This window comes from Pistacia vera, unplaced genomic scaffold, assembly GCF_008641045.1.
Source record: "Pistacia vera cultivar Batoury unplaced genomic scaffold, PisVer_v2 Contig36, whole genome shotgun sequence".
Lineage (NCBI taxonomy): Eukaryota > Viridiplantae > Streptophyta > Magnoliopsida > Sapindales > Anacardiaceae > Pistacia > Pistacia vera.
Genome location: NW_022196179.1, coordinates 182493 through 243440, shown reverse-complemented (window position 1 = coordinate 243440; position 60948 = coordinate 182493). Strand labels below are relative to the sequence as shown.

Genomic DNA, 60948 nt, shown 5'->3' with positions numbered 1-60948 from the left:
GCAGTGTTAAACAATTCAGAGTTATAATTTCCACAGAGAATATCTAGGCCATTTTTCTTTTCTCCCTTAAGAACTAAGTTTTCATTTCTGTACATATTTAAACATCCATTTTCGGCTCTATAACAACATCCAGCTTCGTCTAATGTCCCTAAGGATATTAAATTCCTTTTGAGTTCAGGGATATACCTAACTTTAGTCAACTTAATTAATTTCCCACTAGTTAGCCTTAAAGTGACACTGCCAATTCCCTTAACCCCACATGCATTATTGTTACCCATAGACACTGTTTCTTGCTCATATGGGTCAAAATCCTAGAACCAATTTCTATTACAGCTTATGTGAAAGGAACAACCAGAGTCTAACACCCATTCATGTACACAGCAAGATTTAGACACAGTAAGTACTTCAGGCTCTTCTATATGGTTTCTGGTTAAAGCTAAATTACTCTTAGTATTTCCCTGTTTCTGTTTTTTAATCCACTCGAAGCAATTTTTCTTTAGATGACCAGCTTTATTGCAATAGAAACATTTCCTAGCTTCTCCTTTAGGCCTATTATTTCCTTTCCCTTTTTTCTTGTTCCTAGGACCATTATTGTACAAGTTGCCTCTTCCAGGTTGATTGGTTTCACCTTTACTTTTTACAAACAGATTGTTACTATTCCTCTTTTGGACTTTTAGTTCAAGTTCTCTAGCCTTTAGTCCAGCTATGATTAAATCTAGACTCGGTACACTACCAGAGTACTATAGTGCATTATTTACAACTAAATAATCATCAGTTAAAGATTTCAACAGAATCATTGCAAGGTAGGTATCACCTAGTTCTTGGTCAGCCCCCTTAAATATTAAGGTCATTTTTAAGAACTCATCTAGGTTATCTTGAATAGACTTAGAACTATCCATCTTATATGAAAACAACACACCCTTTAAAAAAGCAAGATTAGGTGTTGATTGTAAAGCGTAAAGAGTTTCGAGTTTATCCTACAAGGCCAGAGGAGTCTCTAGCCATCCACCTTTCTTAGAACATTATCTGAGAGGTTCATGATGATGAGGTTGTACGCCTCCTCATCAATCTCTGCCTTTTTCTTCAGGCCACTTCTCAATGTTTTTCTCCAGTGCCAAAGCAACCTTGTTGTAGGAGAGTAGTGCTTTCATCTTCTTCTTCCAACTACTGAAGTCGATTTTCCTATCATATTGGCTAATCTCCATTCTAGTAGTTGTAGACATTGTGAGTATTTGAGAAAATTTCAAGAATTGCCCCAGTTGAACCCTAGAAGTTCAATTTTGATCTAACTCAAGAAACTCGACGAAACCCTAGATCTCTAAGAACTGTTCTAAATCGACAAATTTGTACTTCGAATTACCGATTTAGGAACCCTAGAGCACTAAGGAGTTATATAGACAAAAAACCCCCCAAAGTTGACTAACCCTAGGTTTCCCAATCAAGTTTGGAAACTCAGAGATCAACTAACCCTCTCGCCAAAGCTTTGATACCACTGTTATGAAATAAACCTAAATCTCTAATTCACACAAACAAGAAGTGCACAAAAGAATCAAGAAGCAAGAAAACAACACGAATTTTACCGTGGTTCACCTATCCAAGATTGGATAGGCTACATCCACGTTGAGCTCCGGAATCAAAGGAGCTCGTTGCACTAATCAATTAAAACAAGAGTTTACAACCACAGATATAAAGATCTATCACTCAAGTACAATCAAATCCCACCCGTAACCCAACCTAGAGAAACTTTCCCTAGAATCCCTAAGATCTTGAGAGAAAAACCCCTCTCACCGAATGACTAACTCACTAATCACTCAACCTCAACAGGTTACACATATTCGATTACAAAAGTAAACCCTAACACAGAATATTGCTCGATGAACACGAAGAACACTCTACCCCCAATTTGCCATTTTTGCTTCTTTAAATACCGTTGACCACATGTTGAATCTCAACCGTTGGATCTGAATTGGATCAAAGGTCAGGATTCACTCTAATAGCCCACTAAAACGACGTCACACAACTTAAAGGCACAACGACACCGTTTCAAGCCTTCATTTCAACATATACATTCGACCAAATATGTTACAAAAACAAAATCATTTTTCCACTAAGGGCAATCGTATATTTAATTAGAATTATCCATGCTTTGCTTGTTACAAATATTATTTGAATGCAAGGTTTATTTGTTTATTGCAAGTTCAGATCTTAGGATCTAGAGGATCCCAACTTCCATTATGAACTATATCAAGGCAGCTATTATGATTTCCAAATACCATATGTAAAACAGAACAAATATGCAATTACTTGATGAAAACAATGGATGGGTCAATGCTTAAATAGTGGCAGAGAATGATTAATACGATCTGATTTGCGACCTAAGAGAAGTAAATCGTCTTATCTGGTGGACCCGTTTATTAAAAACATGTCTCTCATGGGGCCGGTCAAGAAATATGGCAATTCGGTGTATGATGACAGGGGAGTAAGATTTATTCTCACAGCAAAAATAATAGTTCATTTTTTTTTTCATTTTACCGCAGTATGAATAATTAATTACATGCATAAATAATAGACATAGTCAAGTTGAAGTATTAGAAGTGTAATTAATATGTTAAGGTTAGGTAGGGTTTGACCCATCGTTTGTTTTTGTAAGACGCGCGCAATTATTTTGGTAACTTAATTAGTAACTATAATAATTAATTAAGCATACTTAAAGATTTATTTGTACCGTCTTTTGTTCCGGTGTTCCTGTTTAAGAGTTGGTAACTTTGGATTCCTTGCATTGAAGGTTTGGAGAAAAGATAAAACAAAAGTAAAAGAAGCTTTGGCCAACAAACAATATGATGGAAACAGATATGACAACATCATTCAAAATCATTTGGGAAAAGTATTTTTGAATATTTAAAGCACCTTTAGTGCTGCTTTACTTTTTCTTCAAATTTTTTAACGTTAAATTATCCAGCAACATGCGCAGTAGTGTATTATAGAATAGGCTACCCAGCTGGGTTGAAAAGCCAGAGAAAGAGGGTTACACTAACCCACATCAAGATAAGTTCTGTCTGAGTAATATCCAACGAATATTAAGATAAGAAAGCAAGATATGATCATCCCACAATGGTCATAAAAATATTTGATAAGATCACCAAAATATCTATCTCGAATATGTTCAAGACCCTTTTTTTTCCAATATCGATCCGAAATCATTTGTTTTTTTATTCACAGTTGGAATCCCTAGAGGCATGAGTTTGGTTTATTGCAGTGCAGAATCGTTGAAAATATTATTGTTATTCATCCAGATTAACAAAAAATTTACATAAACTTTTAGCAAAATTATGCTCCTGCAATTTTTCAGGGATTTATATAAGCAATACAATGATGGAAAGAAGTAATGGTGAGTAGGAGCAGTGAGTCGAACATCAGAATATATTGATTCTGGGCGAAGTTAATTTCTCCTGAATGTTTTAATATCTGCCTCATTTCATCTTCTGTCCATTGCATGACATACATATATAAGCATACGAAAGTTGTTTAGTAAGTGGGCGCAAATTGCAAAAGGATTGAAAGACCAAACCACAACTCAAGAACGCCATAAAAATCTGACACATCAAGACAACAAGAGGCATTAAATTTGGTCAAATAAATTACCCCACCCCAGAATCCAATTGAATCAAAATCTAACCCCAATATCAAAGTAGTTGTCAGGTTACATCAACGCTCCAAATCAAAATGTATGTACAATTTAATATGATCAAGATGGTGATCTTATGAATTAAGTTATATGAATAAGCAAAAAAGCCACAAAAAGTAAACATAAAATGAAGTTATTTGTTTCCATAATTCATTTTATCATATTGATCACATATTCAAGCCAAGTAAACACAACTCTTTCTTTTTAACCATTCCAATCCTCCCAGAACCATAATTATCAAACTTCGCAATTGAAATAACACCCCCATAACATTAATTAAAAGCTTACCAAAAGGAACAAAAAACTAGTCCTGATAAACAGATGCTTCTCCCTTGTTCTTTCCTTTCCCTGTCCTTCTCTTGCTAGTGGTGCCTGCAGTGCCACCATCATGCCTCACATTTCCATCATTATGAATCAACGGCACGTCGTTATCCTCACCATCGTCTTCGGTAGCAATTCGGATGCAAGAACATCTTTCCAGAGATGCGAAAAAGGCTGTTGCAACACCGTTGATGAACCACATAGCCACCCCATCAAGCTTCCCGCACGCCGGCGAACCATGGTTTGATGTGGTTCGGATTTTAGACTCGACCGAGTTTGATCGCAAACTGAATAACCCAGAACAACTAGTGGAGGTAGTGGCAGCCATGAATTTCTAGTTCTAGTTGCCACAAAAGAGAGAGAGATCAGAGAGACTTAAAGAAGCTTTATTATGTTCTTATGGGAATTGGAATATGGGCGGTAAGTAGACTAATTTCATTAGGTTTTTAATTAATTATTACGACTTCCATGTCTAATTCAAAAAATGCCCTTGAAGATCGGTGGAATTACAAAAAAATCTTCCAGAATGTAGCATTTAAAATTGATTCGCGTTAATGTCCTTCCTATATTTGATTGGGACGCGATGGTCATGAGTCCCTAGTCAGGAGGAAGAATTCTGAGAGGTTCATGATGATGATGATGAGGTTGTATGCCTCTTCATCAATCTCTGCCTTTTTCTTCAGCTTTCTTCAGGCCACTTCTCGATGTTCTTCTCCAGTGTCAAAGCAACCTTGTTGTGGAGAGTAGTACTTTCATCTTCTTCTTCCAACTACTAAGTCGATTTTCCATATATTGGGTAATCTCTATTCTAGTAGTTGTAGACATTGTGTGTATTTGAGAAAATTTAAGAATTGCCCCATGAACCCTAGAAGTTCAATTTGATATCTAACTCAAGAAACCCGAGAAACCCTAGATCTCCAAGAACTATTCTAAATCGACGAATTTGTACTTCGAATTACCAATTTAGGAAGCCTAGAGCACTAAGGAGTTATTAGACAAAAAACCCCCAAAGTTAACTAACCCTAGGTTTCTCAAAACAAAAAAAACCTCTAATCAGTTTGAAACTCAGAGATCAACTAACCCTCTCGCCAAAGCTCTGATACCACTGTTATGATAAACCTAAATCTCTAATTCACACAAACAAGAAGTGCAAAAAGAATCAAAGAAGAAAACAACACAATTTTACCGTGGTTCATTATCCAAGATTGGATAGGCTACATCCACCGTTGAGCTCTGGAATCAAGGAGCAGTTGCACTAATCAATTAAAACAAGAGTTTACAACACAATATAAGATCTATCACTCAATACAATCAAATCCCACCGTAACCCACACAGAGAAACTTTCCCTAGAATCCCTAAGATCTTGAGAGAAAAACCCCCTCACCGAATGACTAACTCACTAATCACTGAACCTCAACAGTTACACTATTCGATTACAAAGTAAATTAACACAGAATATGGCTCGATGAACACGAAGAACACTCTACCCCCAATTTGCGATTTTGCTTCTTAATACCGTTGACCACATGTTGAATCTCAACTTGGATCTGAATTGGATCAAAGGTCAGGATTCACTCTAGCAACCCACTAAAAGACGTCACACAACTTAAAGGCGCAACGAATCATTTCAAGCCTTCATTTCAACATATACATTCGACCAAATATGTTACAAAAACAAAATCATTGGTTTTAAAAACGCAATTGAAATAGTTCTTGTTTCTATAATAAAATAAGTTGATTTAGTTTTACATGGCTGAAATTAGCTAGTTAGTATTTTCAATCACTAACCAGACAAATCAAAATATCAGCGTCACATTTATGATTTAATTTTTCCACAGTAGAAATAAATATTGTTTATGGCCCAATATATTTTGAGGACAATCAATCATAACACAATAACACATCACATTTATATATAGGTCACTTCACAGAAACCGGGGAACTATCATCAATTACCGGGCAGAACGTAAAGGTTTGCTTTGCATAAGTATACAAAACGATTGACCCTTGAATTGAATAATTTAATGCTAACTGGGTGCATATATTTACTGTTATGCCAAAAAAATCAGCTTATTTCAGCTAGGCACCAGTTTGAGTTCAAAAAGATTTTGTATCATCCAAGAGCTGTCACATCATCAAAAGATAGAAAGAGTATAGTTGTTATCAACTTGGCAGATTCAGATTTTATCTACGAGTGGATGAGAGTCGCCTACATGTCCGAGCCCTGCATGATTTGAGGATATCTCTTATGTAATCAACTAATTGGAGGCGCGGTAGAAATTGTACTACACCTTTCTACTTGTAGACTTGTAATCATTACCCTGAAACCTTCTACTATAAATAGAGGGTTCCCCTCTCATTTTCGGGATTCTGATAGAAACCCGCATTCTGATTGTAATATTTTATTCTCAGAACACAGATAATCTACGAGAAAGAGACTGACTTAATATTCTCTCTGAATAATCAGTCACTTGTACCTCTGTTCGCTATTCGCTATACGCGACCTCCTATAACCTCATATATATAAAAGAACAATGGATGTAGGATTCGCTTTAAGCATCCGAACCACTTTAAAAATCATCTTCCATTTATTTCATTGCATTTTTCATTCACATGTAATTTCTAAGTCAATTTAGCACTTTATACGTGCAAATCGTTGGTGTCAAAATCAAGCATCAAAGTTTGACACTAAAAGGAGGCTGTGATTTAGTATCCGCTCTTCATCAAGAATCTCTGATCAATCAGCTCTACTTGCTGACAATGGCTCGTGGTTTCAAAACCAAGCGAACTAGCCTTAACCCTGAGAAGATCCCTTGGGTGTAGGATGATACTTCTTCTGAAGTACCTCCCATTCCGCAGAATATTGCGACGAATTTTCCCTCGAGCTCATAACTCGATCCATTTGTGAGGAGTTACTTGGAGAGGTTCAACAATACTCTCGACATGGTTAGCCGAAGGCTAGATCGTTTGGATCAGGTGGTATCACCCGATTCCGGTAAGGCAATGCCGCCGCCAAAGATGCTTGTAGGTCACGCTAAAGCGTGAAAATGGGCGAAAGCCCATGTCACGTGCACTACAACGTGTAAAGACAAGGGAAAACAGGTGGTAGATAATGGGCCAAAGGGCTCCAAGGGACCAACGAATGCCAGTCGTGAAGCAGGTAGAATACCTGTGGCTTTATGACTTGGCGATATGTCGCATCATGAGTCGTTACATGCCACATCGCATGGGCACCCCCGTAAGAGTGCAAGGTAGGGATATTCCCTTCATCGCTGGTGTGATGGTCCTGACCATCACCACGAGAGAAATGCCCACCATACACGGGTCGGTTCTGACCACCGTGGAGGTCGGGATAGCTCCCTTGGCCATTCAATGCCTACACATGGCTCCAGCTAGTGTGTGTCAAGGCATGCCAAAGGCTCTGGCCGAGTTGAGAAAGAGTTTGACCTATGGTCTTTCCTCAACCACAATCGTGAGGGTCAAACCCACGTTACAGAAAACGATCCCTAGATAGCTTCGCTTCCTCAGATTGAGGAGTTAGAACAAGTTCTGGATCAACTTAGAGCTTAGTAGAATAAGTGTGGGCGAGCCGCTGAAGCGTCCCCTTTTTCTCTAGCAGAGTTAGCTGCTCCTTTCCTGTCAAGGTTTAGAATGCCCGATATGTGAGCATTCGATGAAAGTTCTAATCTGCAGGATCACTTTTATGAGTTTAACGACCTCATAGAGCTTCACCAAGTTTCTAAATTGGCCAAATGTCGCTGTTTGGCAATGACTCTGACTGCCTATGCTAAGCGCTGATTTAGATCGCTCCTGCCAAGATCTATCAACTCGTGGCAGTAGATGAGTTCGTTATTCTTAACACTTCCAAGCTAATAGGAAATTCTCAATATCCTTGAGCTATCTGAGCAACATACGGCAGGAGAGAAATGAGTCCCTCCAGTCCTATATTGACAGGTTCTACAAGGAGCAGCAAAAGGTGGCTAATACACCTAAGGAGTCCGTTCAAACTCTCAATATTGCAGGGGTTCATCCGTAAACTGACCTGTGGAAAAAACTATAATCTGAGGATGACATTTCCCTCACTTGTTTCAACAATCTTACTGAGAAGTACCTTTGAATCGAGAATTCCGTGGCTGCTCTAAATCGCCACAACTCTAGTCTTTCAATGAGTGCCCCTAGTCAGGAGGAAGAATTCTGAGAGGTTCATGATGATGATGATGAGGTTGTATGCCTCTTCATCAATCTCTGCCTTTTTCTTCAGCTTTTCTTCAGGCCACTTCTCGATGTTCTTCTCCAGTGTCAAAGCAACCTTGTTGTGGGAGAGTAGTACTTTCATCTTCTTCTTCCAACTACTAAAGTCGATTTTCCCATCATATTGGGTAATCTCTATTCTAGTAGTTGTAGACATTGTGTGTATTTGAGAAAATTTTAAGAATTGCCCCAATTGAACCCTAGAAGTTCAATTTTGATATCTAACTCAAGAAACCCGATGAAACCCTAGATCTCCAAGAACTATTCTAAATCGACGAATTTGTACTTCGAATTACCAATTTAGGAAGCCTAGAGCACTAAGGAGTTATCTAGACAAAAAACCCCCAAAAGTTAACTAACCCTAGGTTTCTCAAAAAAAAAAAAAAAACCCTCCTAATCAAGTTTAGAAACTCAGAGATCAACTAACCCTCTCGCCAAAGCTCTGATACCACTGTTATGAGATAAACCTAAATCTCTAATTCACACAAACAAGAAGTGCATAAAAGAATCAAGAAGCAAGAAAACAACACAAATTTTACCGTGGTTCATTTATCCAAGATTGGATAGGCTACATCCACCGTTGAGCTCTGGAATCAGAGGAGCTAGTTGCACTAATCAATTAAAACAAGAGTTTACAACAACAAATATGAAGATCTATCACTCAAATACAATCAAATCCCACCCGTAACCCAACCCAGAGAAACTTTCCCTAGAATCCCTAAGATCTTGAGAGAAAAACCCCCCTCACCGAATGACTAACTCACTAATCACTGAACCTCAACAAGTTACACATATTCGATTACAAAAGTAAATTCTAACACAGAATATGGCTCGATGAACACGAAGAACACTCTACCCCCAATTTGCGATTTTCGCTTCTTTAATTACCGTTGACCACATGTTGAATCTCAATCATTGGATCTGAATTGGATCAAAGGTCAGGATTCACTCTAGCAACCCACTAAAACGACGTCACACAACTTAAAGGCGCAACGACATCATTTCAAGCCTTCATTTCAACATATACATTCGACCAAATATGTTACAAAAACAAAATCATTTTTCCACTAAGGGCAATCGTATATTTAATTAGAATTATCCATGCTTTGCGTGTTACAATAATATTATTTGAATGCAAGGTTTATTTGTTCATTGCAAGTTCAGATCTTAGGATCTACAGGATCCCAACTTCCACTATGAACTATATCAAGACAGCTATTATGATTTCCAAATACCATATGTAAAACAGAACAAATATGCAATTACTTGATGAAAACAATGGATGGGTCAATGCTTAAATAGTGGCAGAGAATGATTAATATGATCTGATGTGCGACCTAAGAGAAGTAAATCGTCTTATCTGGTGGACCCGTTTATTAAAAACATGTCTCTCATGGGGCCGGTCAAGAAATATGGTAATTCGGTGTATGATGACAGGGGAGTAAGATTTATTCTCACAGCAAAAATAATAGTTCATTTTTTTTTTCATTTTACCGCAGTATGAATAATTAATTACATGCATAAATAATAGACATAGTCAAGTTGAAGTATTAGAAGTGTAATTAATATGTTAAGGTTAGGTAGGGTTTGACCCATCGTTTGTTTTTGTAAGACGCGCGCAATTATTTTGGTAACTTAATTAGTAACTATAATAATTAATTAAGCATACTTAAAGATTTATTTGTACCGTCTTTTGTTCCGGTGTTCCTGTTTAAGAGTTGGTAACTTTGGATTCCTTGCATTGAAGGTTTGGAGAAAAGATAAAACAAAAGTAAAAGAAGCTTTGGCCAACAAACAATATGATGGAAACAGATATGACAACATCATTCAAAATCATTTGGGAAAAGTATTTTTGAATATTTAAAGCACCTTTAGTGCTGCTTTACTTTTTCTTCAAATTTTTTAACGTTAAATTATCCAGCAACATGCGCAGTAGTGTATTATAGAATAGGCTACCCAGCTGGGTTGAAAAGCCAGAGAAAGAGGGTTACACTAACCCACATCAAGATAAGTTCTGTCTGAGTAATATCCAACGAATATTAAGATAAGAAAGCAAGATATGATCATCCCACAATGGTCATAAAAATATTTGATAAGATCACCAAAATATCTATCTCGAATATGTTCAAGACCCTTTTTTTTCCAATATCGATCCGAAATCATTTGTTTTTTTATTCACAGTTGGAATCCCTAGAGGCATGAGTTTGGTTTATTGCAGTGCAGAATCGTTGAAAATATTATTGTTATTCATCCAGATTAACAAAAAATTTACATAAACTTTTAGCAAAATTATGCTCCTGCAATTTTTCAGGGATTTATATAAGCAATACAATGATGGAAAGAAGTAATGGTGAGTAGGAGCAGTGAGTCGAACATCAGAATATATTGATTCTGGGCGAAGTTAATTTCTCCTGAATGTTTTAATATCTGCCTCATTTCATCTTCTGTCCATTGCATGACATACATATATAAGCATACGAAAGTTGTTTAGTAAGTGGGCGCAAATTGCAAAAGGATTGAAAGACCAAACCACAACTCAAGAACGCCATAAAAATCTGACACATCAAGACAACAAGAGGCATTAAATTTGGTCAAATAAATTACCCCACCCCAGAATCCAATTGAATCAAAATCTAACCCCAATATCAAAGTAGTTGTCAGGTTACATCAACTCTCCAAATCAAAATGTATGTACAATTTAATCTGATCAAGATGGTGATCTTATGAATTAAGTTATATGAATAAGCAAAAAAGCCACAAAAAGTTAACATAAAATGAAGTTATTTGTTTGCATAATTCGTTTTGTCATATTGATCACATATTCAAGCCAAGTAAACACAACTCTTTCTTTTTAACCATTCCAATCCTCCCAGAACCATAATTATCAAACTTCGCAATTGAAATAACACCCCCATAACATTAATTAAAAGCTTACCAAAAGGAACAAAAAACTAGTCCTGATAAACAGATGCTTCTCCCTTGTTCTTTCCTTTCCCTGTCCTTCTCTTGCTAGTGGTGCCTGCAGTGCCACCATCATGCCTCACATTTCCATCATTATGAATCAACGGCACGTCGTTATCCTCACCATCGTCTTCGGTAGCAATTCGGATGCAAGAACATCTTTCCAGAGATGCGAAAAAGGCTGTTGCAACACCGTTGATGAACCACATAGCCACCCCATCAAGCTTCCCGCACGCCGGCGAACCATGGTTTGATGTGGTTCGGATTTTAGACTCGACCGAGTTTGATCGCAAACTGAATAACCCAGAACAACTAGTGGAGGTAGTGGCAGCCATGAATTTCTAGTTCTAGTTGCCACAAAAGAGAGAGAGATCAGAGAGACTTCAAGAAGCTTTATTATGTTCTTATGGGAATTGGAATATGGGCGGTAAGTAGACTAATTTCATTAGGTTTTTAATTAATTATTACGACTTCCAAGTCTAATTCAAAAAATGCCCTTGAAGATCGGTGGAATTACAAAAAAATCTTCCAGAATGTAGCATTTAAAATTGATTCGCTTTAATGTCCTTCCTATATTTGATTGGGACGCGATGGTCATAATTACGCCTCTAAAATAGGGAGAACGACATTTTCCCACCCAAGGTTTGACAAAATGACACTTTCCCACCCTTCAAGTTTAAAAATGATACTTTTCCAACCTTCATTAAGTTATGTTATGTTTTTCGTTAATATTTTATTAAAAAGATGAAAGTACTCTTAAAAATTTGACTTCATAAAATTTTAATTAGCTAAAAAGTTAAAAAAAAAAAAAAAAGTAGTTAGTTCTACCTAAAAAATTATGAGTAATGCTATAAAATTGTTTAAAGTTAAATGATCTTAATATTTATTTATAATGTCATCAATATCTCATCACTATTATTCAATAATCTATTAAATTTATAATGTTTTTCATTCTTCCTAATTAATTAAATAAACAAAGAAAAAAAGAATCTTTACACTTGAAGTAATAAAAAATCGAATAAAGACTTTGACTTAATTAAACTTTAATTTATAATAAACTAATTAAGAAATAAACTATTTAAGGGTATTTTCACATTTTTAGTCAAATATTAACAGAAAAGTTTTCTAACAGAACCTGACGAAAGATGGAAAAGTGTCATTTTAAAACTTGATGGGTGGCAAAGTGTCATTCGTCAAACCTTGGGTGTGAAAAGTTGTTCTCCCTCTAAAATATCATATAAATAGTAGTCAGCTGACTGCTTTATCAAATTTTTTTACAGAATTTGTGTTTTTATATATCAGAATTCATATCTTTCTATACCCCACGTAGCAACAGTCCAATTCCCACTTAATAGACTCAAAAACATAAGGGCCCTGAGTGGATGATTTGTACATCCCGCGGGGCCGCCTTGCTTAACAATCAAATTCTACTTTTCACATCCTGTTCCCTTTTTTTTTTTTTTAAACCCTGAATTGATTTATTTCTTTTTCTTTTGGGGTTGTTTTTTTTTTTTTTCCTATTTAAATTAGAAACATATGATCGTTATAGAATTAATTTCAAATAATAAGTAAATAATGTAACCAGCACACCCTCAGTTTTGCAGAACCATATCCAACGAGAGAATACGTGCGCTAAGTTATCGCAATGTAACTCATGCAAAGCAAGTAATTTGGGTCTGCTAGACTATTCAAATTGGTGCTGTGAAGTGGGTGATGAGGGCATTATGGGAACAAGCATAAAGACATATAGAGGCATCCATCACTCTTATATCATATGGAGTATATCTAGCTAATCCATACCAAATGTTTTAAAAAAGGAAAAAAATGGAATGAATAGATAGAAACATAAATAAATATTGAAGATAATACACGCAACGAAGAAGATGAAAGAGGAGGAGGCTGCGAATATAATTAAAGAAGAAATGAAGATGATTAAAGCCGAAGGTGAAAGTGGGTCTCATCATATAAGTTACTCACTCGGGTGACCCTAATCATAATACCTATCTACACATATAAATATTTCTCTTTTTCTTATAAAAGGAGATCAACTAATTAACAAATTAAATATGCATGTACCGCATACACACGCGTGCTGCACCAGAGACACCTTTTTTTCTTTTTCAGATGGAGCAAATTGTTTCCTTGATCCACGACTACTATTGTTGTTGTGTTGTGCGGTTGATGGGATATTCGTAGTGACAGATAAAGACTTGGCAGCAACACAATTTGTCTTAGTTGAAATTTCGAAATCCACTTTTTTTTTTTTTTTTCAAGACTTGAGAGTTGAGCTATTCTGTTCTGTATCCATGATTTTCACGAAAGGAGTAAAAGTAAATTTGGGTGAAAGTTAGAATACAGTGAAGAATACTTAATTAGCTAGGGTGAAATGGACCATTTTAAGGTAGGAGGTGGCGTGCATGAACATGGTTAAAAAAGGCTTAAAGCCTAAAGGTCTACTCCATAGATGGATTGAGCGTATTTGGCATTGCTAGAACCATTTTGTTGGCAATGAAATTATTACATTTAATAGCATTACCCACCGACCATCTTCTGCTCAGTCGGTGGGAAATTAACTTTAAATATGTTTTTAAGGAATTGTTTCTCTCTCTTCTCAACAACCATTCTGGCCAGAAGCCAATTTGAGAAAATAAAAATTATAGTCCCTTGGGCCAAAAATTCATCATACTCATGGTTTTGTATTTTTAGCAATCAAATTTCTCTGGACTTAATGGTTTGACAATAAATTACAAAAATGTTAGAGCCAAAAATCGTCTTGGGCTTAACTAGGCCTAATAACGAAATAAACATGTCAAGACTCAAGGTATCAATTCAATCCCGATTGGGTCTATGCTTAAAATCACTTTGTAAACTACCCACTCTATGAGTTGGGCTATCCTATAAGTTAAGCTAAACTGGGTTTCAACCCATTAGCCTACAATAGTCTGTAAATAGGAAATCAGAATCCCATTCTATTTCCTCTTCTACTAAGATTCCAAATCTTACTCAAACTATTAAACTTGATCTAATAAGGTCAAGAAATCATATCTCTTTCATGATAAGGATTATCTCCTAAAATAGGTCTTAGTATCCTACTAAGATTTTAAGGTCAAGAAATCGTATCTCTTTCGGGATAGAGATTATCTCCCAAAATAGGCCTTAGTGTCCTATTAAGATTCCAAATCTTATTTAAACTATTAAACTTAATCTGATAAAGTCAAGAAATCATATTTCTTTCACGACAGACATTATCTCCCAAAATAGGACTTAGTGTCCTACTAAAATTCCAACCCCTTGGGTTCACTATAAAAACAGAGGTTTACCCTCTCATTAGGTATGCAATCTCCCTAGTCAATCTACACTACTCAAAACCATCTATTAACTTCTAAAGTTCTTGCTCTCAAGAACACGACGCTTTCGCCGTAGTTCTAGCTTTCGACAAGACTCCTGATAATTTTTCATCTCCTTAATTTTTATCAATTAATCTTTTTCAGCCTTCTTGACTTAGGCGTCGGAGTGCTTACGGCAAAACATCACCCCAGTGTTTTCTGGAAGCTTCACGCTTGCCTTTTCATGTGTGCAAGTCTAATGGATTGTCAGTGGTCTCAATCTCACAGGATCAGACCCTATTTTCATGATGATAGAATTTTTGCATCTACAAAAAACAAGTGCTTATAGACATGATGCAGAAAGGAAGAGGGAGTATCTTCAATAATCCTTTTTATTAGGAAATAGAGTAATTATTCCCATTCAATTCTTAAAAATTAACAACCAAAAAAAGGATATTAATTGTTTCCATCCTCAGTTATTCCTCTATAAATTTCTTAATTACTTTTCCGCTTACTCTCTCCGTGTAAATGTAATAGACTTGTTATTGAGAAGTATTTTTGGGCTTTATACCCACAGAAACTAGATTGGGCTTTTGTGTGCGAGACCCAGATTACTGATAGGCCTTTCCTCTAGCCACATCAAGGCAAACAGCCCAATATGACGATAAAAAGATGAGCGAAATCCATTAAGATATTGGCTAAAGGAATATCTTCCAACTGATTTTGTTTCTTTTTCTGGAGTCTAGATGCAACGTATCTTTGTGCAGTTAGCTTGACTATAAGAAAAGAAGACACAGAGGAATGGATTTAAAATGAAGATGTAATATCCAAGATATTAATTAGCAATAAGGATTGGTTCACAAACTCTCTCTTACAATCCCGATGTAATAACTCGTAATTGATCAATTCGCAATTAGTCAAACAAAAAAAATTTATAAGAAACCAATTATGACCTATCACGTTGGGATTGTGAGAGAAAATTTGTAATATTGTATTATTAGTGTAGTATTATCCATTAATTAGTAATCCATGCTATCTTAAAAATGTAACGATAACAGAAACGAACACATGGAATGGTGGCCTGTGCCTGTGGGTAGCACCAAGTCCTAAGTGTAAATGCTGAGTGTGTATATTTGCTGAATAGATAGAGCGCGGTAGGTAGCCTTCTCTTTCCAAAAATATGCAATCAGAGTTGCTAATATTATTAGAAAATAATCGGGATTTCAGAATCCATGAGACAATGAACCTGGCACAAAAAAAGGTTTTTGCATGAAGTACTGATCCAAGATGAATATTGTAATTGCATCACTCCCTCAGGGTTGACACCAATTTAATGTACTCAAATCCCTTCAGATGTATTCACGTGTATATTACTTACTGATTTAAAGACAGTCTTCTATAATAGACAAATTGTTTGCTATGTAAACTATGTATTCTTAATAAAACAATTACGCTGCATATTTTAATTATTACGGTATTACCATAAAATAAGGAGACCACCTTAACAATGACAGTCATATGATGAAACATATGATGGACATATGAAGCTTGCAATTCAGTGATGAAACCAATTTAGATCATTTTATATTTGAGTTAGTGTGGATTATGGAGATTATAAATATTTAATAAGAGAATAAATAATATTAACTAGACCTTATTTTAAAATATATTAATAATAACTTTTGAGTACTGTGCTAACAAAAAAATCTTATAATTTTTTCACACAAATGTCGACGTGACACTAAATTAGCTTTACCACGTCAAATCACAATTTGTATTAAATATGAATGGTTGTTCATTCATAAAGAACAGTCGATCCATTCATAAAGAATGGTCATTCCCGTGAGGAATGACTATTTATTACGGCTATTCCATCGCTGTTCCATAAGATGGAACTGTGTTCCATATGGAACACCCAATGGAATGGATGGTTCCATAAGATGGAACACCCGTTTCATGAGCGTTTCAACCAAGGAGCGACCATTCTTCATCCAAAGAACGATCATTCCCTATAAAAGAACAAACATGTGCAGTTTGTGAAAAAAAGTTGTGAGATACGTTTATTAGGTTATTTTTATTCATATCTTTTTTGTACTAATCAAGAACAAATTAAATTAATTTTATAGTGTTGATAACAGGAATTGCCTTCCTAAAACAATCAGAATTTTCTTATAAATATATACACACAAAATAATGGATAAAGATGAATGATATGAAATAAAACAAATCAAATTGTTATTCCAAAATTGGTATAAAAATTTATTATGATATCCTGAAGGATGTGGCTGACAGATGAGGTATTAAATTGCATAAAAGTAAAGCTCAGCTGATATCGACCTCACTTGATCAGATGGTGGGCACTATTCTCTAATGCCAATCACCTCTATAAATAATGCATATTTTGCAGGTTATCTCTAAACTTGTACCCATATCTACTTGAAAGAAGAGTCAGGAGAAGCCAAACATGTCTAAACTAACCACCCTTTTCACAGTAGCCCTTCTCTTCACCTTTATGTTATCTTATTCTGCCACCGCTCGTCCAAACCCAACTCTCATCGCTCACTCTCTTACAAAAACTCAACTTGAGGTACGTTCCTCCAATTCATTGATCATAATTTTACTTATCAACTTGATTACATATAAATACATGCATGTGATTTACATATACAGTCTTGATTTGTTATATGTGTAGGAGGTAGAGGCTGCAGGAAACGTCGTGGATGCAGAAGAGAGCTGTGAAGGAGTTGGGAATGAAGAATGCTTGAGGAGAAGGACCCTTGGAGCTCATCTTGATTATATTTATACACAGAATCACAATAACCCATGAACTCTCGTTCACCAAAATATATGTAATAATTGTATTCAATTACCATCAGTTGGTTAGTGATAATAACATATAAAGATATATGTTTTTCTCTTTGTTTTGATATATTATATATTTTATACGCATGTTCCAGGACTTCATATGGGATCTTGCTGTCTTGTTTAAGATCATTTAGCAGTTCTTTTTTTTTTTTTTTTTTTTTTTTTGTTTTAATATCCAGTCATAAAACTGGACCGTTTTGAAGCTGACTGAAAATCTCAGTATTTTCATCAAATTTCTGATCTATGGATTCTGTTTCTTTAACATAAGAATTATAAGTATTTCAATTCCTACTTGAGAGTTCAGACATAAGATCGAGGGCAAAAGAACAATTCGCTCTCATTCTTCGTAATAGTGATTCTTCATCAAACGGGGAAAAATCTGAAATGGAATGAAAATCAAATATATGAATTAATTATTCATTCTTGAAAATATATAAAAGATTAAATTTCCTGACATGTAAATTCCCAGTTATAAATTTTAAATTTATCTTTAGTTTTGTCACATGATTCGCATAATTGATCTTGACTTTAGAAGCTGCATAGAAAAAGTTTGAAGAAACAGAGAGTGCGTTTGATTGAGAAGAGATAGCAAAACACGTACGTCTGCCGACTGCCAATTAGAAATGAATTTAGTGGGGAAAGTGAGGGAGGAAAAAAAGGTATAATTTTGTCAACCCAAGTCAATCTTGATAAAATAAATGTCCATATTTCCATGCAGTTCAGCCAAATCATATCTTTAATCATGTGAGTTATCTCTTTGTTGTGTAGGGAGGGGCAGACAAAAATGTCAAACACGGCTGTGACTCTGAGATTTGTCATCAAATACAGGTGTTGGTGTAAGGGAAATTTGAAGTCATTCTCAAGAGTAAATCGTAACTAATACCATCGCTTCTTGTCTCATGTCATGGCTACGCTTACTTGAATTGCAAAATCACGAATGCAAAATTAACACAGAGTTTGACCTATGGATGGTGAGTGATTATATATGTTCCCCGTTAATTTCTACCCCTCGGCTCAGGTCAACAATGGTCTTGTCAAATTCCATCTCTATCAAATAATTTATTTAAGTCTTGTAGCTGCATTTCTATCTGAGCACAGAGTGCAAGCCTTATCTCAAAACAATCAGTCAACCCGTAGTGAGCTAAAGCTAATTCAAAGTAGCATGGAGTCAAAACGTAAATCTATTATATATGTTTGTAGCAGTAAATTTATTATATATGTTTGTAGCATATATAATCTCTATACCATAATCAATTTTCATAATCATCCACATGTAATTTTTAAGGCTTTCTTAACACTTTGCACGAGTAAGTTGTTGATGTCAAAATCATGTACCAACACTACTCAAGACTCCACAATCGCTGCACAAATCATACTCTCCTCTTAATGCTGAAAAAAATAGGAATTTGTTGTGTGAAATCATTTGTGGATTTGAATACTATCATTCTTGCTTGACCAAAGATGATTGTAACATACCAAAAGCTTTTCTTATAAGATACCATAACGATTGCAAATCCTATGCATGTACCAGAGGATGACCTCAGGTTGTTAACTGCCACAACCAACACTACGAACTAAGTAAAAAGAAGGATCAGAAACTTTTGAGATTTAGAGTAATTTGAGAGACAATCAAATTGTCCCTCAAAAGACGAAGTGAGAGGAACCAAAGAAATTCAATAACTTTGCTAAGACAACTTCCTCAGAATCACAAAGAAAAAAAAAAATATGCAGTCACAATTGGCAGTTCTTGTTACGAGTTATAAGAAGTTCCGGAAGATATCATGGACAAAAGTGGCCTCCACTATTAGAAGTGGATCGTTCATTCTGCTACCACCAATGCTGCAGAATCAACCACCACCCTTGGTTTCTATAGATGTCATCAGCATTAGTGTGAAAAATCTGTATCTCATACTGCAAGAAATTCATTTGCACCAGACAAACATCCAAAGCATGCGTCACTCCACATTATTTCTTCTTTTGTCACTTTAAAAAAAAAAAAAAAAAAAAAACCACAACTGGGTATCTATGCTTCCAAATTTAAAAAAGAATAACAGTAGTTTTAGTGGAAGGTATTGAAAGTGAAGCAACACTTGTTATCCGAATTCTGAATTTTCAGCAGAGACAGATAAAAGGCCATCAAACCAAAGCATTCTCAATAATTCTCAATACTAATGGTGAATCCTCAAACTAAAAGTTCAAATAACATCAATAAATTTCGTTTAGTACTTAGTACTACCATATAATTTCTCTCACAAACATCGAGGCACAGCTTTCTGGACTAGTTTATACGCTTTATGAGCCCTGTCTAGGGAGAAGGGCTAGTTAAGTGAGGAAAACGAGTTGAAGGACATGCAGCATGATCTAAAGATTAATAATGTAGGGGAATGCAGATAGTATCCATAGAGCTCAATAATTCTGAAGAGTTCGTAGTGACAGTGTATTTATGAAAGAAAGCTAACAGAATAATGATATTCAGTAACAGTAGTCCATTCATTTAAACCATATGGAGATGACTGACTATTTGAAAAACACATTCAGAAAGGTCTCCCAATCCACATAGTTTCCTTTTTTCTTCTCTTGTAATATAAACAGACTTATAATGACATAGTTTCCGTATCAGAGGTGCAATTAAGGGCAAATAAGCATGTTTAAAGCGGATGAAATTATATAAAGTAACGAGTTTCTGACTTAGAAAGATTTGAGGGAGCAATTCACTAGATTTTAATCATATCTCATGGAAAAAACAAATGGGTGATCATTGTACATAAGTTTTACATCAGAAGTCCAAAAAGAACTATAAACTCTAAATTAATGGAGACTAAAAATGAAACACCCCTTTGAACCCCACAAATCCCTTGAAAGTAAGGATGAAAATTTAGGGATCAAAATTACAGGGCAACCCAGTGAAAACTAACTACATTACAAATGAAAGCACATGGGTAGAGGTGCACTCTTCCCTGCATTTTCATATCCAACCTCCACTGCACTCATCACAAAGACATACTTTACACTGTGTTCCTGTTGATTGAAACAGCTGTGCAAAAATGGTGAGATTGAATCACAACCTCACTAAGGGATTATTGGCAAATGTTGGCAAAAATGCCAGCTTATAGACAGTGGATTAAGAGTTTCGCAATATGCAATTAGCTTAGAAGTAATCCACTTTATGATGCTTCTTCATGTAAACTCAACAGTAAAATTGAACTTCTTTAGTATACACAAGATAGAAAAGGGTACCTTAAGAACCCCAGTGAGCTCAGTTTTGAACTCTGTTCAATCCCAGAAGCACCTTCGTCCATTGGGAATGAAGTACATTAAAAAGGAAGCGCCACATAAATCAACATTTTGCCATTTTCTTCACTGTATGGTTTTCGTAAGCTTACACTTAGAAAGGAATATAGTAGCTGAGTAATTTAGACTACACAACTTCAAGAGCTCAGCCGACCGCTGCTTCAATACAGGACTGCAACCACTCTGTATTACTAGAAGTAGCTTTGCAGCCAAACCTGCATCCACGGCAAGTGAAGCACATTCATTCGGTGCAAGCTTGCAAACTGTCCATAAAATTGACAAAGCAAACTGGGTACAACTCTCTGATACTCTCATCAACAGTTTGACCACATTCGGTATTGTATTAGGACAATCTTTCAAAGCCAATCTTCCCTCAGGAACTGTTGATAAAATCTCTAATACATAAAGAGCAAACTCCAGACACTCATTACTCAAACTGGGCAATATATCTACCAACTGAGGAACTGCTCCAATGCTGACAAGCGAGTTCCTAACTGACTCGTGTGAACAAATTGTCTTGAGCAAGCCAAGTCCCGCCAGAACCCCATTTTGGTGCCTCTTATCCTTCACTAATCTTAACAAACCAACCAAAAGACTCAAGCTAGACACTTTTTCAGAACCGAAATCATTAGCTTCTATTAAAACTTCAATCAACCTAGTGCAATTGACCTTTGTTTCAATTGTTCCCTCGTTTAACATATCCACCATTAACGATATCTTTGCTGGCTGCATCAAATTCTTCTTTGATGCCATATCAAGATCCAAGTTGACCAGAATCCCAATTACTTCTGACCCAACAGCATGACTAGTGAAAGGACCCAACAAAAGAGAAATCAAACCAACGCCATTATTAACTACAACTGCCTTTTTCGCTGTAGAATGAGCAGTCACAAGCTGCCTAAGCTCTTTAAGAGCCTGAACTCTAGCTTGACCTTTAACCTTCTTTAAAGTCTCCAAAATCTCAACAGTCCGTCCTTGAACATCCTCCGACTTCTTCTTCATGGCAACATATTTACGGGAGAACCAGGCGTAAATAAGCTGCTGAAGAGTCTTATTAGGAGTGACTGAATCGTCCCAGAGTTCTTGCATTGTAGTAGGGCAAGTGTAATGACCCAGAGAAAACCACTTCAAAATGTTGGATCTTTCATAAGTCTGGCCGGTACAGAGAGTCACAGGTTCGAGCATCGGGTCTAATGAAATTGGACAGATAAACACAGATGGCACATCAATTGATTCCAACTCTTGTATCATTTTCTTCAGATCTAGTTTGTCGGCAACACCAGTATAAACTGGACCACAAGCATCACCACCTAAAATGCCATCTTTGACGGCTGTTTCTAGATCTAGAACTTGCCCACCACCACTAACGTCTAGCTTAGTTGGGTGATACATGAGCAGCTTTAGATACCCTACCAGAGTAGAAGAGGAAAGAGAGTTTTGTTTAACGAAGAGTAGTTAATAGATTTCAAAGCAAGCAAGAGACACCTACTACTACACTACACAACATAAGAAGTCTGTTGGAGGAAAGGAAAGTAAGGAATAAAAAAGGGGATAGGAAGGGTTTCTTTCTCTTTCATTGACAATAGGAAACAACAATGCTTATCAAAGGGGACATCTTTTCTCCATTCATTACTTTTTGGCTCTTTACCTGATCTCTTTCTCTGGTCAAAAGAGTAACGTTTATCATCATCATCTATAATAACAAAGACATGATGGAGTTGTAATCTCCTCTAATACCAAAGCCATACTTGATTCACTTCCCCTACAAGCTCAAAAAAGGATGAAATCATCAACCCCGGATCAGGCAATAAAGGTAAGAGAACAACCAAAAGTAAAAGATAAAATCCCACTCACACATCAACAGGAACAAGTAGCAATAACCCACCACCACAAATCAGATTACCAAATAAAACAAAGATAACAAATTTAAATTACGAAAAAATAAAAGACATAAAAAAAAGGGAACACTGAGAATCATACCTTGTTATAGTAGACAGAGAGAGAACGGCAGAAGTAAAGAAGAAAAGCTATGAGCTCTCTATCTTCTGCACAGTCTCCTCTACTGATCTTCTTAGGGGAAAGAAATTTATTTTTTTTTCTTTTTTAATCGTTTAAAGTTTTAATTTTTTTTTTCGGGAAAAACGATATTACCAGGAGTGACTGGCTATAGCCAGTAATTCAAATCTAGACAACTGTGCACCACACGTGCAGTGTTATCTTTAGTTACCGTTATATCCGGTTTTTTAAGTTATTAAGGACTTAATTTTTTAATTTTTTTGGTTGGTTTAATAAAAAGTAGGGGTGTTTTCAGTTCACTTTTCTAGGAGTTGAGGCCCCCTTGAGACTCAAAGAGGCAACCTCTGCCAGTAGTCAAATGACGTTCGATACTTCGATGTTGGCATGGGAATAATTACAGGTCACAATCCTTAAACGACGTCGTCATGTTATTTATGCTAAATGGGTATGAATTGGAATTCTGTCGACAGACGTCATGTGAAAGACTGTTGTAGTCTTGTAGATAAGAGTTGTTAAAAGACTCACTCCCAGTCCCATTTCTTTAGAGTGGACCATTCGATGAGAATATAAAATTTGTGTAGAACATATGATGAATATTCCTGATCATGAATAATGTCTAATATATAAGCTATCATTTTAATTTAAAGTCACAACTCACAAGAAAAGTAAGGAATAATTGGTATGTGAAATATTAACCATATATATATTTTATGATTAGAGATGTTCGGACCAGTTTATGCATACCTCAACTAATTTTTAAAATCTTAAAGTTGATAATTGAATAAACCTCCAATAACCATCTCTATTAGTAACCGAGGTAAATTAGGTAAATTGAACTCAGTACTTTTTTTTTTGATAATACTCTAAAAACTCTATTTCTATTCAACCAATGCACCGTCCATGATGGTTAATAATATCTTATTTTTGTGCATAAATATTGATGTTTTTTTTCCAATTTGTCCAGGTTTAACATAACAGAAAGTCAAGGTCATTTGCTGCGCAACAAGTACGCCCTCTTACAAAATTTCTGGTTGCGAATCTCACCATCTAACATATTCCCATGCACTGTATAAAGAGACCATATCAAAGTAGGCGTCAATACGTCGTCACTCATCCTTTTGTGGTTTTTTATATTCAGAAAGAATCGGTACACTGCATATTGTCTGCTGTATAGTATGCAATGTTATATGTAAAGTATAAGGAGCTTCATTAAATTTCTCTTCTTTGTTGTTTGAAACGTCTACCCACGCCACCTGGATCTTATCCAAGAAACTTAAGCATTAGACAATGGAACAGGCAAACTTAATTACTCCTTCTCCAGCAAAAATACTTCATTAATGGAGAAGTTTTCTGTTCCCTTGAAAAAAAAAAAAAGGAGCTTCCAACACAATTGAAATCAATATATGTACACCAATTACTTATTTATAATCTACTAAAACCCAACACAAACGCAAGAAGTTCACAGGAGCTTGAGTGAATACTTCCATGAGCAATATATATGACTTCCTGTTTCCCGGCTCCAATGCAGTACACGCTGGCCTGGTTGGACCAACAATCAAAAGCTTCCTCCTGACGTGGACCTAACATAAGCTACATCTTTTCTGAAAATCATAGTTGAATAATTTTGTGTTAAAGCTGATTCTTTTCTTTGCTTTCTACAGAAATTGTATATAATTAAGACTGGAAGGCTCGTGTGGTGGCTCCACTCAGAACGTGGCTTTCATAAAGTGCCAGCTAAGCATTGACCAGTCGCGGTTTTGACCACTTTGATCCATTCCATTCCATGTCCCCTCGTGCACTTTTGTTTGCTTTTTTGACAGCAAGGCACTGACACGTGGTGGTAGGAACAGTGAGGCGCTGCCACTTTTGCTGCAGTTTATTAATCTAAACCATTTATTTAATCACTTGGTCTGATTTCGATTTTGTTAAGTAGAAACAGCAGATAGAGATGCCCTCATTTGATTGATAATTTCAATGTTTTAGCATATAAAAGCATATTCCCAATTCAAGTCACACGCACTCCCATAATCCATGTTCTCTTGCTTCAATTCCCCTTTAAACTATTCAAATAAAATCTCTATGATCTATGGTATTAACAGAAAATAAAATCATACTATTATGTAGTAATAAGTGTAAATGATAAGAACCACAGACACATGAATTGTAATAACCATACTTTGCTTTCACAGTTCCACACTATGCCACCAAGGAGCTGAATTGAAGGTGCAACAAAGTGTTTGAAAATTTTCTAAAATGCTTTACTTATCACGTTATTATTGATAATGACAAGGCAGCTGCGCGTAAAATTTTATAAGAAATTGAGATAGAAAATGTTTGAAGAAATGGAAAGACAATGTCATTGATCAAGGGCAGTTTACAAAACACGACTGCCAATCAGAATTCCACCGCTGCTAGGCAAAAATCATATCTGACTCACGGCTGAGGAATTGTTTTTCCAATGTGATGGCAACAATGTCAAACACGCCAATGTGTTTATTTCTTTGCGGCAAGCACGGATGTGAAATTTAAAATGAAATACAGGGGTTAGTGTTACAGGAAGGCTTCTGAAAGGAGCACAAATCTTTCTCAAAGGAATATTATAAACTAATAATTGCAAGATCATCAATGCATATTTGACAAGCTGTTTCACATATGAATGGTGAGTTGTTTGTGAATGATTACACAGACGTTCCTGGTTAAATTCTACAGAAAGGATCAGGTCAAAAATTTAATCAGCAACTCCATCTTATCAAACCAATGTAGCTACAGATCTACTGGTGCTTTTAATCTTTTAATCTTCAGGATCTGGAAGTTTAAGTAATATGTGAAGTTTTAATTTCCAATTAAACAAAACAAATCCTATAACTTCAACTCCAATGTGAGCTGCAGTAATTCAAGAAGTGGGAATGGCAAATAAACTTTCACACTCAGACTCCACAAATGACTGCAGATACTAAACTCTACCTTTTTATCATTATTGGATTTGAATAATTCTATTCTTGAGCAAATATGATAACAAGATACCAAAATCTTTTCTTAAAAGATACCACAACGATTGCAAATCCTATGCATGTGCTTGAGGAGGACATGAGGTTGTTTCTTTCACTAGAAAACCAATTAACTCAATAAATAAAATAAAAAAGTGTAGAAATATTAGTGAGATCAATTATAGAAACACTTCTTAGATAAGAAATAATAATAGAGGCATTCACAAATTAGTGCCCATCACAAAGAAATAGAACAAAAAGTGAAAGAGAAAACTTGTATAGAATGAATTGCCTAAACGTTCAAGCAAAAACAGATACATCAGCTGACTTAGAGAAACAAAATTAAATTAGAAACATTGCCAGAATCACCCAAAAGTTAGTAGTACTTGTATTTGAAAGTGCTTGTTACAACAAAGATCCGGTAAGACAGGATGTGCCTCGATTAGAAGCTTTTGCAAAAGTGGCCACTATCTCATAGCAACCTGCTCCACTTCAAAAATCATGAACAAATAAGCACTAAATCGTATACAAGAAGTGGATCATTCAGATATCACATTGCCATTCCCACCTTTGCTGCACAATCAATAACCACCTTCGGTTCTATAGATGTCATCAGCATCATGTTTTAAAATGATTGTTGTTGATATCCGTATCTCATACTGAAACACCATTTTAGCAGTTAGCTTCTCCAATCACTATTTAGGGAGAAGGGCTAGTGGAAGTGAGGAAAACAAAAATAACTATAAAAAGTATAGCATGCTCGAGCAGCTCAACAGGGGGACCACAATCCACAAACCAGGCATCTCAAAATATTATAGGAAAGCAGCAAACATCAGAATGAATAAGTCAGTGTAAAGAGTCTACTTGCACAAGCCAAACCAATCTAATCAGTCTGTAGTAATAAATGATTACTGAAGGTATTAATCATTACTAATGAAGTTACTGACTATAAATCACAAATTTATGGAAGAAACACATCATGAGTACCAGAGTAGATTAACCGCTGAGCAAATATACTGCCAATTGAAAACAGTTATCCGAATATCCGAATATGAATCGCTAGAGAACCTATGATTCATAATTCCAGTAGCAAGCACAAATTTAAAAATTCTGCCAAAGACTGCACAAACATAAATAACCGTGACCGCACACAATTATCAATAATGTATTCTCAAATGAAGCAAGATCAATAAAACTGCCACTTAAAAAATAGCACCTACAATAAAAGCAGTAGCTGCAGTAATACAACAGTGATATTAGAAAAAAATTTAAACTAAACTTTTACATTTACAATTGGCTGCTCTCACTTCTCAAGCTTTCAGGAAGTTGTTTTCTTCTTGTAAAATATGATCAGTCATCTGAGCAAAAATTCGCAGCAAGTGCCATTTCTTTTTTCACTTTATCACATAAAAGAAAAGAAAAAAAATCTAATTTGATAGTATCTGTTCATTGTGATCAACAAATTGATACAAACCAGTGACATCACCAACTAAAATCAAATTTATACATCTGTTTATTGTTTTCATTATCACTAAGAATATTGAGTATGATTTTCTTAAACACATCTTAACTATCCTGTCAAATTTTGAATTTTTCCTTCTATATAAAGGAAAAGGAAATTCTACAAATAAAAAAGCTACCAACTCATACAAATAAAATTAGGAGAAAGCTAATTAATTCCTGGAGTATCAACCATGAAAATGAAGCACCACGGCATCTTTGTACATTCCCCATTAAGAGAGGAGAAATTCAGACCTTTCCCACGGAAGCTACAAAAGTAAGTGTTCTTCATATCTCCTTGATGTAAATTGCTTTGTGAAAAAGATAATTTAAGCAGGCATGAGAACCCTAGTGCCACCCAGGACATGTAAATATAAAGCAAGACATACGGTCACAATGACAGAAGATTTTGCACCAACATATCTGATAACTTCCAATCCCCTATCTACAACCTCCTCTTTTACTAAATGAAGACTTCTTTTCAAACCATCTGATAGCTTCCACAATAAGAACTCCACAATAGATCTTATAGCCTCAAATGTCACTCTCCCAGTCACATCAAGCACAAACTTCCTATTGCTGGGCACAGCTAAAGTAGATGACACCTTGTCAACCCATCCATTACTTTGAATCCCATCAAATGAGCTTCTCCCTTTCATTTGTTTCAAAGGTGCTTCTTGCTCCAAAGATTTGTCCTTAATTTCACTAGGACTGTCCGTTTGATCAATAATGGAACATGTAGAACTAGAACCTGAGTTCAAATTTCCTTTCGAACTTGTCAAAACCTGGTGAGATGTTTTCACAAGTGTTTCCACAGCACCGTTACAAACAGAAACCAAAATGTCCCTCACATTGTTCTGATGCTTGGGATTGGTCAACCCAGTGAAAATCTCATCATAAGTATTGATATCCATTGTCTTGTCAAGATAAACAGCAACAGCTGTGCTCACAAACTTCTGTATGCAATCAGCTATAAGTTCTTTAGACTTTTCATTGCAAACCGCATTTACCCATCCTGGCACATCTGATGAACCCTCTCCACAGGGAATGGCACCAGCTCCATCATTTAAGCTCAATCCATTAGTCGATTCACCAGGTGAGTAAAACCCTAAAACCAAGTTCCTCGCAAAACTACCAACCACCACCGAAACAAAGCCAGTGCCAGCGGTAGAGAAAATCTTGTCCATCACCCCATCACTAAAACTTGAACTTACCGACGCAGTCCTTGATTCATTATCAGTTGATGTTATCTTATACCCTCGCAAAATCCCCACAGTCAAGGCCTGAGAAACCCTAATTACAGACTGGGAAAACTCCTCAGATCTTGCAATCTTAGCAAATTGCTTTAAACTATTTGGAATTTGGTCAGAATCAGATTGCAAGAACTCCTTTAAATCTTTAGAGACAACACTCATCATCTCCGCAGAATCAGCGGCCAAGTCAACCATAGAAACAAAGGCTCCGAAGAGTTTGATCAATCTCTTCCTTTTCTTCACCACAGAAGGCCAATTATAAACCTTGTAAGCCCCATAACTGGAGACACCAAATAGAGCTAACAAAATAAGCCATTTCTTTTTCCTCTGGGAGAAAGTCAACGTCGTTTTCACCAATTGAAGATACATTGAACCCCTAGAGCCACAAGAATTGAAACCCCAGGGAGTTGAAACGAAAAATTAAGAAAATATATGGAAGAAGTAGGTACAGGCATGACAGAGATGATTTACAGGATCGAGCAATCTAGGGCATATTTTTTCTTATAATTTCGCTATATTTGTCAGAGTGATTGAAATTGATGAATGGATAAGTCTGTTAATGCAAGATAGATGGATGGATAATAGTAGTTACAATTTTAGAAAGGTGAAATTTTATATAAGAATTGTGGAGAAACAAGTAAAAGAAGGGCAGAGATGATGGTAAAGAGACGAACCTGAAGTCCTCAACCTGTTTGTTTCTGTTGCAGAAGAGAAGAGAGAGAATTGTTAAGTTGGCGAGATTCTGTTACATTTACGGCCATAGACCCCAAATAACGACTGATGATTGGCAGAGAAGCCTGGACCTTTGGAATTTTGGAGGCCCGATTTTTTTAAAAAAAAGAGGATATTTGCTAAACGGCCCGCTGTTTTATTCCAACTTTCAAATTACTGTACTGTGAAAGCGTTGGTTAGTCGCTTAAGCCTTGAATTCTGTATTGAGAGAGAGCTTATCTTTAGCTTAATTGGATTTAGAGGGCTCACACTATTATACTGCGGTAACCTTATAGTTAATTGGAGAAATAATCACCTTAGAATGGTGATCTAAAATATATAATCCTTTAAACTATGATTTAAATTTTAAAGAGTTAACAACTTTTTCCCATCCAAATAATAGTTCAATGACACTTTTCTATCTACAGATTTTTAAAATATTATTTTACTGTTCAAATTTATATTCAAACGATGAACTAAAAGCAAACTCAGTCCAGACTGTTGAAGTTTTTTAAGAGAGGAGACGATGACTCTTTTGGTGGTGGAATGTTGAATTTTGGTAATTGGGATTTATTGGAATTTGACTTGAGAGGGGCGGTTATGCAAACTCTAATCGCTCGATTAGCGAGGTTGGCAAGAATAGGGTTCAAGGGGTTTTGGTGAGCGATGATCGGGAAAGATAATAGTGGTGGTTTGGAGTCGCAACGATATTGGAATCGAAAACGGAATATAAATTTAGATAATAAACGATATTTTAAAAGTTTATGGATAAAATAGTGTCATTAAGCTATTATTTGGATAGAAAAAAGTAGTTTGCTCATGATTTGAAGGATAAACTTAAGATTAAGTTTGATTATTTTCGTGTGGAATTGCTTAAGTAATGTTAATAGCTGTATTTTATTTTTAAATAATAAAAAAGTATTAAATGAACTGAGAGGACCGAGTTTTCTATTTGCTTTTACCTTCATCACATCACTGCCTAAAAGCCGTCTTCTACAAATAAGGCTATACAAAATCTAAAACACGTAAATGATCAAACAACATAGGCTCTCAGAGAAAATTGCATTCATTGTTTCTATAACTCTATAGTCATTTAAACTTCTTCAAGATGTGGCTCAAGCAATGGGAAATAATCGAACAATTTCTCACATAATACATTTTTTTTTTCTTGCCCCTCCACGAACCACTAGAAATGTTTAAAGTACAATCCTCGCACAATCAACACACTATCACTCTATTAACACTTGATTTGATCATCCATCATGTACAAAGAGCTCACAAGGGCACTAAAAATATGCAACCAAAGCGCTGAATGTTGCGCAAGTTGCCTAATACCAGTCCATTTTCACCTCAATCAGCAGAGCTTACGCTCAGTCATGGGTATTGCATTCTTAAAGTTCCAAAGCGCTTTAAACAATCTTTGGTTTTATCGGCACACACCCATCATCCTCAAGATCACTGAATGAAATGTCATCTTCATTCCCCACACAAATTGCAGTATCATTGTATCCACCTAAATCTGAATCCTCCTCTGGCCAGTCATCCTCATCATCTTCATAATTAGGAATCTGAATTTTAGAGGATGGACCAACTGTTAAATTCTTATCCATGGCCACTGGCTTTTCTGCTATGACTGATTTATCAACAAAATGAATCTCAGTGCTGTCTATTGGGTGCTTCTCAGTCTCATAATCTTTAATCATTGTGGAAGTGCTTAGTTCAGAAGCATATGTCCGTAGTGACAAGACATCGGAAGGTGCATAGTTAGATGAAGTAGGAACAAGGTGTTCCTGCAGTACATTTGTGCTGTCTTTCATATAGGAAGTACTTCTTCCAAACCAGTCGGTTTCTGGCTTTGTTTGCTTTTGTAGCTCCTGCATCCACATTGTTCTGGCTTCCACGACCTGCAAACAGTAGATTTAAGAATAGTAATACCTAATCAACCTTTGTTTTTGCCCATAGTTGAAAACAATTTCAATTTTTTATTTTTTATTTTGGATGCATACAGTCTATCATGCCAATATAAAAGCAGCTTTGGACTAGTAAAAACTTTCAACTTGCCTGCAGAGTAGACAAAACCTCTGCATCATGTTTGTTGAGCCTCGAATGCAGCAGGACAAAATAAACTTTCCAAAAGTAATTCTCACTCATATGACAAGGGCAAAGTTCAATTCTCAAAGCCGCTAATCTAGGAGCAAGATGTTGAATAACAAAAACATGCTCCTTTTGGGCATCAGACATGTCAAAATCTGAAAAAAATAAATAAAACAAAGGCACATGTTATATTAAGCATTGTAAGAAAGTAGAAACTTGATAAAAGAAATTGAATAAATTGGAATTGCCAACACTTGAAAGACTGAAAAAAAGATGTTCACTCTCGAAACTTAACAGAAACAGAAAGTAGAAGATGGTACACTGATGCATATGTTATTGCTAGGAGTCAACAGTATCATTTTATAAATTCAAGTCTTCTAGGAACAGCGCTTAAAGGTTTCTTAGATTGAGGCCATAGATGGATGTAGAGGTTGTAGATGTTACAATGTCAAGCATCCTATTGCATTTGGGTGTTGAAAAATTAATAGTTGAACAATATGAAATCATAAATACAATCACAAAAGACAGAGATATCTGCATTCTTTGCACATAGAAAGCTATGACCTACTGGAAATTATCGATGGACACACGAGAAAAAGACACCTATGTCCACCTGCACAATCTCCCTTCATATAGCTATGAAGCTGCTCTGCACTTTTGACAAGAAACTTAAACAGATAAACTATTTCATAAATGTTTCACCATCGACAGGTCCTCTACAAGAAAACAACCATTTAAAAATGGTTATATAAATGCCCTTAACAACATAATCCACAGATTTCTTTTATAGAATTAGCCCAATCATATTCACAGATAGATACATACATATACTTATCTTCACATCTTATACGCTTGGCAGCCATCTATTATACCCAGGACAATGTCCAAAAATAATGAAAGAATAAATGCCATAAGATCATGACATGAAAGTGAACAATCATATGATTGTGCATGTCTAATAATATACGTCAATGACAAAAAAATGTTGGCAACTTAATGATGACACATGGTAGGTGGCAGCCACAATGCAGAACTCAACCGGCTATCATGGTGAGTAAACAATCGCAACACTAACCATAAGAAGCTCAAAACACATAACGAGGAAGAAGAAACTAGAACTGATCACATTCCTAGATCAGTTGTAGGACAGAAAGCATATAATCAGGGCCACTAGGTAAGACTATCAATAAATAAGATTTTAAAATATTAAACGACAATTTGAGCTATTGGAACTTTAACTCACAAGATACAATTGATATTGTAAAGCATTTGCTAGATAGCAACAAAATAGAGAAGCAAACAACCTACGAAATTGCATAGATATGTTATCAAATAACTATAATAAAAGCAAATAACTGTAAAATTGATTTACAACAGAATGCAAACGACATATCGGCAGACTCATAGCAATATCATGAAATAACACATTAAGAATTAGCCTAAAAGCAATTGATAAAAAAAACACAAGTGGTGATTTAGAACATACCATCCAGGTCTTCCTCCTCATCTAAAGGATAATCCAACCAAGTTTCTGGATGATGGGCAATATTCCTCGCAAAAGCCAACACTTCATCCGTAATCCCAACCGCACTCAATTCTTCTTCTTCCCCTTCCTCTTCCTGCTCCTCCACATTGTCCTCCCTAATTTGCTCCTCATTGTCCTCCCTAATTTGCTCCTCATTGTCCTCCGATCCAAAGGGAAAATAATTCGAAGCCATCTTCGATATCTCCGACACGCCGCTTCTAAACCTATCGCTGATCCCTGAATTTTCCGGATCTTCCTTGTCGGATAGATCCGACAGCTCTGATTCGTTCAAATTACGGTTGGAATCTACCGGATGATCTTGTGTTGATGGAGGTGGAGCGAGAAATGAGGCGACCCCCCAGAATTGGCGAGTTAGGGTTTGTTTGAATTCCGTCAAGTCTTCTTTAACTCCACGCGATTGTGCCTCATCTTCTTCCAACTCTGATAATGATTGAGATTGAGTTTCAGTTTGTTCATCTTTCGCTGCAATTTGATCATGATTGGTGGGTGACGGGTCCAGGTTGGCTCGGTGTGGTATGCCGTCGTTTTCTTCGTCATCGAGACGGAGAGAATTTGCGAGAGACCGAGCTAGCCATGACATTTTTTTTTTCTCTCTTTTGGATTCTTGAGGGGCTAGAAAGTTGTTGATGAAAAGCTTCGGTTTTAAAATGGTTGCCGCTGTTGGGTGATGAAATCATGTAGTTTTCGACCACCGTGATCATTCAAATTATGACCCTATTGGATAGTGACACGTAAGCAGATTTTGAATCAAAATGTTTGAAACTTTAGTTTATTGCAGATCTGGACCGTCTGATATTTATACGAATAAGATGGACATGTACATAAGTATTAATAATTAAATAAAGAAATATATTTATTATTGTAATTACTATTATTATACACCAAGGAAGAAAGCATTGTTAATGTAGCCGTTAAGTAATGGATATACACACTCATTGTTAGAGCTACGCCAGTGCAGTGCAGTGCAGTGCCGCAGCCTGCTCGCCCTTCGAGGAAGACAAAATTTCAAACTTCTTTTTCTCTACTCAAGAATGTGTTTTACATTCATGTATGTTTCTCTTAAGTGGCTAGGGCAAGCACTTGTGCGCATATTCGTGCCAACAAAAGTGAAGTTTAAGGGCCCTTAAAGTGGCAGACTGTGGTTTTGTCCACATCTGTATTTATTAAAGTATGTTTTAAGATTCGGATTAAAAGCAAGTGATTTTAATTTTTACGCTTTTAAGGATACTCAGGACAGTTGGAGACTTAGAGAGTTGATCAATGTTGACATGTTACTGTTGCTCTTTGGTATTGGAGCTATTACAAATGCTGAGCAATTTCGGAAATTACTACATTCAGCAGTCTCAAATCTCAATCATTTCCTTGATGTTACCAAGAGACATCACAAATGAGAGGTGAAATTAAACAGATAAAGTTCTACCGAGCACTAGTTTCAGACTTGAAAGATTTCAGTCAGCAGATCACTAGATGTTGTTATTTGTTAACATATCTAGTCAAAATACAGAAGGGTGTTCCTTTCCTTGTACAAAAGTTTACATCCAAAATCCAAAAGATCTACAAACTATACACTAGTCGAGACTCAAAAACACCCCTCTGTGAACACCACAATTCCCTTTGAAAAACAAGTGATGAAAATTTAAGGATCAATATTACAGAGCAATTACAAATGAAAACATGTGCACAGAGGATTACTCTTCCCTGCATTTACAAGCCCAACCTCTATTCCACTCAATGGAGACATACTTACACCATTCTGTTTAGGGATTATTGGAAAACTTGGGTAAAAATGTCAGGTTGTTAAGTTACCACTTGACCTAAATCTTAACCTAGATATTTTGTTATAGACAGCGGATTAATGAATTGCAACTAACATGCAATTAGCTAATGAGAAATCCACATTATGATGCTTCTCCATGTGATATCAACTGTAAAAACTGAACATCTTGGTATACAAAGGAGCATAAGAGTACCTCAAGAACCCCAGCGAGATCAGTTTCCAACCCTGTTCAATCCCAGAACCACCTTCCTCCATTAAGTACAGCCCTGTTCAATCCCAGAACCACCTTCGTCCGTTAAGTACAGAAAAAAGCGATGTGTATGTTAAGATTCTGCCAATTTCCTTCACTGTATGGTTCTCGTAAGCTTACACTTTGAAAGGAATATAGAAGCCGAGTAATTTAGACTACACAATTTCAAAAGCTCAGCTGACTGCTGCTTCAATACAGGACTGCAACCACTCTGTATTACCAGAAGTAGCTTGGCTGCCAAACCTGCATCCACAGCAAGTGGAGCACATTCATCTGGTGCAAGCTTGCAAACTGCCCATAATATCGACAAGGCAAACTGAGTACAACTCTCGGAAACCCTCATCAACAACTTCACAACATTTGGTATTGTATGAGGACAATTTTTCAAAGCCAATCTTCCCTCATGAACTGTTGACACAACCTCCAGTACATGAAGTGCTAACTCCAGACAATCATTACTCAAACTAGGCAATATCTCCACTAATTGAGGAACTGCTCCAATGCTGACAAGCGAGTTCCTAGCGGCCTCATGCGAACATATTGTCTTCAGCAAGCCCAGTCCGGCAAATACCCCAATTTTATGCCTCTTATCCTTCACTAATCTCAACAAACCAACCAAAAGACTCAAGCTAGATACCTTCTCAGACCCTAAATCGGCTTCCATTAGAATTTCGATTAAACTTGTGCAATTGACCTTCGTCTCAATAGTTCCTTCATTTAGCATATCCACCATTAACGAAATCTTTGCCGGCTGCATCAAATTCTTCTTTGATTCCAGATCAAGGTCCAAGTTGACCAGAATCCCAATTGCTTCTGACCCAACAGCATGAGTAGTGAAAGGACCCAACAAAAGAGAAATCAAACCAACACCATTATTACCAACGACTGCCTTTTTAGCTGTAGAATGACTACTCACAAGCTTCCTAAGCTCTTTAAGAGCTTGAACTCTAGCTTGACCTTTAACCTTCTTTAAACTCTCCAAAATCTCAATAGACCTTCCATGCACATCCTCCGATTTCTTCTTCATGGCAGCATATTTGCGGGAGAACCAGGAGTAAATGAGCTGCTGAAGAGTCTTGTTAGGAGTGACGGAATCGTCCCAGAGTTCTTGCATCGTAGTAGGGCAAGTGTAACGGCCGAGAGAGAACCATTTCAAAATGTTAGATCGCTCGTATGTCTGGCCGGTGCAGAGAGTCACCGGCTCCTGCATTGGCTCTAACGAGATTGGGCAAATAAACACGGGTGGCACATCAATTGATTCCAGCTCTTGTATCATTATCTTCAGATCCAGTTTGTCTGCAACACCAGTATAAACTGGACCACTGACGTCACCGCCTAAAATGCCATCTTTCACGGCAGTTTCTAGATCTAGAACTTGCCCACCACCACCACCACCACTCACATCAAGCTTAGTTGATTCATACATGGGCATTTTTTTAATACTGTAGCAAGGTAATACAGGAGAGAGTTTTTAATAAAGACTTCTTAAGAGATTTCGAAGGAAGCAAGAGACAACTACTGAACAAGTAGCCGTGGCCCGTGGGAAAGGAAAAGAGAGAAGAAAAGGAGATAGGAAGAGTTCTCTTTCTTTATCTTTCATTGACAATAGGAAACAATAATGCCTATCAAAGGGAACATCTTTTCTCCATTCATTGCTTTTTGGCTCTTTATATGATCTATTTCTCTGGTCAAAAGAGTAACATTATTCATCATCATCGTCAAAAAGACATGATGGAGATGTAATCTTCTCTAATACCAAAGCTATACTTGATTCTCTTCCTCTTCAAGCTCAAAAAAAGGTTGAAATCATCAACCCAGATCAAGCAATAAAGCGTAGAGAACAAAAAAGATAAATTCCACTCACACATCAACAGTAACAAGTACCCATCTGGCCATCTCCCACCACATATCAACTCACCAAATAATACTAGAATAAGAAAATTAAATTACGAAAAATAAAAGACAAGACAAGAAAGAATGGGAAGACTGAGAACCATACCTAGTTATTGACAGAAGAAGAGAGCAGTAGAAGAAAAGAAAGAAAGCTATCTACTCCTGGTCTCTTCACTCATCTTCTTTTGGGGCAAGGTTTTTTTTTTTAAGTTCTAATTTTTCTTCGAAAAATAAAAAACAATATTACTAAGAGTGACTGGCCATAGCCAGTAATTCAAATCTAGGCAATTGTGCACCACACGTGCAGTGTCGTGACTCAGTCACCGTTGTATCCGGTTTTTTACGCTATTGAAAACTTCTTTTGAGGGAAAATCTAAGAAAAAGTAGTCTCTCAAATTTCTAGGAGTTCTGGTCCCTTAGATAGAGAGATAATCTAGAGACTTAAAGACGCACCCTCAGTCAGTAGTCAAAAAGACGGAAGCGTAATTACCAGGGGAATAATTACATTGCATAGCACAATCCTTGAGAATTGAGATGGCATCCTCGCTCTTTCCTAATATCAATTGAAATTTTGTCAGATGGTCACGACAAGTCTGTAGATACATGTTTAAAGGTGTTATGCCTACAATCTGGGCTGATTTAAGCTGATGTCACCAAGTATCAGTCAAAGCTTAAAAAAACTTCACATCGATGAGGATTTGTCACATCGTCAAAGATAAAAAGATATAATTGCCAACAACCTAGTTGACTCAAGTATTTACATGCTAATGAATTTGATCTAAACTAGGGATAAGATAATTTGGTTAACCGAACTGGATTAGGTAAACCAAAAACCAAACCAGTTATTCGATTTAGCCAAAATGCAAACTAAAATCGAACTGATTTCAGTTATAAACCGATTGTAAACCGAACCAAATATTCAGTTCGGTTAACTGGTTTTCAAATTAACCCCTAAAATTCTTTAATTTTTATATTTAAGTCCCTAAATTCAAATATTTATTATTTTATATATAATTTCATGATGTTTTTCTCTTTTATTTGGGTATTATTGTTGTATTCTTTGTGTGACAAATACATTAAATTACCTATTTGTAAATACTGAATCCAGAATATGAAATAAAAACATAAAGAATTCAATTACACAGTACTCAATATCATTAATAAAAACATTGGCACAATTAAAAACTAAAAAATATTTGCAAATAAAAAGAGTCTTCTTCAAAATTCAGATCTCCAAAGTCGAAGTCCAAACTTCTTCGATCTACTATAGTGCTACTGAATAAAAAGAGTCTTCCTCAAAATTCATATCTCCATGCCTGCATCTGCATCTGCATCTACTTGTGCAATAAATAAACTTACAGTTAGCAACTCTCAAAAAATATAAATTCAATGCAAAATATGGTCTACTGAATAATATCAATGCAAAAGGTGGTCCATAAAATAATATCAATGCAAAGGGTGGTGCAAAACAGGTGGAGACGTGGAGCTTGTCTCCCTTCTTAATTCCCTTATAAGTTTTAACTACATAAAGTAGTTCAAAAAATTTAAAACAAATAAACATAACAATCATCAAGATGAGTTATACTACTTTCCGCTTTTAAACATAATCAATTATTAAAAATCAGTTCACAACAAATAAACACAACAACTGTTCAAAAAATTTAGCCAACATAACCAACCAAACCCTAAACCATTTAATAATCAATGATAGTATATCTCATATATTAGAAATTTGAAATACCCTTAAATCATCAAGATGAGTTAGACTATTTTCCACTTCCGAAGAGAAAAACCCTTAAATCATAATGATGGAAAATATATAATTATAATTGAAAGTTAACAAAAAATGTCACCTGACTCAATTTTAGATAATTCCTCCAAGCTTTCCTCAATGGTCAATGGTCCACACGTATTCCTAATCCAATCCTATGTACAGATAAGAGTCTCTACCATCTTAATAGTAAGGGAGCTATGAAATGGATCTAATACACGACCCACTGTACTAAAAGTCGACTCAGATGCAACCGTTGAAACAGGCATAGCCAACACACCTCGTGTTATCATAGAGAGTATAACATATTTTGTTGAATTAGTCTTCCACCAATTCAAGATATCAAAAATTTTGTCGTTGTCATCCTCACAATCATCCACTAAATACTTATCCAACTCCGTTTTATGCTCAACAGCTTTTTTTGCAGCCTTTTTCTCATTATACATAACCCCCATGAAGTCCTCATTATCAACATTTGCATCATGCACATCAATGTCAATTGAAACTTGAGATTTCTTACTTGACTGCTCATTGTCATCCACCATAAGCAAATTGTATTGCTCAAATAAAGACAACAAAGCTTCCTTCACTTTTCTCATCAACTTGTCAGCTACAACAACATCATAGGCCTCATTAACTACCCAGTCTTCATATTCCAATTTGTGCCTAGGATCCAGTACCTCTGCAATAAATAACATAATGTTGATATTATCAACATTTGACAAATACTTATCAAAATTTACTTTTATTCGTGTAGTCATATTACATAAGCCAAGATCAGGACATTTACACCATGTTGAAATCTTCAACCCAACACCGAAAATCTCTCACATGTATGCATTACCAGTAACATAAAGAGACCCAGAGACGCATAGAGTAGCATCGTAAAATACTTTCAAGAAAGGTAACAAGTAGTGAGCATACTCCCAATCAGTACTCATAAGCAAACCTCGTGACCTATCACCACTAGTAAGCTCATCTGCATACTTACTATCTTCCAATGCCAATAACTCAAAAGCTTTCTGAAATTTTAATGCCGCTTCCAACATCAAATATGTAGAGTTCCACCAGGTTTCTACATCAAGAACCAAATGACTTTTACTTACGATTTTTTCTTTCTCCACACACCCCTTAAATCTTTGTAACATTGCTGTAGAAGACCTTACATACCTCACTGTTGAACGTGTTTTAAATATGGAGTCATCCATTTCCTTTAACCCTTCTTTCACAATTAAACTCAAAATATGTGCACAACATCTCATATGTAGAAAATCAGCATCCAATACACTTCCCTTCTAACTTGCTAGTCTAGTGTTGAGATAGATTACCCCAACATCATTGAAACTAGCATTGTCTACTGTGATTGTGAATACCTTATAAATACCCCAATCAAGCAAACACCTCTTAACTGTCTTGCCAATCGTTATACCTTTATGACTAGTGATTGGACAGAAAATTAAAATTCTTTTCTGTAGTTGCCAATGATCATCAATGAAATGCGCAGTAAGGCACATATAATTAAGGTTCTGAATGCTTGTCCGTGTATCAGTTGTCAGACAAACTCTATGCGAAAACTTACTGAAAAAACTTCTTTAACTTTTGGCACTCTCCAATATACATTTTGAAACAATCTTTAGTCACGGTTCTCTGGCAAGGTACTTGAAACCTAGGTTGTGTCACATTCATCACGTTGCAGAACCCCTCACGCTCCACAAAACTAAAAGGTAACTCATCAACAATTATCATTTTTGCTATAGACTCTCTAATCATATTTGGATCATATTTCCATGACACCAATGAAGATTGTGCGGAGAGGGCAATGCTGCTTGAGAGATCACGTGATCCTTGTTGAAAAATTAGGGTTTTATGTCTCCTTTCTGCCACATTTGGAGGATACTTTTTGTATCTATTTAAGTGGTTACGTAGACAACTCATACCACTCTTACTCAGACATGCTAGAACACTCCCACAGTAACTGCATGTCGCAGTCAAATCATCCTTATTCTCACAATAGCTCTTAACAAAGTGATCCCACATTTAAGAACTATTCTTCCTAATACTTGTATCCCTTGCACGTTTGGGGGCTAAAGGTGCTGGTGGTGGCATGAAATTTGGAGTTGGAGTCATACTTGTCGGTGTCTCACAAGTATTGTCAGTGGCCGATGACATCTACAATTTCATCAAATAAAAATATGCATTAAGTAAATAAGACATCTATATAAATAATATTCTTTTATTTATTGACAATAACTAAAAGTAAAAGAAAAAATTTTGGACATGTAAATTATAAAGACATCCATCAATTAATAATAAAACATAAGGCCACCAATTTACACATAGTCATAGGTCCATCCAAATCCAAATCCAACACAAATTCAATTCAATTTGCACAATTTCAATATAATGTATGCCCCATACAGTCACTCAATACGAGAATGCAAATTTGACTACTTTACTACATTACTCCATATCTCAAAATTATGTTTCTTAAATTAATTAAACCTTTTTCTTTTTTGGTAATTTTAAATGTATAAATTATTAGACTTTTTACTACAAATAGAACACTTAAAATGTAAAAGTTTCATATTTAAAAATTGGAGTTCCATTTATCTGGTTATTTAAAAATTGAAGATGATAACTACAGTTTTTGAAGGTAAAAATAACTTTATTCGGATGATAACTATACTACAGTGAGAGGAAAGTGAAAATCAAGAGTTTCTGAAATATTAAAAAATGTAATGACATTTTTACTCTTCAAGACCTAACCAATGTCTGATGGTTTTGGGGACGAGAAAATAAGCATCAGGGTCACTTAGGAAAAGCTACAAAGATGAGGTGTCATTATCAGGAAACATAAGAAGAATTTTCAGCAAGGGGTGGGGTGAGCAAGTAAATGGATGGAGATTTGAGGATTAATATCAACCAAGTTTAAACAATTCATATTGCTATGATGCCCATAATTCACATGCAAATGGAATTGGGTTACCCAACATGAGAATGCAGGATGAGAAATGGCGAGGAAGAACTTTCTGCAGAAAGCAGATGCTCTAAATCAACCAGAGGAAAAGCTAGCTCCTCATTCAAAATATCCATGGAGTTCAACTATCAAACTTAACAACTAGAAGATAAACTACCCCCTCTCATGATTAGAATGACTCTAGGTGTATGAACTTCTCTTACACAACTTAAAAATGACAAGGATCATTGGATCCTGACCCAAAAAAAAATAAAAAAATGACAATAATCAAGCCCTAAAAAGCAGACCCATATCAAGAAGGATAAAGATTAATAATCCTTGTCAATACACCACATAAATTTCATTGTTTCTAACCTAGCTTTTTGTATCCAGAACCAAAAACATACCCAAAATAAACTGAAGAAGTTCCATACAAATTGAAAATTTCGAAAGCAGTAAAACATTGCATACTCAAACAAAATTTAAATAGTTCTATAAAATGTCTAAATATTCACCAGATCTGTTGCTGAATTAGAAGATGCTAATGGCGGAGCAGTGGAGCAGCTTGAGGATTGTAGTCGCAGATCTGAACGGCAGTGGAAACTAGAGCTATAGTGGTCGACTCTTGACTGTCGTGACGTTGTCACTGTTCCTGGTTGAGGATTGCAGTCATAGAGCAACGGTTGTGGACTGTAATATGTGGGTGGTTGTTGTGGCGATGTTGTGGATTGTGGGTGAGTGGGGGTTGATGTGAACTACAACGCAACAAATGTGGACTGTTGTCGTCAGCTCGTTACCTGTGAGTGGGTGGTTGTTGTGCTGAATGGTGCTGTTGGGTGAGTGGGTGTCGGCGAAATGGATGCTAAATGGTGTTGTTGGAGTGGATATGTGTGGGATTGTCAACTCACTATGGTTGGAGCTGTAGGGTGTTGGCGAACAGGCGAAGTGCAAAGAAATGAAGAATTGAAGATGGAATGGAGTGGAGTGGAGTGGAGTGAGTGGAGTTTGCTATGCAGAGTGCGCACTGTGGAGATTCGAGCTTGGAGGTGGAGAAGAGAAATAGAGAAGTAGAGAATATTGAAAAATAAATAAAGGCTTGCTTATATACTTAGGGTATAACCGGTTTTCAAAACCGGTCCGATTAACTGGTTTGAGATATTTCTCAAACCAAAAACCAAACTGGTTTGTAAAAAAAACCTAATTTTAGGTTCAGTTTCGGATCGATTTTCGGTTCAGTTCGGTTTCCAGATTATTTCTCCCACCCCTAGTCCAAACCCCATTTAATTTAACGATATTCTTTAAGTTCTCAACCAATGGGAAGACAAGAGAGATTTGTACTGCACCAACCCACTTGCAGAATTGTAATCATTATCTTAAGCACAACAGGTATAAATAGACAGCTTCCACTTATAAAATGGGGATCAGACCCCTTGAATTTAACAAGGAAAATAGCAAAGACATACTACGAGAAATAGACTGATTTGACAGCTTCTAAGAACACCAAGCACTTGTAACACTAGATCACAATTCGCGACCGATTGTAATCTTATCTCACGACCAGGAACACACTCATATAAAAGAAAACAGTAGATATAGGATTTGCTTTAAGCATCTTAACCACTATAAAAACCTTACTTGTCTCATTTATATTTTTATGTCTTTGCATGCTACTGTGAAAACAATACCATAATCACCTCTTATAATCATTTCCTGTGTAATTTTTAAGAATCTCTTAACACTTTGCACATGCGAAGTCGTTGATGTCAAAATCAAGTATCAACAAAAAGGTCTTCTTATTTTACAAGCATCACTTCTGTATGTAAAAATATTTTTATGTTCTTTCCTATTCGATCAGGTTTAACACACCATCAAATTTATATTCGTTTCCTGCACAGCACACAACACAACATCTTGCAAAAAAAATCAGTTGGAATCTCTGTCTTATGTATTCAGTTTTCCCTGCACTATACAAAAATCATCAAAGAGGCATTCTTCAATCTTCAATATTACTTTTTTATGGTGATCTCTGTACATATGCAATTTTCGATCCCTGCATTTATTAAGTATTTGATTGAATTAACTTTCTACATGCATTTTTCTATGTATTTTATGTTAAACTTGTATTTTTTAATGGTCTAATACCCAACACAAACACACAAGTAGTTGACACAGGAGGTTAAATGCATACTTCCAATAAACTAGTATTGCAGGTTATGTTGCAGGTTATGCAGAAATCATGCAAGTTCCTTAGTAGTCACTAATGCAACATTTGAACAAAGAAATTGCATTATTCAAAAAAAGCAGTATGACTTCTTGTGCTTTTGAAATTTGGCTTTTCTAATAACATGTTAGTTTCTACTATATAAGAGTAAACGACATATTCCCACCTGAGGTTTGGCGAAATCCCAAGTTGGTATACGTGGTTACATTTATTTCAGATTCTTACCTTTAAAGTGATGGAAAATTGTTTGATATAACGGTATAGGGATAAATTGGTCATTTTACAGTAGGCGACAGACGTGAGCAGATCGCCGCCTCTAACAGTGCTTTGGCACACGTTAACAGATGTTGCCCCCGACGTTTTTCACATTTTTTCGACGATTCTTCTATCCAAAATCACCCTTGTCACCACCATTCGAACCTTCATCCTCCCCTTTACAAAACCTTACCCTTCACAACCCCTCATCACTAACCAATCGCCGACCATGGCAGCCGAGACATGCAACTATTTTTTGCCAGTTTTCAACCGTTTTGAGCAGCAACAACCCTAACCACCACCACCATTTGACTCCTCGCATCCCCCTTACAAAACCCTTAACCTTCTCGGCCATGATAGCTCACCATTTGCCAGCCACGATAGCTTCCAAAAACGCGATGAACACAAACCTATCAGTCGGCGAACAACGACTAAATGGTTGGTGGGGACATAGAGGTTTTGTAAAGTTGGAGACGGTGGTTGCAGTGGTGGTGTCCAATTGGATTTTTACTGTCAGAATTTGACGAAGAATAGCAAAACCCTAAACCTAACAACGCTGGTGATCAGAGGGGCCAATGAGTCAAGAACCAGAGGGGTTTTGGATGACAGACTATGGGGAAGGTGATGGAGGTGGCCAAGGGGTTCAACGTCGTTGGAAACAGCCCAGATGGGCAAAAATTAAGAAGGTGCACAGTCACCGAGGGTGTTATTGAAGTAATTTGAAAATAAAATGGTTAATTTTATAATTATACTAATTTAGGGGTTAAAACATAATTTATTAATTTATTTGTTAAGGGCATTATGATAATTATAGCCTCTATAACCTAAAAATTTGTTACTTTAAGGGTGGAAATAATACTATATCAACAACCCTCTCTCACAAACTTTAACTCACAACCCTGACGTAACAATTCGTAATTGATTAGTTCACAATGAGTCTCACATGTGTCATGCATAGGTCCCACTAATTAATTACGAACTGTTACATCAGAGTTATAAGAGAAAGTTTATGAGAAAGTATTGTTAATATAGTATTACTCAAGGTTGGAATCTGAAATAAATAGAACCTGAGTTTTTTGCCAAACTTTGGGTGGGAAAATGTTGTTTACTCGCTATATAAATTAAACGAATTGGAATATTGTGGCACACAGTGGGTTGGACTTGGACCCAACAATCAAAAGCTTCCTCCTGACGTGTACCTAACATAGGCTACATCTTTACTCAAAATCATATTTGAATAACTCTGTGTTAAAAGCCGAACCTTTTCTTACTTTCTATAAAAATACTACAAGAAAGAAAATAGATGTCCAATCAAAAGAGAATTAATTGAACCGGAAGGCTCGTGTGGTGGGCCCACTTATATCGTGCCTTTTATAAAATGCCAGCTAAGCATTGACCAGTCTCCGTTTTGACCACTTTGATCCATTCCATTCCATGCCCCCTCGTGCACTTTGTTTGCTTTTTTTGACCAGCAGAAGATTGACACGCGGTGGTAGGAACAGTGAACTGCTGCCTCTTTTGCTCCTGGCTTCTCTAATTCTTTATTTCTTTAATCTAATCCCTTTTTTTAATCACTTGGTTTGACTACGATTGGGATGAGCGTATAGTATATTAAGAGCCATATGAACATTGAACGCTCTTTACAGATCCTCCTTTTAGATTAGAATCTTAAATATTAGTACGATACTTCAAGATTCAGAGTGTTACCCTGCAGAACTGGGAATGGGGGCTCAATATGGGGCTTTATCAAGGTTAATGCTAATAAACCACATTAATCCCAGTTAATTTAAGTAGGGAAGATTTCTGGGTCCACAGGCCATACCGATTCAAGTGCCAAAAAGCTAACCATGTTCACTGCCATTTCATATGCTGTGTCATGTTTGGAAGTACAATTTAGGATCATGTTTATGAAGATTTGTATTATAGTTTGTTTAATTACTTCATCTATAAATACAATTAAATTACAGTTGATAACAGGCATACATTAGCTTCATGTTACTTTAAAGCAATTCATGTTTGTACGGCAAAGGTGATGATAACATCAGATGTCCGCACTCAACATCAGATTTCTTTCAATCAAGGAGATTTGCAGAATTCCTTACCTTTTGTTGTGATGATTCCTGATGTCATTCAAAGCTTCATCATTTCATTATATACTAAGATTTATAGATGATCTGTATTATTGTTTTAAAACCCGACTACCCGGTCGATTTAATCGGTCTAGCCAGGACCCAGGACCTTCACGAGGCTAGGTCACCCATTTCCACTATTTAAAACCCGAATAAGCAAACCCTAGAAAGGAGGGCGGCAATCGGCAAGTAAACGATGATGAGGCTGTTGGGAGTTTTAGAAAGGAAGTGCTTGTGAGTTGAAAGATGGCAACCAAGTGATTTACAATGAGTGAAACGACCGAAAAAGGCAAAAATCGTCAACGATTGGTAGGGTGAGTGAAGGGTAAGGTGGGTTTTGGTCAAGAGGTTAAAGGGAGTGTTTTCATGGTGATAGAGAGTGTTGTCAATGCCGGAAACATGCTACATGCCCATTTGGCCACTTTATCGGATTTCACCCCGGATCGGTTATTAAAACATTAATCTGTATAACATCAATTATTTGACAAAAGGTTTCTTTTATACAACTCATGATACATTTAAGGATTAAGATCATCATTTAAATAAGAAATAACAACATCAGTCAAACCAAGGCAAAGACAGCCGGATCTAAACAAATAGTCCTTGAGATGTTTTTAATGGCGTTTGTATCCAGTTATATGTTTTCTACATAACATTACTCCTAATTTGAGAATTAATTTCAGAAATCTCACCTATTATTTCTCGAAGGGCAATATGATTTTTGAGAATTGATGCATGCGAAACATCATTAATTCTAATTACCTTAAGGGATTGATTTTTCTTATCAGCCCATAGCGACTCAAGAGCCAACAAACTAACCATATTCACTGTCCCGTCCCCATCCCCATAAACAACATGCGGCCGCTCATCGAAATCACTTGTTTTATAGAACAGTTTCTCTGCGGTTCTTACACCGCTTCCAATAATGCATGTCATCGGCACCTCAGGCGCAATTAACTCTTCCATCAAAGGTAAAATACGTGTCTCAAAAGGATAAACCCCTTGTGGAAATCCAATGTCATTAAGAAATTTTGGGATATCATCAGCTGAATAAGTAGCATTTGGGGTGATAACTAGTGGATTTTGCCACCCAAATATTTTCGAACTAGGCAAAAGCCACAGGTTGCTTTCAGAGCTCCTCTGCTCCTGTCTCACCAGCAATGGATCAACAAGCGGCACCCCAAGCGTATTCCCAGAAGCAAAAGTGAGCATTTGTTCCGCAGTGCCACCCCATGGTGCAGAAAGTGCAACAAAGTGTTTGATAAATTTTTTGCGCCAAGACAGTGGGTTTCTGTTGAGAAGTTGTAAGACAAAAAGCCCTCCTAAGCTGTGGGAGAGAAGTATTACTGGTTTTCCACCATTAGAAGTGCTTGCTTTTTCGATTAAGGCTTTTAGGTCTTGCAGAAATTTGGAGCCAACATGGGTTGGATGACCTGCTGCTGCTAATCCATATCGAAAATCGTAGGGAGCTCCAAAGAGGTTGTCACCAGAAACATAGCCTATTCGTTCCAGAGATTCCACTAGAGGTGCCATGTATGATGTAACGTGCCTGTACATTTAGCATTGCAAGTTGAAGCTTAAAAAGGACTGAGCTCATTCAAAAATTATGCAAGACCGATAATCAATTTATTACTGGAATAAAAGTTTCCGCCAAATCTAAAATTTGACAGTTCATTAGGAAAAATGCTACAACGTATTTGTAACCATATCAAGAAAAATGTTGAATTTTCATCTTCAAGAACCTTAATTGCACGGTCGTGTACCACTTAAATTAAATCAAACGAGACACAGGGGGCATATTTAAAATAAAACAGTGCACAAGAATTTACTTGAGATTAGGATCGAGGTAGAGGAGAGACTGAGTGGAACCGAAGTGAGGGGCTTTAGTTTCAACACCAGGAGCATTATAAAAGTCATCCAAATCAAGGTCATAGTAGAGCATCATGCGCTCGGCAAAGCACTTGGTGAATGGAGCAAATAGAACACTGAGGTCGAACCATAGCCTGAACCACCCGTTCTTGTCCCTGGAAGTTGGGTACCAACGATTACACAAGAGGCTTGAAGGCTTGTAGTCACTGGTTAGCCGTGCTTCTAGTTGGTTACCACCATTTCCGGGTACCAAGATCAGAGGATGGAGGTTGCTGGTTGCTTGACACATGCAAAGCATCACAATTATTAATGCGCCTACCTCCAAACCCAATCCTTTCATCCCTTATCTTCCTTATCTATTGATCAAGATAAAGAGAAAAAAAGAAAGGACGGGCAAAGAACGGGATCTGCAGACTACAATAACGTCCTGCCTTCGTTATGTCCCCTACAAGAATCGTGTGGTGGAGATTGGAAAATGTGTTCAGTTGTCAATCCAGTGTTATTGTTTGAGTTGCATGAGGGCCCAATATGGGATTAAGAATGTAAGATCAGAGCAAGCCCGTACAAAATAAAACCAATTTTGGGCCTGAATAGTACATCCATCGGTAATCAAATCATCCGGGCCTCGTTTAGGGGAGGACTGTGGCAAGTTCTTTGTTACTTAATTATTGCCAAGCGGAATTGTTTGGTGTGACTTTGCTATCATAACACACAAGTATGGGATTTTAATGTTTAAATTTAATATGAGTATAGGACGAATGTTATGTAGATTGGACTTTGGAGTGTCCTGGGTGCTTGTAGAATATGTGCTGGCATTTTAAAAAGTCAGTGAGTATGTTTGAAGATAAAGACATTTCAAAATAATAATAAAGGTCCAAGATACAGTGCAGTGATTTGATGGCTTTTTACAAAAATATGACGTCTGATGACTATAAATGTTACTAAAATTATTATGTTGCCATTTGCCACCACCACCAATAACTGATACAGTGCAGTGATTTGATGGTTTGTTCCCCTAAACTCCATTCATGATACAAGGGGCGCCTCCAAGAATTAAAAAAAAAAAATAATAATAATAATGTTGATTTTATAGAGATCGGTAAGGTTACCAATATCTTTGTTTCACCGTAAAACATCATCTTTGAAAATGTCACCATACAGATGATTGTATTCTTTAGAATTACTCATCCAATAATACCGGTTCAAAAATTTTAGTCATTTATTATTGATAACGTACCGTTTCTTTTACCTTAATTTACATTGATTTCTAAGATAATGCTTTAACAATTATTTTTGAAAAAGTCATGATCAGGAGTAGCAGTATTTCAAATGTCAACTAACTCTAAAATTCTTATGATATTTATTTACACCATGCTCGGACCTAATACCTACATCCGAGGGGTCAGAATTCCCAGATTGGACCACATAGCCATTAAGGTTACTTAAATGCTGTTTCACCAATTGAAATTATAATAATTATATTATGGTTATAATTATAATGATTATCCAGAAAAATCATCACAGTTGAGTTCAGTGGAATACTATGGGCTTGAATTGCTTTTTTGGTTATACATCATAATTATAGCTCGGGTCAACGATTTCCAGTCTTTGAATTTGAGCCTGCTTTTTGATTTAAATATATATAGTACAACTCTACATGTCGTTCTTATCTCTAATAGAAAATAACTTTTTTCTATTCCTGCGGGCTATCATTTGAGAAGGTCGTAAGTCGTAACCCACTTTATCTGTCTTCATACCTTCCACGCAACCACTTTGCAGCTTCTTAATTACTCTCTACAAAACCAAACCTCTCCCAACTGCCTCTTCCACAAAACCCCAATTTCTTTTCTTTACACTCGATCTTTCTATCATTTAATTCAAAGCCTGTTGTTTGTTTTCTTGTCATCAATCTTTCTTTTTTATGTTTTCTTCTTATCGTTGAAACAAATAAGAAGTGCAATATGAAAGGCAAACACAACCAAAGCAAGTTCATGCGGTTCATTAGAATGCCCTTCAGAGTTTTAGGCAAAGCTAGAGATTTCTATGTTCGGAGTTTGACAGAATATGCAGCAAAGGGAAATTACGGCAACGGCATGAGCTTTCAAGGCGGGCAATTCCCTTCATTGCCCAAGAGCTTTAGTGTTGGCGCATCAAGGTCTAACGCTAGCGAAGATTATAGTGAGCTTATCAGAGCCGCTTCTGTGCGGAGCATGGGCCACAGAAATGAAGTGGACTTGTTGATACACCAACATTTAATGCAGTCAGCCGCTAATAGATCTAAAGAATTCCCCAAGAGTAGCAGTGTTGGGATGAAATTTATGGGAAGAATTGAGGAGGAAAAATCTTGTGATTTAGAAGACAGTGTTGATGGTAAAGGTAATAAATCAGACTACAACAAGTTCCCAAGAAGCAGAAGCGTTGCTGTTTCAAACAGAAGTCCAGTGCTGTAATATTATTGGTGTGAGAATTGTTTATGCAAAGACGACTGTCATCATGGTTTACTTCATTTCTTCTGTGTATGTTTGTAGAAAGCTTTTTTCAAGTTTAGTCCTTATAATTATGAGATTGGCTACATTTTTCTTCTGAAACATACGAGGATCAAACCGTAGCATAATTCACTTAAAAATAGTACTAGTATTATCCCATAAGGCCATAACCATTCTTTTCTCATATCTTCATCTTTCAGTTGCATACGAAAATCATAAATGGATTAAAATTCTTCTCAAGATGGTTGATGGAGTTTTAATTTTAACACTCTAACTAAATTAAAATAGCAAAATTAAGAATCCTAATTTAAGATTAACCATTACTTAATTAGTGGCATACTTACCGCCTAATACATATAATTTAGGTGGTGCATAATTGACATTAAGCCGGTTCAATACATGCGCGTTGAAGATGAGTGCGACTGCCCAACTACCCCCTTCCTATGAAAGAAATGTTTCGGATAATGCGATCATTAATGGACTCTAGCAAGCATCTTGACAATAATTTTAATAAGTGTGAATCCAATAATATTATAATAAAGATAATAATATTAAACTAATAATTCCCACTCATATTTTAAAAAAAAAAAAAAATTATAATAAAGATAATAATATTAAACTAATAATTCCCACTCATATTTTAGCAAAAAAAAAACAAGAGAAAGAAACTTAAAATAAATTAGAAAGGGTGCCGGTTTCAATTGTTTAACTACAGAATCAATGACCTATTCACTGATTACCACATTGTCAACTGCTTCCCCTATTGGAATGTCTTCAATGAAGTTAAATTATATTTTGATAAATGATAAATAATATTGATAATAATATATTTTGAAGTAAGTGAGAATAATATTTTAGCAGAAAAATAAAATAAAAGAAACTTTAAATGAATAAGAAAGGGCGCCGGTTTCAATTGTTGAACCGACTTATTCGTTAATTATCTCATAGTCAACTGCTTCCCAGTTGAAGTTTAGAGGTCTTCAATGAAATTAAATTATAGAAACATATAAAGTTTCCGTTTACCTTTTCTTTGACGACGTTCTTTCATCCTTGCATCATACATTCCTTTGATCAATTTAAAGATGTATTTACGATTTTTTAGAAAAATTGAAATCAGTGTTCAATTCCTGGGCTTCAAAGTGACCACCTTAAGGCCCACATATACTCTTTGCAATGGGCTATGGCTTGATGAACAATCCAGAAGGTGATTTAAACTACCAAAAACGCCCTTACAAGACCCGTGCTACTGCTACCACCATAATCTAAAAGAAATGCGTCACCCTCCCGCCACAGAACAGTACACAACCTCACTATCTCTCTCATCAATAACAGTTTTTCATCAAATCAATCGACAATGGTGACGGAGAAAGGGACAAACGTTACGTACGTCGAGGACGAAGATGATTTGGATGAAGAACCCGGTGAGGTGATCGAATCAGCTCCACCTCTGCAAGTTGGTGAAGAGAGAGTGCTCAGTAACTTCGGTATAAAAAAGAAGCTCCTCAAACGTGGCGTCGGCTGGGAAACCCCCGAATTCGGTGACGAAGTCACCAGTAACACTCCTTAAACTTTATACACTCGCAGATTGTTTTTATATCTATATCCCATTTATAGTTCAATTTATTGCAGTTCATTACGTTGGAACTTTGTTTAATGGAACGAGTTTTGATTCTACAAGAGATATAGATGAGCCATTGACTTTTAAGCTTGGCAGTGGTCAGTTTTTGGTGATTTCATAATTATTTAATTAAATTGAGTAGCTTAATTTCTGGTTTATTTAACTTTAATTGCTGTGTTGTTGGATTTATTTTTAGGTAAGGTGTTGAGAGGGTTGGATAATGGGATAGCTACTATGAAGAAGGAGGAATGTGCGGTGTTCACATTGCCTTCTGAATTAGGTTTTGGAGTTGGAGGCCGTGAAGGTGTGCCCCCGAATTCGGTTGTACTGTACGAAGTTGAACTGCTCTCGTGGATAACAGTGGTTGATGTGAGTAAAGATGGTGGGATTATCAAGAAAATTTTGGAGAAGGGAAAGAGGAACGAGTTGCCTGGTGACTTGGATGAAGTTCTCGGTACTTTATTGCGGTTTATTTTGTTAATTTTTGCTTCCTCTTATGCTAATTACTTTGGCAAGATTGCCATTTCAGTTGTTAGTGGAATTTTCTATGTTTGTAATCTTATTGCTAAGAAGGTGTTGTTTGGTACTGTAGTGAAGTATCACATTGTTCTTGGTGATGGCACTGTAATAACGAAAACACCCGAAGAAGGAATTGAGTTTTATGTGAAAGACGGTAATTTATACTAACCATAGGGTCTCTGTGTATGAATTTTTGTAACCATTTAGCAATGTTGGAATCTTGTTATTAATTGTTGTCATTTTTTCAGGTCATCTTTGTCCTGCTTTGGCTAAAGCAATTTTAACTATGAAAAAGGGAGAGAGGGCCAAATTAATCATTCAGCCTCAATGTATGCCTTCCATTACTGTTATTTTGTTGAAATGTTTGAGTTTATCGTGTTGTATTTGCTTGATATTGGGTTGAGAATAATGCTTGTTTACATCATATACTGTTTTTCTATTTGGTGTTCTGAACTTGATAGGTAACAAGTTTAATGAAAAATGTAAGATCCTCCCACAGAGATTTACCTACTGAAGTGCCATTAATGGTTCAATGCAACCTGAAACTGAAGCAGAATAATGGTAAGCTGTAGGAGATGATGAAAAGTCCTAGTTGAGAAAGTAGTCATAGAATAATTAGCCTTGAAGATTCACTTCTGAGAGATTATTTAGATTAGAAAGAATAGATGTGCAGGCCTCTGTAGTGTAGTTCAATAGTGCTTAAGTATTATGGTGTACATGTTTCTGATATTGATTCTAACTTTTGCCTAAGTGTTATGGAAAGATTTCTTTGGTGACACTTATGCCAGAATCTTATCAAGCTTTGATTATTTACTATAAGATTTAGTACTAGAAGTCTGTTCTCTGTTTTGAAATTCATGCAAATAATCTTAGAAAATTTGCAGATGCTTTTGGAGAGCAGGGCAGGGATGCTAATGATGGATTCCATACGATCCCACCAAGTTCTGTTCTGCATGTTGATCTGGAGTTGATGTCCTTCAAGCCTGTGATTGATGTTTATGGTGATTCCAAGGTATTTAAGAAGATCTTGAGAGAGGGGGAAGGCACTATCAATGCAGATGAAGGTGCTACTGTAACCAGTAAGTAAACTGATGTATGAATAATGGTGGGCTTAACAGTATGCTGTATGAATCATGACATCTCAAGTTACCCTAATTAAAACAATGTTCATTCTGTCTTAAACTCTTCAATGTTGCAGTCAGATACACGGCTAGGCTAGAAGATGGAACTATCTTTGAGAAAAAGGGAATTGATGGGGGGCAGCCTCTGGAATTTATAATAGATGAAGGTAGTGCATCCCCACTATTCTCACGTTGTCTTCTTTTTTTAATAGTCTTGCACTTTCTTGTCATGTATATTTAACATTATACTAAAAAATTAGGGATAAAAAATGTATTTTAATCTAGTATAAGTTCTATCATTATTTACTACAGCTATTTGACATTAATTCATATAAGAAGTCAGTGACTTTGATAGTTGTTTAATAAATGAAGGCTTTTCTTTTATATACATAATGATATGATATAGATTTGTAAAATCATAATCTAGAATCTAATAAACTCCTCACTATTTGCTGTATATAGAACAAGTTATTGCTGGTTTAGACCGAGTAGCAGCAACAATGAAGAAGGGTGAACGAGCAATATTAACGATAAATCCTGAATATGGTTTTGGAACTGTTGAAGTAAAGCGGGATCTTGCTACAGTGCCTCCGCATTCAAAGCTATTTTATGATGTCGAAATGTTAGATCTTATCAAGGTAACAGATGCAGTGATTACTTACTATTATTAGCATTATATTTTTATAGGCGACTGTAATTATATAGTGTATGGTAGCAGTTCATATTCTACATTAATGCGCTTTCATAATAGGTATTTGGGATCCATATTTGAGTTTTCTAATTGGAGAGTGCTTTCCCACCACTTTTCTTTTTTGATTAANGTATGCCTTCGATTACTGTTATTTTGTTGAAATGTTTGAGTTTATCGTGTTGTATTTGCTTGATATTGGGCTGAGAATAATGCTTGTTTGCATCATATACTGTTTTTCTATTTGGTGTTCTGAACTTGATAGGTAACAAGTTTAATGAAAAATGTAAGATCCTCCCACAGAGATTTACCTACTGAAGTGCCATTAATAGTTCAATGCAACCTGAAACTGAAGCAGAATAATGGTAAGCTGTAGGAGATGATGAAAAGTCCTAGTTGAGAAAGTAGTCATAGAATAATTAGCCTTGAAGATTCACTTCTGAGAGATTATTTAGATTAGAAAGAATAGATGTGCAGGCCTCTGTAGTGTAGTTCAATAGTGCTTAAGTATTATGGTGTACATGTTTCTGATATTGATTCTAACTTTTGCCTAAGTGTTATGGAAAGATTTCTTTGGTGACACTTATGCCAGAATCTTATCAAGCTTTGATTATTTACTATAAGATTTAGTACTAGAAGTCTGTTCTCTGTTTTGAAATTCATGCAAATAATCTTAGAAAATTTGCAGATGCTTTTGGAGAGCAGGGCAGGGATGCTAATGATGGATTCCATACGATCCCACCAAGTTCTGTTCTGCATGTTGATCTGGAGTTGATGTCCTTCAAGCCTGTGATTGATGTTTATGGTGATTCCAAGGTATTTAAGAAGATCTTGAGAGAGGGGGAAGGCACTATCAATGCAGATGAAGGTGCTACTGTAACCAGTAAGTAAACTGATGTATGAATAATGGTGGGCTTAACAGTATGCTGTATGAATCATGACATCTCAAGTTACCCTAATTAAAACAATGTTCATTCTGTCTTAAACTCTTCAATGTTGCAGTCAGATACACGGCTAGGCTAGAAGATGGAACTATCTTTGAGAAAAAGGGAATTGATGGGGGGCAGCCTCTGGAATTTATAATAGATGAAGGTAGTGCATCCCCACTATTCTCACGTTGTCTTCTTTTTTTAATATTCTTGCACTTTCTTGTCATGTATATTTAACATTATACTAAAAAATTAGGGATAACAAATGTATTTTAATCTAGTATAAGTTCTATCATTATTTACTACAGCTATTTGACATTAATTCATATAAGAAGTCAGTGACTTTGATAGTTGTTTAATAAATGAAGGCTTTTCTTTTATATACATAATGATATGATATAGATTTGTAAAATCATCATCAAAAATCTAATAAACTCCTCACTATTTGCTGTATATAGAACAAGTTATTGCTGGTTTAGACCGAGTAGCAGCATCAATGAAGAAGGGTGAACGAGCAATATTAACAATAAATCCTGAATATGGTTTTGGAACTGTTGAAGTAAAGCGGGATCTTGCTACAGTGCCTCCGCATTCAAAGCTATTTTATGATGTTGAAATGTTAGATTTTATCAAGGTAACAGATGCAGTGATTATTTGTTATTATTAACATTATATTTTTATAGGCGACTGTAATTATATAGTGTATGGTTGCAGTTCATATTCTACATTAATGCGCTTTCACAATAGGTATTTGGGATTCATATTTGAGTTTTCTAATTGGAGAGTGCTTTCCCACCACTTTTCTTTTTTGATTAAAGGAAAAAGGACCATGGGAGATGACTAATCAGGAGAAAATTGAGGTTGCTGGGAGGAAGAAAGAAGAAGGCAATTTGCTTTTTAAAGAAGGGAAGTATCAACGAGCCGGAAAAAAATATGACAAGGTAGTTAGATGCTTCAGTTTACTTAAACTGAAATTCATTGGGGTCCAAGTTTATGGACTTTTGACTTTGGTTTTTACTGTTTGCTCTGTGTCCTCAGGCAGCAGACTTTGTGAGTGAAGATGAATCCTTTGTGGATGATGAGCAAAAGTTTGTCAAGTCGTTGAGAATTTCTTGCTGGTTGAACGGTGCAGCTTGTAGTCTCAAACTAAACGATTTCCAAGAAGCAATCAGGTTATGTTCAAAGGTAAGTTACGGAAGGGTAAAAACCAAATATGATTTTGTTTAACAACTGAGATACCCCCACTTCCCAAATAGAATAAAATTTGTAAAATTATGCAAAAAATGTCTATTGATGATATTCAGAGGGTCATTTTGCAAATCAAAACATCATTTTATGCTCTAAATTTTGATCTCTAACAGGTGCTAGATTATGAATTCCATAATGTGAAAGCTCTGTATAGGCGAGCACAAGCCTATATGGAAATTGCTGATCTGATCTCAGCTGAATTGGACATCAGAAAAGCCATTGAGGCTGATCCTCAGAACAGGTAATGGTGACTTCTTTTAGCCCATGTTTTCTCCTTGTGTACTTTATTATGAGATGTTAGTGCTCTCATGTTCCTTATTCAGGGAGGTGCAGTCACTTCTGAAGACCTTGAAACAACTTCAAACCGAGAGCAACAAAAGAGATGCAAAGCTCTATGCAAACATGTTTGCTCGTGTAACGAAGGAATCATCTGTGGCTACCAAGGTAATTGGTGTTACCCTTTTTTGATCAGTGTTCAATATATATATTTGAAGATAAAAGGTCTGAGCCACCATTCATGTATTAGTTAAGGCCTGTTCTTTAATTGTGTCTTGATTTTCTCCTTATTCATGTTTTATTTATTTTTAGCTTACCCATTATTACCCTAAGGAAATTTGTATTACTTTCTATATTTAAGATTATTTTTCAATGTTCATTAGACTTTAGATCTTATTGTTTTGAATATAATGGCAGAAATTAAAAGTCGAGACAGCTGGGGATGAGAGGCAGGAAGTGGAAATGGGAAAAGAAGTAGGTATAAGATAGTTCAGCTTCTGACAATGGCATGGTTGTGTGGGTTCCTGTTGAAGGATACGTTAAATGTTAATGTTACTGAAATACGAAATAAGGAGAGAAAAGTAGAGGCTGTAGATTTGTTTTACCCCGTGCTAAGCACTGTTATAATATTAATCATATACCATTTTTGTAACTTGTGAATCGTCAACCTATGTATAGATGCCTTTTAAGGTGTGTTTGGTTCAGAGAATGTTGTATTATTAGAAACGTCGTATTAATAGAAAGATAGATTATTTTGAAAATTACTGGAAATGTTTATCCTAAGAAAATTAAAGTAATCATATTATCTTCTATATAATTAATAGTAATTATTATTAGTTTTAGAAGGTTATCAGAATTTAGTATATTACTTAACAATCAAACCTAATAATCAAGTAATATAAGATAATATTAACTTAACAATCAAAGTGATTCCTTGCAACCAAACACATATTTGAATTTTGAGGAATGTTTATTATGTTAACAATTACCACGTGATTGGACGCACATGCCCTTGCTACCATGCCAATACCAGAAAACTTTGATGGGAGATTTTGGATTTTGCCGACAAGTAAAAAAAGGCCTCTTGTATTTATAAAAAAAAAAAAAAAAAAAAAAATTTGACCTTCCTCAAAATTTAAAACAGTGGCTAAGCACTCAAGTCGATGGCAAAATTGAACATCCCCGGAGCGTTAAAAATCTTAAAGCAGATTCAAGTATGTGGCCAACAGAGTTTTACGATGCCAAATTGCCAATACGAGAGTTTGACACAGCTTGGAATAATTGTGCAATTAAGTTGAGTTTTAAAATTGCACAATTGAAGTTAGATATTTGTTAGGGCCAAAAATCGTCATTGGCCCAACTAGGAAAGCCAGACCATTTGTGAAGAGAAAACCAGGCCTAAATCCCAAAGAGGCCCAATCCAGATTAGTCCCATTCGATACGAGATACGGCCTGCCCAAATCATCTGGGCACGGGCCTCCCAATTCCAGTTCACTTCCTGGGTCTATAGGCGAGTTCCGAGCCCACGACCCACTGATCATATTCATATTTCTGATCAATCTCCTACTCGAAGTCATTTTCCTGTTCAGAACACTTTCTTACTCGAAGTTACTTTCCTGATCAGGATCACTTTCCTATCCGGACGCTGGTAAGACAGCTATCCACAGCTCTAATTCTTCTAGGGTTTGCATCAGAGTCACATGAGGACTCCTCCTCCCACCAGGATTGGGAGGTCAGACAGTCACTATATAAACAGAGGTCAGCCCTCTCACAGAGGACACACTGCATTACACCTCCACATCCGAAGCTCCTACTTGAGAGCTTTTCATCACTGCTGTAGTCACAGTCTCCGACTAGACTTTCGATAACCTCTCTACTCCCTAGCCCTCACTATACTAGCCTCTTTCACCTTTGTTGACTGGAGCGTCGGAGAGCCTACGGTAAACACCACCTCGGTGTTTCCCGTTTGCTTCACGCGTTTGTTTCTCTACGTGTGCAGGTGCAGCGGATCGCTAGTGGCCTCAACCTCACGGGATCAGACCCCCCTTCTGTACAAGTAGATTTTTACGTCTACAGTTTGGCACCCACCGTGTGGCCTCTAGCAATCATTCGGCTCGACGAACCTTGCTGCGTAGAAGAACTTTCCATGGCTGACAACTCCGATAACGCTAATCCCGGCCTCGAGGCCAAACTGGAAGCTCTAACCGGTCTCATGCAACAGAACTTAGACAAGGTGGCTGCATTGGAAGCTGAGAACAATGCGATCCAGACGGAAAACGCGTCCATCAGGTCAGAAAACCAATCCCTCAAGGAGAAGGTGAGTCAATTCTATGACCTAGAGTTCCTGCCCGGCCAAGCACCCCCCAATCGGTTCCGCACCCCTGTTCCGTCCATGCAACCTCTCCTTACGTCGGAGCCCCGACCCTCGGCCTCTAGCAAAAGGCCGCGTCCCTTAAACCTGTCTGCGGTCGGCGATTCTGTCCTAATTCATGGAGATAAAGATATGTCTATAGAACATCATTCAGCCGATTCATCCCAGCATCAAGACCAAGACGATCCGATGGCAGAAAGCCCTCATCCACAAGACCAGCTCAATCTAACCATCCCAACACATACTCCTTTCGGCTTGGCTCATCCTCGCGGGATGAACGGCCAAACTAAACTAGCAGCACCCGAGCCCATCCATCTTGACCAACCGAATGACTATCAGAGGACTCCCCTGACCATCCATGTAGGGCGAAACACCAGAACAGTTACCATGGGAGTCATCCAACCAGAAGAAATGACCGAAGATCTATGCTATCAGGGAATGCACGAAGGGACTCGTCAGACTACCCCAAGAGGGGTGACCTAACGGAATGTACCAAAGTTAAATGCAAAGGCCGACCCAGTCATGCGGGATGACCTAGTGGCGTCCCTTTCTCCTATGGAACAGGTATTAGCCAAGAGATTGGCCGATGTGGAAGCAGTGATGCGACGCATTCCAGGAATACCGGTCCCAACCAAGAAGAGCAGACCTCATTGTTACGCGGATTCACCCTTCGTGGACTAGATCGCCTTAGCCGACATGCCTCAGAAGTTCACTATCCTCAACATGAAAATGTACGATGGCACAACCGATCCGGACGATCACATAGCCTCGTACAAGCAGCGGATGTTCACCGTCTCAATACCCCGACCGCTTAGGGAAGCCTGCATGTGCAAAAGTTTCGGTTCGAGCTTATCCGGCCCAGCGCTACAATAGTACATGAACCTCCCAAACGGATCCATCGATTCGTTCGCTCAACTCACCGACATGTTTGTGGAACAGTTCGGCAGCAGCAAGAAACTCGAGAAGCTGTCAGCCGACTTGTACAGAGTGTACCAGAGAAGGGGCGAGCCACTGAGAGAGTATGTCAGCAGGTTTAACAAAGAGAAGATTTCCATCCCAGCATGCAACCTTGAGACAGCCATAGATGCCTTCAGGGAGGGTCTCCTCCCGGACGGAGAGCTATACAAAGAACTTACAAAGCTGGGATGCACAACAATGGAAGACCCCTTGGCCCGGGCAGTGATCCAAATAAGATGGGAGGAGGATGAGATAAACCGAACGGTTCACTCCAGATACGGTTCAAGGCGGGATGACAGGAAACCAGAGCACAGGCCAGCGAAGCATCGCTACCAACCCCCAGCACACAATTCGAGCAGAGTTAGGAAACCTTATGATCGTCAACCAATAAGAACCGAGAGCAGACAGTTTGGATCGAACCGGTACAAAATACCGGAGTACAGCCTCAACGTCGAGCCGACCCAAGTGGTCGCAATTATGAAAGGAATGGGATCCACCGTTAAGTAGCCAGGCAAGCTCAATCCCGAGGCAAGGAGAGACAAGACCAAATGGTGTGAGTTCCACGGCGATCATGGGCACAACACTGCAGACTGCATCGCTTTATGACTAGAGGTCGCTGCACCTCTAAAGAGGGGACATCTCCGGGATCTGCTAACTAATAAGGGGAAGAACACCATCAGCCATAAGAGTTCAAAAGAACCATCACCACCTCCGCGAAAACCTACACCGAAAGGTTTCTGTTCTCTCATCTCTGGCGGATCAGAGATCAGTAGGGTAAGTTACTCATCAGCCAAGCGATATGCTAG

The 60948-nt window shown here is 36.7% G+C and overlaps 8 protein-coding genes across 10 annotated transcripts; 3 read left to right on the top strand and 5 right to left on the bottom strand.

Moving 5' to 3' along the window:
• Window positions 1–16976: 16976 nt before the first annotated feature.
• Window positions 16977–17509, top strand: LOC116139942 (phytosulfokines 3-like). The gene is made up of 2 exons (XM_031425586.1): window positions 16977–17132; window positions 17238–17509. Exons 1-2 carry the CDS (start codon window positions 17010–17012, stop codon window positions 17370–17372), a joined length of 258 nt encoding a protein of 85 aa, XP_031281446.1. The 5' UTR covers window positions 16977–17009; the 3' UTR covers window positions 17373–17509.
• A 2609-nt stretch (window positions 17510–20118) lies between these two features.
• On the bottom strand, window positions 20119–22779 carry LOC116139954 (U-box domain-containing protein 30-like). Of its 2 annotated transcripts, XM_031425598.1 has the most exons (3): window positions 22682–22779; window positions 22350–22463; window positions 20119–22110 (listed from the first exon to the last, which is right to left on the bottom strand). In XM_031425598.1, the coding sequence occupies exon 3, from the start codon at window positions 22091–22093 to the stop codon at window positions 20768–20770; it is 1326 nt and encodes a 441-aa protein (XP_031281458.1). In that variant the 5' UTR covers window positions 22094–22110; window positions 22350–22463; window positions 22682–22779; the 3' UTR covers window positions 20119–20767. The 2 variants fall into 2 exon arrangements, with proteins under 2 accessions (XP_031281458.1, XP_031281457.1); XM_031425597.1 differs by having other exon boundaries at window positions 20119–22463.
• Window positions 22780–27116: 4337 nt separating this feature from the next.
• LOC116139927 (protein PHLOEM PROTEIN 2-LIKE A10) lies at window positions 27117–29213 on the bottom strand. The gene is made up of 2 exons (XM_031425570.1): window positions 29132–29213; window positions 27117–28833 (listed from the first exon to the last, which is right to left on the bottom strand). Exon 2 carries the CDS (start codon window positions 28824–28826, stop codon window positions 27534–27536), a length of 1293 nt encoding a protein of 430 aa, XP_031281430.1. The 5' UTR covers window positions 28827–28833; window positions 29132–29213; the 3' UTR covers window positions 27117–27533.
• A 1322-nt stretch (window positions 29214–30535) lies between these two features.
• On the bottom strand, window positions 30536–33479 carry LOC116139890. The gene is made up of 3 exons (XM_031425522.1): window positions 32749–33479; window positions 31230–31417; window positions 30536–31072 (listed from the first exon to the last, which is right to left on the bottom strand). Exons 1-3 carry the CDS (start codon window positions 33386–33388, stop codon window positions 30578–30580), a joined length of 1323 nt encoding a protein of 440 aa, XP_031281382.1. The 5' UTR covers window positions 33389–33479; the 3' UTR covers window positions 30536–30577.
• Window positions 33480–34192: 713 nt separating this feature from the next.
• Window positions 34193–37008, bottom strand: LOC116139974 (U-box domain-containing protein 30-like). Its single transcript, XM_031425622.1, has one exon. It carries the CDS (start codon window positions 36265–36267, stop codon window positions 34930–34932), a length of 1338 nt encoding a protein of 445 aa, XP_031281482.1. The 5' UTR covers window positions 36268–37008; the 3' UTR covers window positions 34193–34929.
• A 9544-nt stretch (window positions 37009–46552) lies between these two features.
• LOC116139912 (lecithin-cholesterol acyltransferase-like 1) lies at window positions 46553–48391 on the bottom strand. The gene is made up of 2 exons (XM_031425552.1): window positions 47890–48391; window positions 46553–47609 (listed from the first exon to the last, which is right to left on the bottom strand). Exons 1-2 carry the CDS (start codon window positions 48267–48269, stop codon window positions 46706–46708), a joined length of 1284 nt encoding a protein of 427 aa, XP_031281412.1. The 5' UTR covers window positions 48270–48391; the 3' UTR covers window positions 46553–46705.
• Window positions 48392–49646: 1255 nt separating this feature from the next.
• LOC116139945 lies at window positions 49647–50435 on the top strand. The gene has a single exon (XM_031425588.1). The coding sequence runs from the start codon at window positions 49891–49893 to the stop codon at window positions 50377–50379; it is 489 nt and encodes a 162-aa protein (XP_031281448.1). The 5' UTR covers window positions 49647–49890; the 3' UTR covers window positions 50380–50435.
• Window positions 50436–51671: 1236 nt separating this feature from the next.
• LOC116139913 (70 kDa peptidyl-prolyl isomerase-like) lies at window positions 51672–57518 on the top strand. 2 transcript variants are annotated; one of them, XM_031425554.1, is made up of 13 exons: window positions 51672–51968; window positions 52045–52131; window positions 52230–52487; window positions 52626–52706; window positions 52801–52881; window positions 53437–53631; window positions 53751–53840; window positions 55749–55924; window positions 56109–56231; window positions 56329–56475; window positions 56652–56779; window positions 56862–56982; window positions 57232–57518. In XM_031425554.1, exons 1-13 carry the CDS (start codon window positions 51770–51772, stop codon window positions 57301–57303), a joined length of 1758 nt encoding a protein of 585 aa, XP_031281414.1. In that variant the 5' UTR covers window positions 51672–51769; the 3' UTR covers window positions 57304–57518. The 2 variants fall into 2 exon arrangements, with proteins under 2 accessions (XP_031281414.1, XP_031281413.1); XM_031425553.1 differs by lacking the exons at window positions 51672–51968; window positions 52045–52131; window positions 52230–52487; ... (2 more) ...; window positions 53437–53631; window positions 53751–53840 and adding exons at window positions 55050–55244; window positions 55364–55453.
• Window positions 57519–60948: the final 3430 nt, after the last annotated feature.

Bases quoted from the DNA above. Each gene is read 5' to 3' on its own strand.
- LOC116139974 (XM_031425622.1), bottom strand. From the start codon at position 36,267: ATGCCCATGTATGAATCAACTAAGCTTGATGTGAGTGGTGGTGGTGGT.
- LOC116139942 (XM_031425586.1), top strand. From the start codon at position 17,010: ATGTCTAAACTAACCACCCTTTTCACAGTAGCCCTTCTCTTCACCTTT. The intron at 17,133-17,237 runs GTACGTTCCTCC...TTATATGTGTAG, and splicing joins TTACAAAAACTCAACTTGAG to GAGGTAGAGGCTGCAGGAAA.
- LOC116139927 (XM_031425570.1), bottom strand. From the start codon at position 28,826: ATGTATCTTCAATTGGTGAAAACGACGTTGACTTTCTCCCAGAGGAAA.
- LOC116139913 (XM_031425554.1), top strand. From the start codon at position 51,770: ATGGTGACGGAGAAAGGGACAAACGTTACGTACGTCGAGGACGAAGAT. The intron at 55,925-56,108 runs GTAACAGATGCA...TTTTGATTAAAG, and splicing joins AAATGTTAGATTTTATCAAG to GAAAAAGGACCATGGGAGAT. The intron at 56,983-57,231 runs GTAATTGGTGTT...ATATAATGGCAG, and splicing joins AATCATCTGTGGCTACCAAG to AAATTAAAAGTCGAGACAGC.
- LOC116139954 (XM_031425597.1), bottom strand. From the start codon at position 22,093: ATGTATCACCCAACTAAGCTAGACGTTAGTGGTGGTGGGCAAGTTCTA.
- LOC116139912 (XM_031425552.1), bottom strand. From the start codon at position 48,269: ATGAAAGGATTGGGTTTGGAGGTAGGCGCATTAATAATTGTGATGCTT. The intron at 47,610-47,889 runs GTAAATTCTTGT...CTAAATGTACAG, and splicing joins TACCTCGATCCTAATCTCAA to GCACGTTACATCATACATGG.
- LOC116139945 (XM_031425588.1), top strand. From the start codon at position 49,891: ATGAAAGGCAAACACAACCAAAGCAAGTTCATGCGGTTCATTAGAATG.
- LOC116139890 (XM_031425522.1), bottom strand. From the start codon at position 33,388: ATGTCATGGCTAGCTCGGTCTCTCGCAAATTCTCTCCGTCTCGATGAC. The intron at 31,418-32,748 runs GTATGTTCTAAA...TATTTTTTTCAG, and splicing joins TGAGGAGGAAGACCTGGATG to ATTTTGACATGTCTGATGCC. The intron at 31,073-31,229 runs GCAAGTTGAAAG...TACTGTTTGCAG, and splicing joins AGGTTTTGTCTACTCTGCAG to GTCGTGGAAGCCAGAACAAT.